The sequence below is a fragment of the Anomaloglossus baeobatrachus genome, chromosome 11 (assembly GCF_048569485.1).
Source record: "Anomaloglossus baeobatrachus isolate aAnoBae1 chromosome 11, aAnoBae1.hap1, whole genome shotgun sequence".
Taxonomy (NCBI): domain Eukaryota; kingdom Metazoa; phylum Chordata; class Amphibia; order Anura; family Aromobatidae; genus Anomaloglossus; species Anomaloglossus baeobatrachus.
In genome coordinates this window covers 16,700,540-16,772,628 of record NC_134363.1, presented here as the reverse complement: position 1 = coordinate 16,772,628, position 72,089 = coordinate 16,700,540, and the positions used below count along the sequence as shown (strand labels likewise).

The window sequence follows — 72,089 nt, the reverse complement described above, 5'->3', positions numbered from 1 at the left end:
AGCGACGACGCTGTGACCTTTCTAAGGGGCGGTTCGTTCAGCGTCACAGCGACGTCACAGTAGCGTCACTGAACCACCGCCCAATAGAAGCGGAGGGGCGGAGATGAGCGGGACGTAACATCCCGCCCGCCTCCTTCCTTCCTCATTGCGGGCAGATGCAGGTAAGGTGAGGTTCCTCGATCCTGCGGTGTCACACATAGCGATGTGTGCTGCCGCAGCAACGAGAAGCTACATCGCTAGCTGCAGCAGCAGCGATAATCGAGGATAGGGGGGCATGTCACCGATTAGCGATTTTGAACATTTTTGCGATGATTCAAAATCGCAACAATATTGCTAAAGCGGCCGGATGTGCGTCACAAATTCCGTGACCCCAACGAGATCGCTTGAGCGATGTTGCAGCGTGTAAAGTGGCCTTAAGTGGTATGTGAGGAGAAAACCAGGCACTGCTCATCACCTGCCCAAAACAATCCCAACAGTGAAACATGGTGGTGGTGGCAGCAGCATCATGCTATTACCTCAGCATATCAGACTCTCCCCTACCGTGGAAAGCTTGAAGAGGAACCTCAAGACCCATCTCTTCCATCAAGCCTACAACCTACAATAACCCTTAAGGCTGCTTTACACCAGACAAATTATCGTGCGATAGATCGTCGGGGTCACAGTTTTTGTGATGCACATTCGGCATCGCTGGCGATGCCAGCCTGTGTGACACCTCCAAGCGACGCAGTATCGCTCACAAATCGTGAGTCGTGTTCTGGTCGCTAGGTTCCATAATATCGTTTAATTTAGTTGTTCATCATTTCCGTGGTAGCACACGCCGCTCCGTGTGACACCCCGGGAACGAAGAACAACAGCTCACCTGCGTCACGCGGCCGCCGCCAGCTATGTGAAGGAAGGAGGTGGGCAGGATGCTTACGTCCCGCTCATCTCCGCCCCTTCACTTCCATTGGCTGGCGGCCGTGTGATGTCGCTGTGACGCCGAATGTCCCTCCCACTCCAGGAAGTGGACGTTCGCCGCCCACAGCGTGGTCGCACTAGAGGTAAGTACGCGTGACGGGGGTTACCGACTTTGTGCGACACAGGCAGCGATTTGCCTGTGACGCAAAAAGGACGGGGCGGGTACGATCGATTGTGAAATTGCACAATCGGTCGTACCATGTAAGGCAGCCTTTAGTCAAATACACCACTGCGCAACCATCTCTGTCCTCACCTATTGTACCATCACCCATTCCCTGTAGACTGTGAGTCCTCGCGGGCAGGGTCCTCTCTCCTCCTGTACCTGTCTGTTTTGTACTGTTAATGATTGTTGTATGTATACCCTCTTTCATATGTAAAGTGCCATGGAATAAATTTCGCTATAATAATAAATAATAATAATAATGTTGGTGTTATTCAGCTGCAGAGACAGGACAACTGATTGTAATTGAAGGAAAGGTGAATGCGGCAAAGTACAGAGATATCCTGTAAGTAAACCTCTTCCAGAATGCTTTGGACCTCTGAGTTGGCCGAAGGTTCACCTTCCAAAAAGACAATGACCCTAAGCACACAGCTAAAATAACAAAGGAGTAGCTTCACAACAACTTTGTGACCATTCTTGACCGGCCAAGCCAGAGCCTTGATCTAAACCCAATTGAGCATCTCTGGAGAGACCTGAGAATGGCGTCCACCAACGATCACCATCCAACCTGACGGAACTGGAGAGGATCTGCAAGAAAGAATGGCCGAGGATCCTCAAATTCAGGTGTGGAAAAACTTGTTACATCATTGCCAAGAAGACTCATGGCTGTACTATCTATCTGTTTTTTTTCTGTCATGATAGGGTATGGGGTGCAGAGTGCACATTAATGAGAAAAAGTTGAACTTTTTGAATTTACCAAATGGCTGCAATGAAACAAAGAGTGAAAAATTGAAAGGGGTCATTACTTTCAGTACCCATTATAAATAGATGAAATCCCTTGTCTGATTAACTAGTAGAACTGTATATTTTCATAGGGTTAGAGCTTTGTATTTTTGATCCTTGATTGCCCACATAGACAATTTTTGGAAAATTAATTATTTTTATATGACTCGCCTTTTTATGCGGTAATAACTTCTAAATCCTTTTACATACAGTATATGAAATTGTTTTCCTTTACTGTTTTACTTTCCTGGTGAAATGTAGATGATTTGTTTGGTTTTTGTCTAAAAAAGGAGTTCATCAAAGGTTTCTTCATAGGGGTTAGAGCTTTGTATTTTTAATTGTCCACAGAGACACTTTTTAGGAAAGTTAATTTTTTTATTTTTGATGCGCCATTTTATCTGGTAACAATTTTAAGAACTTTTACTTATCTGAAACTATTTTCCTATTCAACTTTACTGTGAAATGATAGATCATTGGTTTGGTATTCATTTACAAAAAGTAAATTATCATGGAATTCATAAAAGTTTCCTAAAGGTTACAATTTCCATATCTTAAATGGAGAAGGATACAATACAAATCTGATGAATAATGTACAATTTTTTTTATAAAATTAGAAAAATATATTTTTAAACATCAATTTTGTTCTGAAATGGTCTTTCTTGGAAATATTTCCTTTTTTTTAATTTTTTTTTTACTTCTTTACATTTTCAGATTAGTGATAAGGTAGGTCTCATAAATGCCTCCCATTACTAATCTAGGGCTTAGTGGCAGCTATTATTACTGTTTTTACTCTGATTGCCACTGCACGGGGCAAATCAGGAAGAGATAGGTAAAGTCTCAGGATTGTCATATCTAATCCTGGGCAGCTGCAGGCTGCTATCTTTAGGCTTGAGGGGGGGCAATAAGCATGGGTCTCCCCAGTCTGACAATACCAGCTCCCAGCTGTTCATTTTATAATGACTGGGTATGAAATTTGGGTACACCACATGCACTTTTTTAAAATTATTTATTTCAATTTAAAAAAATTCGCATGCACTTCTTATTTTGATACAAAGCCAAGAAAAGTTCATGGATGGGGGATGTAGCCAGTGACCGTGTGCTTTATTAATGCTGAGTATCACATGTGACAATTTAAGGGGAAAGCTTGTGGTCACAGACCAGCTGAATATGAGGGGAATTAGCCAACAGCTGCTAGCAGAGAAACTGACATTTTCCATTGCTGTACCAAAAGAAAGGAAAAAACATGTAAATCTATCATAAGTATCATAAGGCAATGTGGGACTCCAGCACCAAACCTGTTACAAATGTCCTGCTGTATTATCGTGATTATCAGGCAATCCATCCATGCTTAGTTGCTGAAAAAAAAACACAAAACTTCCAGGGAAGGGCCTCAGGCATGGCTGTTGATTGCCCCCGATACTTAGTCGAGTATCAAGAGTGTCGAGAACTGTGATGCTTGATTGAGCAACAAGCAATGCTGAGCACTCTCGCTCATCACTATAATTAATTAGAATGTTATAAATCATTTTTTCATTTCAGATTATTTAGCCTTTCCATCAAACTTGATGGTTGCTCACTCTCCACAGTCTCACAAGCTTGTTGCCTTGGAGTAACCCTTGACTCTACTCTATCCTTCAAGCCGCACATCCAAGCCCTCTTCACCTCATGCAGACTACAACTCAAAAATATCTCCTGGATTCGAGCTTTCCTTAACCAAGAATCAGCAAAAACATTAGTGCATGCCCTCATCATCTCCCGCTTTGACTACTGCAACCTCCTGCTCTCTGGCCTCCCTTCCAACACTCTTGCACCCCTCGCAACTATCCTAAACTTTGCGCCCCGCCTAATCCACCTCTTCCCTTGCTATTCCCCAGCCTTGCAACTCTGCCAGTCCCCTTACTGGCTTCCCATCGCCCAATGACTCCAGCTCAAAACATTAACTATGACATACAAAGCCATCCACAACCTGTCTCCTCCTTACATCTGTGACCTAGTCTCCTGGTACCTACCTGCACACCACCTCAGATCTTCACAAGATCTCCTTCTTTACTCCTCTCTTATCTCCTCTTCCCAGAATCGTGCACAAGATTTCTTCTGTGCCTCCCCCATACTCTGGGATGCTCTACCTCAGCATATCAGACTCTCCACTACCGTGGAAAGCTTCAAGAAGAACCTGAAGACCCACCTCTTCTAACAAGCCTACAACCTACAATAACCGTCAGTCCAGTACACCACTGCACAACCAGCTCTGTCCTCACTTATTGTACCCTAACCCATCCCCTGTAGACTGTGAGCCCTCGCGGGCAGGGTCTTCTCTCCTCCTGTAGACTGTGAGCCCTCGCGGGAAGGGTCTTCTCTCCTCATAAACCAATCTGTTTTGTATTGTTAATGATTGTTGTACGTATACCCCCTTTCACTTGTAAAGCGCCATGGAATAAATGGCGCTATAATAATAAATAATAATAAATAATAATAGCTATATTCTAAAATATGTGGCAGATGGGATGCTATAACTTTGGTATGACAAGCATGTTGAATGTTTTACTCTTACAACACAATAGACTAAAGTGGGCTTTATACGCTCCGATATCGTTAATGAATTATCGTCAGGGTCACGGTGTTTGTGACGCACATCCAGCGTCATTAACAATATCACAGTTTATGACACTTATGAGCGACCTTAAACGATCGCAAAAGTGGATAAAATCGTTTGCTGCAGAGAGGTCGTCCTGAAACAAAAAATCGTTTTCTGCTTATTAGCGATGTTGTTCGTCATTCCTGCGGCTTCACACATCACTGTGTGTGACACCGCAAGAGCGATGAACATCTCCTTACCTGCCTCCACCGGCAATATGGAAGGAAGGAGGTGGGCAGAATGTTACGTCCCGCTCATCTCCGCCCCTCGGCCTCTATTGGACGCTTGCCGTGTGACGTCGCTGTGACGCCGCACGAACCCCCCCCTTAGAAAGGAGGAGGTTCACCAGCCAAAGTGACGTCGCAGAGCAGGTAAATGCATGTGACAGGGTTAACCAAGGTTGTGTGCCAAGGGCAGCGATTTGCCCGTGTCGCACAACCGACGGGGGTGGGTACGATCGCTTGCAATCTCGCTAGCAAGATCACAACATGTAAAGCCCACTGAAAAGATCATTGATATTTAAAAAATTAACTGCCCCAGCGGAAAGCCTTAAACAATGTATATTATCTAAATAATCTTTATTAGACAGGTTTTGGAAGGTTTTTATTCAGAAGATCATCAGATTTGATTGTATTTATTTATTCATTGATTCATTAAAGATAGCCCACATTAGAAAATGTGACTGAACACTGAGGCCATCGAAACACACTAACGAAAACACACCTGTGAGAGCGGTAACATTAGTGAATTCACCTGAGTTTACAGCTGAGGTTCCAACAGTACCCCAGCTGTGACCTCAGATGAACTCATTTGAGGTGAACTCATTGAACTCAGTGAAGTCACCTCAAGTGAAGTCATTGAACTCAATGCCGAACTATGGGATTAGACTATATGTGCACGTTGAGCATTTGGTTGTAGATATTTCTGCACCATATCTGCATATCTTGGTAGAAAAATGCATCTAAAACGCAATGCATTTTTTTACTGGATTTTATTGCATATTCCTGGCAGTAAATACAGATTTGGTACATAAATATCTGCAAATATATACTCAACATGCGAATATAGCCTAATCCATGTTTGAGTTCAGTGAGTTCACCTGAGGCCATAGCTGCAGTTTGAATGGTATCAAAGCTGTGACTTCGGGTGAATTCACTTCAGATGAACTCATTAAACTGATTGCCACCGCATCATGGCAATCGAGATGAGCCAGGTAAGCACCAGGAATGAATTGTGCATCCAATAGATATGCCAATTTTGGGGCAGATTCAGGCTGCAATATTTAAGCTGGGGAAAGCCCAATAACTATAGGCCTCCCCAGCTTTAGAATACCAGCCCCTCGCTGTATAATTTATCTTGTCTGGGTATCAAAATTGTAGGGAACCCGATGCCATTTTTTTAAATTATTTATTTCAATAATTAAAAAAAAATCTGCCCGAGTTCCCTCTAATTTTAAATACACAGTCAAGATAAAGCAGACAGCTGGGGGCTGCAACCTCCAGCTGTCTGCTTTATCTGTGCTGGGTATCAAAATACAGGGGACAAAAAGCCATGTTTATCAATTATTTATCTATTTTTACATTCCACTTTGGGGACCCAGACATTGTGAGGGCAGCCAATCACAGATGCCGGCACAAGAGGATGGGGGCGCTCCCTGACTGCAACAAAAACAGAAGACATGGATACAGTGTGGCAGCCATGTGGAAACTCGATAAGTATAATTGTCTTGCTTTTATCCCCATTTTGCTTCCTTTTTCCATTTTTTATATATGTTATCCAGGCAGCCAAACACAATTAGTATTATGGACTTTCCTGGGAAGTCCTAGTTTGGGGACCATGCACAGATGCTAGGTGTCTGGTACAGATCCTGAACTTTACAGTTTGGGTTCGCACATCTCTATATAAGAGCTCAAAAAACGTTTTATTTTACATGGATTTTTAGTAACAAAACTTTTGCTTACAAACACCATAAAATCTTTTGGGACATACATATTGCTTACCAGGATAGCGTGCTTGTCCCCTGAATTGGAAACATCTGTTCATGGATCCAGTGCAGTTTATCTCCTTGGTACTGTTACATTTCTCAAAGGTGCCGATACAGTAGGCAGATGGACATTTCACACCATTAGGTGTTGGATCTTCAGAAATAACTGGAGAAATACACAAAATGAAATATTTGGACTGAGTATTGTTTTAAAACATATAAAGGGAATCTGTCAGCAGGTTTTTGCTATGTAATCTGAGAGCAGCATAATGTAGAAGTTGAGACCTTGATTGTAGTGATGTGTTACTTTCTGGTCAACAGAGGCAGCAGCACAAATGTTTTACTTTTTGACATCCAGTGTTCTAACCCAGGGTTCCCCAACTCCAGTCCTCAGGGCCCACCAACAGTGCATGTTTTCAGGATTTCCTTAGTATTGCACAGGTGATAATTTAATAACCTGAACAGGTTATGATTCCAACACATGTGCAGTGATAAGGAAATCCTGAAAACATGCACTGTTTGTGGAACCTGAGTACTGGAGTTGGTAAACACTGCTCTAACCTATAAAAGGGATCATATTTGTATGGAATTTAAGTCTGTAAGCAAAAAAGTTCACATTTAGAGATGAGCAAACCTGTTCGATAAAGGCTCGCCAAACTCCGGTTCGGTACGAGCTTAAGCTTATTCATTTGGGCTCGGCAAACATTAGCATTACAATTAAAACTTGGTGTTCAGTTAAGTTTTGCCACGAACTCTGCATTTCCAAAAGTACATTTCGAATCTGGTGCAAAGGGGTAGGAGCAAGGGCTTAATACTCCCCGATTCACCGGGGCTGCTGTCACACTGCTCATATGCGGCAGTATGCTGTTCTTGCGGCCTCTCCTTCACTTCCAGTGCCGCTCATCATATATGCACTGCTTTCCCTGATTTCCCCACCAACCAGCCATCATGGTGTCTGTGATTGGTTGCAGTCAGACGAGCCCCAGCCTTCCTGCAACCAATGACAGGCGCTGTTTGTGACTCAGTACCCTGGTATAAAAATAAATTAATAAATAAAACAATTGGTGTAGGATCCCCCGATATTCTGAGACCCAGCACAGATAAAGCCCTCGGCTACAGGATGCAGCGCCTAGCCCTGCGCTCATCTTGGCTGTGTATTAAAATAGGAGGAACCACATGCAGCTTTTTTTTTAACTATTTAAATAAATAATTTAAAAAACAATTTACAGTCCCCACAATTTTGAAGTCCAGCCATGATAAAGTCCAAAAGCTGGGGCTGATATTTTCAGACTGTGGAGGCCTTTGGTTAGTAGGCCCCAAGCCTAAAAATAGCAACCTGTAGCTGCCCAAGATTGTTGCATCCATTAACTGTGACAAGCCCTGCACTTTACCCAGCTCTTACTGTTGCCCTGGTGTGGTGGCAATCGTGGTAATAATGGGTTAATAAGAGCTCACAGCTGCTACTAAGTCCTAGATTAGTAATGACAGGCATCTTTGACACCCCCATCACTAATACGTAAGTAAATGTAAATAAAAACAAGCAGAAACAAATGCTTTATTTTGAAAAAACAAAACCACCCTCTTTCTCCACTTTATTAACCCCAAAACGGTCCGACGATATCCACACGAGGTCCCACAACGGTCCTGGCTCTGCTACATCTGTGCTGGGAGAAACCGAAAACATTTCTAATCTCTCCAGGCTCCAGGAAACACTGACAACAAGGCCTGTCTTTCAGCAGTGACTTCACTCAGTTCATCGTAGGTCATACCCGGATTCCCACGATATGACCTAAAGCACTCTGGCTTAAAGTACAGGGCCATGTCCCACACTCCACCAGCAGTTTAACATTAACAGTGCCAGCATGGAGGTGCAGGATTTCCCACACTCCCAGGATGGAATTGTCAGTGTTGAAGGGCTGGCGGTGAGCAGGACAATACCCCGTACTTTAACAGTGACAGTGCCGTGATCAACGGTAACATCATTCAGGTAAGTTGCGGTCATAGCAGAAAGGTTCCCATGGTCCTTCTTCCCTTAGTGACATCACTTATAATCGTGACTGGCCCCCTGCCCGCACTGCCATTGTTTTCTCGGTGTTTGTGTATTTCTTTTTACTCTCATAGAAAGTCCCTTCTTATCATTAATTTTGGCCTTGATGAAAGTTGGGCGCTTTTATTAACCCCTCAATTCAGGCTTTATCATGTCTAGGTATCAAAATTAGGGGGACCACACCCTCTTTTATTTAATTATTTATTTAATTAAGTAAAAAAATATATGTGGTTCCTCTTATTTTGCTACACAGCCAAGATAAGTGGATGGCTTGGGGTTGCAGCCTGAAACCATGGGCTTTATCTGTGCTGGGTATCATAATATGGGGGGACCCTATGCCGATTGTATTACTTATTTATGTTTATACCATGATACTGATCGTAGATGCTTTAGTGTACGGGCTCCTTGCAGGCATGACATCATTTCAAAATGCAGTCCGTCATTTTCAGACAGAATAAACATTTTTCTAAGTCCACATAGGCATGGAGTTGATTATAATAGAAGCAATGTTGTGGGGTGAGACCTCCAGATATGAAGGATGCAGGGGAGGCAAAGCCCCCCTTGCATGATAATGGTGGAAGCCCAGCATCTGAGAGACTTACCCCCAGACCGCCACTTCTATTATAATCAACTCCGTGCCCACATGGACTTAGAAAAATAATGTTGCTTCCTCTTATCAGCAATGTTTGTGGAGGCCTTTGCTGATATCAAGCCCATAAGACTTGAAGGGCAGCCCTTCTGGTCACACGGGCAGAACGTCAGCAAAGGTCTTTTTACTCACTGGGATTTAGACATTACTGTAGTAGATGTGGACACGCAAACCTGGAAACAACAGCATCGCCGGGGACAGCATCGCCGGTGAGTACTAAGCAGTGACAGGAGGTGATCAGAGTATCAAATGAACTCAGATGACCTCCTGACGACATTGCCGCTACACCAGTGCTTCCAAGTGTCTCGGGGTTGCCGTCAGAAGATCATCCAAGTTAATTGTATAAAAGTTCAGGGTTGTTTCAAGTTCTGTTTAATAAAAACTTAAGAGTGCATATTTTGCTTGGTTAAGCTCAGCGAGCCACGGGGGGTTTGCTCATCTCTATTCACATTTACAAATAAATCTTCTAAAAGTTACATTCATTAAAAATAGTTTTTTGTAAAGGTAAAAAATGTTAAACTTGAATAAGATTTTGGTTTTGATTATCAGTTATGCTAAGATAATTATTGCCATTGTGACACTCACGTTCATATTCATCAGTGTTGAATAAGTGTCCAGTGCAGCATTTGGCATAAAATCGATACATTACATTCTTTATTGCTACTGAGCCATTGGTTCCACAAAAGGTTTCATTTGCGCAGCTTTTCAGTATGGATTTAAACACATTACCTTCTACAAAAAGAGAAAATAAACATCAGAAAATAAGAACTGAGAAGGTGATACCATAATTTTCTTAAAGAAGAAATAAGTTACACTCACTTCTGTCAACATATTGGGAAGCGGTCATGCATCGATTTCCAAGACATTCAACCTCAGGACTCTTTACATGTTGTAGAGTTGCTGGAGAAGCCCGAATAACATTTATAGGATAAGGCTGAAAAAAGGGGATATTTCAGTCATATTATTTGTAAATCTAAAAATAAGAAGTGCTGATAGTGTAACACCAGATGAACAAGTGTAGTATATAGGAAAAATACTCTCACCTAATTCGGTTGTGAAAGTTACAATCACTGATAAGCATAAGATAATGGCATCTGCTGCAGCCCCACATGGATGAACATTCAAAACAAAGTAGAGAAGGGGTTAATGCCGCGCATCAGCCAAATGAAACTGTAGAGGAGTTGATGAAAAATATCTTTCTTTTATTTTATCGGTCTACGCGTTTCAAGGTCGAAATCTCTTCCTCGGGACCAGTACATCAACAAAAACCCTTGGCTTTTGTTGATGTACTGGTCCCGAGGAAGAGGTTTCGACCTCAAAACGCGTAGACCGATGAAATATAAGAAAGATATTTTTCTTCAACACCTCTACAGTTTCATTTGGCTGATGCGCAGCGTTAACCCCTTCTCTACTCAATTTTGAATAGTCATATTATTTGGTGAGAGTCATAAAATAAAGGGGCATTCAGGTGAAAAGATTAGTATATTGGTTGATATCGACATAATTTTTTTGTTATCATACCCAACAAGGCAAGGATATATGTTACTTCCAACACTTGGCCGTATGGTGACTTGAATTACAAACTTATAATTTTTTTAGCATAAAATAAGTGGGTGAACTTTTGTTTGTGCATTCGCCCTACTATTTTTGAGGGATTCTCTTCATTCACACTTTTACGTTAAGATAATTAACTTTTTAGATCAATCACAAGTTTTCACAAATCATCTATGTAGCGTAAAAATGGGTCTAACTAAAACCATCTCTGGCTAAGAATTTTTGGTCGATGTAGACACACCACTTGATTTGGTAAGTGATGAATCCATGGAATGTTTTGGGACACATTTACATCAGGTCTGATTTCACCATAGTTTATTTTTCAATATGTTAAAATTATTACTGCAAACCAGATTTACCAGAGACGTACAAGATTCATAAGAAATTGCATTTTATATTAGCATAGACCTGTTTAACACGATAGAGAAATTTTGCAATAGACTTTGACAACACTCCGTGATGCCCTATATGTATATAATGTGTAGTGACTCGATTCATCTTACCTGAGACAACAAGAGCAGAGATCATACAAAGTAGAGTGACCAGGTTCTTCATTGTGGATAATGGGCGCCTTCTCGGATTTTCTTCTGCTTGTCCTGTTGTCTGCACACATGGGTCATATAAATAGTCTTTGGAAAGGTAAACATACTATTGTATCATGGGATGGATGAGATTTAGCCCAAAACACTTCCCTTAGATGGTCATTCTCTTCTCAGCAAAGTTCATGTTTCTAGTAATACAGCAATACAGTGATGATGTAACTTACAAGGAATCCATCAGAATGTCGTTCTATTTGATCTTGCCTAAAGAGAACGTTCCTGTCTTGTTTGCTGTTTTGCAATGCTTAACTATTAGCTTGAAATATATCAGGAGAATATATTTGCCTTCCCTGAGGAAGTTTGGGTGGAATTATTTTATTTGTCAACAGAAGCTTTTACTGTTTGTTTCTCTCTTAATTTCTCTCTTAATTTCCATTACTTCACCCCATTTTCATTTTCATAATTTAAATAGATGAAATCCCTTATCTGATTAACTCATAGAACTTTATATTTTTATAAGGTTAGAGCTTTGTATTTTTGATCCTTGATTGTCCACGTAGACAATTTTGGGAAAATTAATTATTTTTGTATTACTCGCATTTTATGTTATAACAATCTTTAATTCCTTTTACTTATCTTAAAATGTTTTCCTTTCCTGTTTTACTTTCTGGTGAAATGTAGATGAATAGTTTGGTGTTTGTTTAAAAAAAATATTCAGGGAATTCCTAAAAGTTTTCTTCTTAGGGGTTAGAGCTTTGTTATTTGATTGTCCGCAGAGACACTTTGTGGACAGTTATTTTTTTATTTTTGATGCGCCATTTTATCTGTTAACAATTTAGAAAACTTTTACTTATCTGAAACTTTTTTCCTTTACTGTTTTACTTTTCTGTGAAATGATGGATTATTAGTTTGGTGTTCATTTGCAAAAAAGCTAATTATTAGGGAATTCACAAAAGTTTTCGAAAGTTAATATTTTCCACATCTCAAATGGAGAAGGATACAATACACATCTATTTCATGATAAGGTATACAATGTCCTAGAAAATTAGTAAAATATATTTTTATACAAGTAAATTTCAAATTAACAATTTCTTCTTTCTTTCTTGATAATTTCAAGTACACAGGACATTAAAACTTTCATAAGGAAACCGCTTTAAAAGCATATGCATCAACGCGTTTCTGGTGTGTTTCCAATAGGCCTGACCATATTCAGGAATTCACAGTCAATATGTATCACTTACAAATAAATATTGCACTCAAATGCAATCTGAAAGCATTTGAAAGTATGCAATTAACTAAGGGCAATTATAAAGTTTCCCTGTAATCATATCTGGTGTCTTTGCTGTCAAACTTCTTTCTTGAAAATCAAAAGGGCCCGTGAAGTCTCTGTTAGAAGTCTCGACACGGAAAATATCCAGATATCCTTCCGGAAAGGACCTAGCCAAGAAGTGGCTCTTTTTAGGAGACCACCATAACCACCATATCAAGTGGCCCTTTTAGTCAATATCCAGCTTTTGACGAGTTTAAAGATATGACAAGGGAAATACCAAGGCCAGGTATCCATCCACAGACAGCTGTTTCGGGGTATTGTCCCTCATCAGTGTGGAGTAGGATTCTTGCCAGGTGGGAGCAATGCCTAGTAGACCAGCAAGACAAAACAGACACTGATCTTGGGGAAAAAAGCCAGAGAAAACACTGCCAGCAGCCAGCAAAGGCGCTCAACACAGTGAAATCCTAGGTGCATTGCCCCTGGGAAGTGTGCAAATCAAAATACTTTTTTCTGGTACTTTTTCTTCTTTTTTTCTACTTTATTTTTCTATTCTATCAGTATTTCTTCTAATTCCTGCTCATCATTTAAGGGGCAGTCAATTTACCTTAAATGCTGCTTTTATCAATAAATAGTGGTTTTGAGATTTGTATTACAGTAGCCTAAGCATGGAATCTTTTCATTGCAGTTAAAAACAATCAGTAAAGCTCACTGGTCAGTGTAAAAACTGCAAAATTCCAAAGATTTCTATAATTGTGATGTCAAACACAGACAACACATTACTTGCCTTCCAATCGCCATTCCAACACTGCTCCTCCAATCTTCTCTATCTTCTTTACTTTGTCTTCTATCTTCTGTTTCTGAGCTTATCTCAATGCCATTCTTCCCCATGCTATATGCTGCTCCATAAAATGCGATCCAAACAATTAATGTTAATTTTTCAAATTGTTAAACAATAATTCTAATGATTAGGGGTGAACTACCCTGATATAAAACATATTCGGGGCTGAAAGTGGAATATTGACTTTTCAAAAAGTCTGTGTTTGACTTTGGACTCGGATGCTTTTAATATGCTAATAAAGTTTGTTGATTTTAAATTTATAAACTTTTTAGCATGAGGAAGATGACTGTACGCTTCTGTGAACAATAACTAAGAAAAATAAAAATTACATTGAGTCCCCATTATTTTTGATATCCAGCACAGGTAAATCAAACTAGCAAAAATTGCCCTCAGTTGTCTGCTTTACCTTGGCAGGTTATCAAATGGTGATTCGTTTTTAAAATTAGTTATGTAGATAATTAAAAAAAATGTGTGGAGAGTCCCCCCTATTTTTAATAACAAGCCAAGGTAAATCAGACAGTTGTGGTATTATCAAGCTGGGAAGGCCCATGGTTATTGGGCCCTTCCCAGCCTAAAAATAGAATTCCCCAGTCGTCCCAGAAGTGTCACATCACATTAGATGCCTGGCTCTTTTTCCAGCTCTTGCCGATTGCCTATTTGCACGGGCAGTTGGGGTATGGGTTTAAGAGGTTGTCATATGAGATGTATGTAGTGTCAGCTGGCATCAAGCCCTGGTGTTAGTAATGGAGAGGTATCTATAAGAAAACCTATTACTAACTCAGTAAGTGAAAAGTGAAAAATCAAACAAATTGAGAGGCATCTATCAGACACACCCATTACTATCCCAGTAAGTTTAGCATTAAAACACACACACACAAGAAAAAAAAAATATTTGAATAAACCTTCCCCTACACTTTCTCATTTACCAATTTATTATCTCAAAAGAAATCCTCAAAGCGATGATGTAACTTACAAGGAATCTATCAGAATAGCATCTATTGTTTGCTTTTAGTGTACTATGTAATTGTTGTTTTTTTTTTTCTTTTAAAAAGCACGTGGGCCAGGCTGTTACAGGGGGCTGTCTGATAATAAAACCTAAAGGAGTATCAGACAGTCAGGGTCCACCGTGCAAATACTCTGCTGCAGACTATGGCAGAGTGCAGTACCGCTGTTAAACTCACAGAGGAATATAATTAGTAAATAAGGCAATTCCTCCCTTACTTGGAGGGTGTGTGGAATGGTCTCTATTAATAATCACAGAGACAAAGGCAGTGAGTGTGAAATGGCACCTACCTAGGTCCGTTCCTCTAGTGGTGCCAGGAGACGGACAGCAGCGTAAGCCGCACAAAGCTCCTACCTGCGTTCGCTCCACTAGTGTCCGAGGACACGAACCACTAGATATGGCACCTGCCTAGGTCCGCTCTTCTAGTGGTGCAAAAGAGACGGACAGCAGCATAAGCCGCACAAAGCTCCTACCTCTGTTCGCTCCCCTAGTGTGCGAGGATACGAACAACTGCCAGACGCAGTATAGGGAACGTTACCCTAGCGGCAACGTCCACCTACGAGTAGAATAACAAGGCCCAGCCGGACCATGTGCCTCAGGCACCTGCCTATTTCCGCTCCCCTAAGAGGTAAGGATACGGACTGCAGCCGAAGCTGTAAGGTATAAGAACGCTACCTAGCAAAGACAGAAAGATGCCCAGAGGAACGTGCACAGAGCGTCTACTCTCATGCATGAACCCAGAGGACTGAGCGCCATGTGGCGTGCGTCAGGGTCTTATATAGACTCTGTGCCTCATCCAAGATGGAGGACACCAGAGCCAATCCGCTGCCAGAATGACAGGAATGACGTCACGCTGGCCTATCACCGAGCAAAGCGTCACAAGCACATGACCAGCGACCAATCGGCATAGAAGGTGTCAGAGACATGTGACCTCGTGTCAGTAATGATGTCACCCGCACATGTGCAATGGCTCCAAGATAGGACTTAGTCTCCAGTGCTCGCACATGTGCAGTAGCAAGAAATCTGGACATAGTCTCCAGTGCTCGCAGCAACCGTAACAGTACCTCCCCCTCAAGGGCCCCCCTCCCGGCGACGCAGGTAATCGGCAACTAAGTCGGGAGCATGGACAGCCTCCTCAGGCTCCCAAGAGCGATGTTCCGGGCCGTAGCCCTCCCAATCTATCAAGAAGAACCTGCGCCCTCTAACCATCTTAGAACCAACTATGGCTCGTACCTCATAGCTAGAGCGAGAGGAATCAGAGGCAGGAGAGTGCACTTCACGGGCATGAGGTAAAATAGCCGGCTTTAGCAGTGAGACATGGAATTTGTCATGGATCCTAAGATGGACGGGTAACTTAAATTGGTAGACTACAGGATTTACCTGTCAAAAAACCTCATAAGGACCCAGGAAGCGAGGAGCAAATTTGACAGAGCTCACTCTAAGTTTCACGTTTTTTGCAGAGAGCCACACAAAGTCCCCTGGAGAAAAGACAGGGGCCGGGCGACGAATCCGATCGGACACCGTCTTCATACGGTCCTTAGCTGCTTGGATCGACTCTTGAGTCTGATCTCAGACCTCTCTGGCATTAGTTGCCCAGTCGGCCACAAGAGGAGGAGGTGCAGCAGCGGGAAACAGTACCAGTACCCTAGGGTGTTGCCCATTATTGAGTACGAACAGTGTCTGCCCAGTGGCCTCAGCCAGCGAATTGTTAAGGGCAAATTCTGCCCAGGGTAGGAGGGAGGACCAGTTATCGTGGTTCTCAGCAACAAAGTGTCGAAGGTATATAATCATGGATTGATTGGTACGCTCAACCAAACCATTGGTCTCCGGATGGTATGCCGAAGAGAGATTCAACTCAATTTGCAGAAGGCTACAAAGATCTCGCCAGAAACGGGAAGCAAATTGCGGGCCTGTATCACAAATGATACGATCTGGCATCCCGTGAAGCCTAAAGACATGCTTGAGGAATAGTTTGGCTAGTACCCTGGAAGATGGGATTCTCGATAACGGTACGAGATGAATCATCCGGGAGAAATGGTCCGTAATGACCCACACAAATCTATGTCCCTGTGAACACGGAAGATCACCCACAAAGTCAATGCCTACCACCTCCCATGGTCTATCTGGCACTGGTAATGATGCCCAGCCAGTCTCTGCCGTAATGGACGGTTGCGAGCACACGAGTAGCAGGAACCGACATATCTCTTGACGTGGCTGGCTAAGTGTGGCCACCAATACCACCTCTCCAGTAACTCTCGTGTCCGCCTAATACCAAAATGCCCACCCACCTTTGAGGTGTGGGCCCACGACAGTATATCATTCTGTCGATCAGGTGGAACAAAGGTCTTGCCCGGTGGGATTTGGTCTAACGTTACAGGGGAGAGCGTATGAAAAACCCTGGAGGGAAGGATAAGACGAGGTTCGTCAATCTCTTCCTGGGTCGAAACCATAGAGCGAGACAGGGCGTCTGCCTTGTTATTCTTACTCCCAGACAGATAGTTGATGGAGAAGTGAAAGCGGGAGAAAAACAAGGACCAGCGGGCTTGGCGAGGAATCAGATGCTGAGCGGTTTGTAAGTACGTCAGATTCTTATGGTCTGTATAGACCTGGAAAGGATGTTTCGCTCCTTCCAGCAAGTGACGCCACTCCTCCAAGGCTAATCTCAGGGCGAGCAGTTCCCTATCCCCAATGGTATAGTTTCTCTCTGCCGGTGAAAAGGTTTTAGCAAAGAAGAAACACGGCCTTTTTCTACCTACACCGTTCTTTTGATACAAGACCGCACCAGCACCCACTGAAGAGGCATCAACCTCCAAGAGGAAGGGCTTATTCTCATCGGGTCTTTGAAGAACGGGAGCAGTTGAAAAGTGTCTTTTTACTGCCTCAAAAGCCTGAGATGTCTCAGTAGACCAGACTTTGGGATTAGCACCTTTCTTAGTCAAGGCCACCAAAGGGGCCACCAAAGTAGAAAAATGGGGTATGAACTGCCTGTAATAATTTATGAATCCTAAGAAGCATTGCACCGCCTTCAAGGAATGAGGTTCGGACCATTCCAGGACAGCAGAGATCTTCGCAGGATCCATAGCCAGACCCTCTTGTGAGATAATGTAGCCCTAAAAAGGCAAGGATGACTGCTCGAATACACATTTTTCAAGTTTAGCAAACAATGAGTGCTCTCTTAAACGGGAAAGGACACGAACGACATCCTGACGATGAGTCTCCAGATCAGGAGAAAAAATCAGGATGTCATCCAGATACACCACTACAGAGGATAACAGTAAATCCCTGAACACATCGTTTACGAAGTCCTGAAATACTGCGGGTGCATTACATAAACCAAAAGGCATGACGAGGTATTCATAGTGACCGTCTCGGGTGTTAAAAGCGGTCTTCCATTCGTCACCCTTTCGAATTCGTACCAAGTTATACGCACCCCGCAGATTCAACTTCGTAAAAACTTGAGCTCCCCTCAGTCTGTCAAAGAGCTCCGAAATTAAAGGTAATGGATATTTGTTCTTTATTGTGATTGCGTTGAGACCCCTGTAATCTATGCAGGGACGCAAATCACCCTCTTTCTTCTGAACAAAGAATAACCCAGCTCCCGCGGGAGAGACAGACTTACGAATGAACCCCTTCTCTAAACTCTCTCTTATATAGGTCGACATGGCCTCCGACTCAGGTATCGACAAGGGGTAAACCCTGCCCTTAGGTGGAACCGAACCTGGGTTAAGGTCTATGGCACAGTCATACGACCTATGGGGTGGAAGAACCTCAGCACCCTGTTTGGAGAACACGTCAGCGAAATCCAAATAGGGTGTAGGTATGGGAGAGAGATCAGTTGATGCAATCACAATGACCTTAGGTGGTAAGGGAAGACATCAGGACTGACATTTCGAACCCCAACTAATAATGCTGTCGGACTCCCAGTCAATGTGAGGAGCATGAGTCCGAAGCCATGGGAGACCCAGAAGGACGTCGTCTATACCCTCAGGCAAAACAAGAAAAGAAATCTCATCTATGTGACCCTGAGACAGACAAAGGCGCAAGGGAACTGTCCTCAATGTAATGGAGTCAGACAACATAGTTCCATTAACAACACGGACAGGAATATGCGCCTCTAACATGATAGAAGGAATATTGTGTCTCTTTACAAATCCTAAGGACACAAAAGTCCCGTCAGCTCCGGAATCCACAAAAGCCATAATACGCCATGTATTCTCAGAGAATAAGAGCTGACCTGGGATACTACACTTAGAGGGTGCAGAAGACGTCTCTAGTAACCCCCCTCTAATGGTTACTAGGCCAGGGAGTTTCCCTGACGGCTAGGACACTTGTTGGCATAGTGCCCAGCCTGACGACATACGTAACATATAGGAGGACCAGACTTGCGTAGTCTGGAGGACGTATGACCTAACTCCATAGGAGTGGGAGATGTTTCAGATGCTGAGGAAGATGGTAGTGGACCCTCAACAACTGGAATAGCCCGATGCTTAGGGCGTGAGGAAGAGACCTCGAGTCTACGTTCCCTATGGCGTACGTCGATCCTCGTTGCTACTGTGATCAAGTCTTCCAGAGAAACAGGGACCTCACGAGTAGCAAGAGCATCCTTGACATAGCCTGCCAACCCTCTCCAGAAGATAGGAATCAACACCTTCTCTGGACAATCTAGTTCTGCCACCAGAGTTCTAAAAGCAATGGCATTAGAACTAGTGGATAACGAACCCTGAGATAGATCTAACAGTCTCAGGGCCGCATCATGGGTAACCTGCGGACCCATGAATACCGCCTTAAGAGCATCAAGATAGTCTTGATGTCTCAGAGTAACCACATCAGAGCGCTCCCATAGGAGAGTCGCCCATTCTAAGGCTTTGTCCTGAAGTAAGGAGATGATAAAGCCTACTCTGGACCTCTCCATAGAGAAGCCGAGAAGAGTTGACCTCTAGGTGTATCTAACACTGACTAATGAAACCACGGCATGATTTGGCATCGCCAGAATATCTGTTTGGCAGAGCAAGTCGAGGATCATGTGCAGATGTCACCATGGTCTGAGGTTTATCCTCTATACTCTTGAGCCATGACTCAAGTACTTGTATGTAACGGTGTAACTGCTGATATTCTGCCATGACTGCCAGACCCTTGGCTCAGTCCTAATGTTACAGGGGGCTGTCTGATAATAAAACCTAAAGGAATGACAGACAGTCAGGGTCCACCGTGCAAATAGCCTGCTGCAGACTATGGCAGAGTGCAATACCACTGTTAAACTCACAGAGGAATATAATTAGTAAATAAGGCAATTCCTCCCTTACTTGGAGGGTGTGTGGAATGGTCTCTGTTAATAATCACAGAGACAAAGGCAGTGAGTGTGAAATGGCACCTACCTAGGTCCGTTCCTCTAGTGGTGCCAGGAGACGGACAGCAGCGTAAGCCGCACAAAGCTCCTACCTGCGTTCGCTCCACTAGTGTGCGAGGACACGAACCACTAGATATGGCACCTGCCTAGGTCCGCTCTTCTAGTGGTGCAAAAGAGACGAACAGCAGCGTAAGCCACACAAAGCTCCTACCTGCGTTCGCTCCACTAGTGTGCGAGGACACGAACCACTAGATATGGCACCTGCCTAGGTTCGCTCTTCTAGTGGTGCAAAAGAGACGGACAGCAGCATAAGCCGCACAAAGCTCCTACCTCTGTTCGCTCCCCTAGTGTGCGAGGATACGAACAACTGCCAGACGCAGTATAAATAACGTTACCCTAGCGGCAACGTCCACCTACGAGTAGAATCACAAGGCCCAGCCGGACCATGTGCCTCAGGCACCTGCCTATGTCTGCTCCCCTAAGAGGTAAGGATACGGACTGCAGTCGAAGCTGTAAGGTATAAGAACGCTACCCTGCTGGTAGCTCTCATCTAGCATAGACAGAGAGATGCCTAGAGGAACGTGCACAGAGCGTCTACTCTCATGCATGAACCAAGAGGACTGAGCGCCATGCGGCGTGCGTCAGGGTCCTATATAGACTCTGTGCCCCATTCAAGATGGAGGACACCAGAGCCAATCCGCTGCCAGAACGACAGGAATGACGTCACGCTGGCCTATCACCGAGCAAAGCGTCACAAGCACATGACCAGCGACCAATCGGCATAGAAGGTGTCAGAGACATGTGACCACGTGTCACAAGCACATGACAGGTGGCCAATCGGCATAGAAGGTGTCAGAGACATGTGACCTCGTGTCAGCGATGATGTCACCCGCACATGTGCAATGGCTCCAAGATAGGACTTAGTCTCCAGCGCTTGCACATGTGCAGTAACAAGAAATCTGGACATAGTCTCCAGTGCTCGCACATGTGCAGTTGCAAGAAATCTGGACATAGACTCCAGTGCCACAGCAACCGTAACACAGGCATAGTATGTGTTCCAGCTTGACAAGCTTCAAAGCAGCCACCAGGTCTGGTTGTAGGTTCAGCTGCTACCACCACAGATCTGTCTGGTCTGTTAGACCTTTCAAACACTGCCACGTTGTGCTGTTTGTCACCTAATGATATCAGTTTCAGCAGAGCCTGTTGCCACTTCACTGAGGCAGTACTGCAGTGCTTCCAACTTGCGACTGATTGAGATGACAATTTCGAGGTGGAGCATTAAGAGGAGGAGGATGGGGTGCAGAAACTGTCATAGGAGGTAGTAGTAACGCAGTTGGAACTAGGGCCAAAAATTCTAGGTGTCAGTAGCATGTGTGGCATCTGAGGGTCTAACTCGGTCCCGGCCTACCCAAGCTTCACCCAGTGTGTCCTGAGGCAAATGTAGCGTCACTGGCCACAACCACTTGTCCACATGTTGGTGGTTAAGTGGGCCTTCCAAGTAACTGTGTTGGTCACAGCATGTGGAAAGTTATGGGACAGGTGCTTGTGTAAAGCAGGGACAGCACACCAAGATAAATAGCGGCTGCTGGGGACCAGATTCAGTGCTTTCAGCTTGCTACTGATAGGGATGACAATTTGGAGAAGGAGGATGAGGAGGAGGTGCAAGAACTAGTGTAGGAGGTGGGGTAAACCCTGGTGGAAAAAGGGCTCACAATTCTAGTTGTTGCTAGAATGTGTGCCATTCCAAAGTCAAACATGGTCCCTGCCTCCACAAGATTCACCCATTGTGCAGTTAGGTAAATGTAGTATCCCTAGCCACAAGCACATGTCCACGTTTAAATGGACTTTTCCAGAAAATGTGTTGGTTAGATCATGGGTGATATTATGTGACACAGTAGTGGCTGCAAACCAAATACCAAGGGTTGGTCGCCGCCATCAGGTTCTGGAAAGCCTCAATGTCCACAAGCCTAAAGGGCAACATTTCGAGGGCAAGCAGTCTGGAAATGTGGATGTTTTGTTTTTGGGCTTATGGGTGGGAGGCTACATATATACACCTGCTTTCCGAGCCCTGGGCAAGAACAGCTGAATGCTACATGGGGAGAAGGAAGTGGACGTGATTGACACTGATACTGATTGTGAACCCAGGCATTCGGCCCAACTAGTCGAGTACATGAATGACATGTCCCTAAGTATGTTGGTGTGTTGGTGGTGGTCAGGCTGCTAGCAAACATTCACCTGCTGATCTTAGTAAATCACAGGTTGCAAATCACCATGGTCTTGTTTTCTTCACTCTGTTTAAAAAGTGTCAGACTAGGGAACAGCTAACCCTTGGCCTTGGATCTTCCCACATGGGGGTACTTTTGGGAACAGTTGACTGCCTTTTCCGTCTGGTTACCCCACTGCCTCCTGTGGTCTGTTGTGGATCTGTAGATGCCTCACCCTCTGCACTGATGCCCTTGCTGTGCATGCCATTTAGCTAGGTTGAGTCAGTGGCTTCATCATGCAGCACCTCATCTTCCACTTCCTCATTCTGGTTTTCCTCCTGACTTGTTGACTTAACATAACTTATTGGCATTGATCTCATCATCATCCACTTCTTGAGACAGTAGTTGCTGTTCACCACCACCGGCTTCTTATGACCATGGCTGCTCAAAAATTGGGCATCACCGCACACCATAACCTCTTGTTTCTCTTGACATGTACATGATGAGGGACCAGAAGAAGCCTTAAATGGAAAGGTAAAGAGCTCCTCAGAATGTGCAAATGTCGTTTCACTTGTCTCCTGGAACTCATCATGGTGGGAGGAAGGAAGATCAGGGTGAGGATTATGTGGTCCAAACTCTTGGCTAGTAAGACTGGACCTTGTGAAAGACAGGGTGAAACTGGCAAAAAGACTGAAGGCATTAACTGCCAACCAGCTCACAACATGTTCACACTGTTCTTGCTTCAAGATGGTGTCCTGTGTCCCCTTGCAAAGTGACACAGGGAGCTAAGACAAGATGATGACTATTTGGTGTGCTCCCACCATTAGCGGGACTTCCACTTCCCTTTCCCTTACCACACGCCTTTGTTTAAATTGGCCCTGTTAGAATATTTGGTTGTACCTGGTAGCACCAAAGACATTAAGGCAATAATCCCTGACTAGATGCCTTTAATATGCTGTCCCTTCTCCACAGCTCTACTAGTAATTATAGCAAACAGTGATATTTTTAGACAATAGTATCAATTTAAATTGGCCCTGAAAGGACTTTTAGTTGTACGTGACAGTATCAGCAACATACGGAAAGGCAAAATTTCCTGACTAGATGCCTTTAGTACACTATGCCTTATCCAGAAACTAACCCTACACTTATTGTAGACTAAGTAAGGTATTATTAGGGAAAATAATCTATTTAAATTAGCCCTGAAAGTACTTTTTTTTATGTGGCAGCAATCAGAACTATTTGGTAATAATCCCTGATTAGATGCGTATCATAAGCCGTCCATTCACCAGTAGTTCACCCTACCCTAATACCAGTATTAGTATAGAATCTATTTGAATTAAAAAGGACTGTTGGTTTACTATAGGATCTGCAAGGACTGTAAGGCTATAAAACACTGTAACACACTGTCCTTGCTCCAGCATCAGCAGAAGTTCTCCCTGCACTATTTCAGGGGACATTGTGCAGATCATGGCATCACCGGGTCTTATAAAGATCCGATAACTCTATGTGGCCAGCCAATCACAGTATGGCAGTAGCCAATATGATGTAACGCTGGGCCTTGGGGATGTCCGAAGAGATGGCGTGTCAGCTATGCATGGACCAACAACTGTCCAGTGCATGCTGCAACACACACAGAACATCGGGATACAATAACAACAGTGGGCCCTGGCGCTGGGAGAGGGGAACAGGAACACCTGCTGCACTCACTGAGGCTGTTCTCTAGGCTCCCTAACGTTCCTATATGAGTTCTTTCACTCTATCGCCGATCAGATATCTATGCGCTCACTTGCCCTACACTCACCCTGACTAGTGAAAAGGCCATCAAAAGCACTAGTCCCACCACTACAATAATAGAACATGAGAGAAAGTAGACAGATAGGGAAGTTGTCAAAAAGGCTATACACCAACTTCACAGCTGCAGCCAAATACGAGGGATGCATCCAGCACCACTTCCACCAAGAACACAACACTAAGAGCAAGGCTCCACAGCAGTATTTCTCCAGTGGCTACCTTTCTTCTCTGTGGCTAGTTTTAGATTCTATTGCCGGCATTATGTGATAGAACATGTTACTATTTAAAGGGAATGCATGTGGTCACAAATCGGCTGCATATGAGGGGAATTAGCCAAGAGCTACTGGAATAGAAACTGACATTAACACTTGCTTCACCAAAGTTAAACAAAACAGATTTAAAATCCAGAGTCTCAAAAGACAACGTGGTGTTCCGGCACCAAACCTATCACAAGTCTCCTAATGACAGGGGATGTTCATGACACATAGCTATGGTATTGCCGTGATTGTCAGGCAATCCATGCATGTTTAGTTGCTGAAAAACAGCCACAAAACATCCAGGGAAGGGACTTAAACATGGTCTACGAGCACCCCCGATATTCAGTCAAGTATCAAGGGTGTCAAGCGCTTTGATGCTTGATCAAGTAACAAGCACTGCCGAGCACACTCGCTCATCACTATTAATTAACTAAAATGTTATAAATCATTTTTGTATTACAGATTATTTTCTGTACCTATAAGCCAAAATATATGGCAGAAGGGAAGCTATAACTCTGGTATGACAAGCATGTTGAATGTTTTACTCTTACAACACTACAGACTAAAAGATAATTGATATTTAACAAATTAAATGCCCCAGTAGAAGGCCTTAAACAATGTATATTAACTAAATAATCTTTATTAGACAGGTTTGGGAAGGTTTTTATTAGGAAAATCAGCAGATTTGATTGCATTTCTTCATTGATTCATTAAAGATGATAAGATGATAATGTAACATCTAACAGATTATTTTATTCCCTGGTCTTTGTGGAACCGCCAAGTTATTGTGAACATTATATTTGCAGCCAACATAATTAGTACAACCCATGGCAGAAACATTTTTCCATGTATCACCTGAAAAAAAAATAAAAAAAATAAACAAGACATCATTAATACTTAGAATATGTAAATACTTAAAGTAAAAATCCTTTGTTACATTTTTAATACCATTGGACAGTTTCCAGGTGATCTAATATGCACAGCACAGGAAAAGAGATGGGCAAAACCACAGATGTTTACATCTGGCCAGACTTAAAAAGTTCAGTTCGGGACATGACTAGAGATGAGCGATGTTCGAGTCGAACCGTTCGCCAATTTCAAATTCGAGTGATTTTGGTCGGTATTCAAGTCGTTCGACAAACTCGAATGATATGCTTCAAGTTCGGCAGTTCGAGTTACCGTTCCATAACAGCTTGATCACCAAAAAGCGTGGCTAGTTACTAGCTGGCTTTTCACTGTAATACTGTGAGTCACTGTTAATCATTATACTATCAAAATTCAGCGTATATTGTGCGGGGTGGACTAGGTTTAGATCAGTGCTGCTGCTGATTGCTGAAAGAACGGCGATCACCATTTTTTTTTCCAAACCGCACATACAGTGGGGCGGGCCAGACTGTTAGCCAATCACAGACACAAACACAGCAAAGTGTATTTCTGCCAAACAAGCAAGGGCATGTGTCATTGGCTGTGCATGTCACATGTCTTTGCACTATAAGACCATTTTCCCCATCGCCACCATTATCTCTTTGCTGCAGGTGTGTGACAGTCACCGCTTCCGCTGCTGCTGCTGATGCTGCTGATGTGTGCGCTAATGACTTATACAGTGCAATCTACACATCGGTTTAAGGATTAAGGACTACTTGTAATTTCAGCCCTTTTCAGGGCTACATTACAGCATTTTATAGCCATTTTTGCTAGGCAGGTCTGTGCCAGCGCTGTGCAGGGGTTTATCACAGCGTCTGGCTAAATCAGCTCATTCAATTACTTGGGGCATAGTTTCATTGTCAGGGTTAGAAAGTGAGGTTTCCTCTGCTGACAAGAAAGCTACAGCAGCTGTGCACTCTACACCACCTGTCCATTTTTGCTACCCAATTTTAATTGCAAAAAGTGCTGACACTTTTAGGGGCATAGTTTCATTGTCTGGGATACTACGTTAGGGTTCCTCTGCAGTCAATAAAGCTAGACCACCTGTGCATTGTACACCACCTGTCCATTTTTGCTACGCAATTTTAATTGCAAAAAGTGCTGCCATTTTTAGGGACATACTTTCATTGTCTGAGATACTACGTTAGGGTTCCTCAGCTGACAATTTTGCTACACCACCTGTGCATTGTACACCACCTGTCCATTTTTGCTATGCAATTTTAATTGCAAAAAGTGCTGACATTTTTAGGGGCATAGTTTCATTGTCTGGGAAACTACATTAGGGTTATTCTGCTGTCAAGAAAGCTACACCACCTGTGCATTGTACACCACCTGTCCATTTTTGCTACGCAATTTTAATTGCAAAAAGTGCTGACACTTTTAGAAGCTTAGTTTCATTGTCTGGGATACTACGTTAGGGTTCCCTTGCTGTCAAGCAAGCTACATCACTTGTGCATTGTACACCACCTGTCCATTTTTGCTACGCAGTTTTAATTGCAAAAAGTGCTGACACTTTTAGAAGCTTAGTTTCATTGTCTGGGATACTACGTTAGGGTTCCCTTGCTGTCAAGCAAGCTACATCACCTGTGCATTGTACACCACCTGTCCATTTTTGCTACGCAATTTTAATTGCAAAAAGTGCTGACACTTTTAGGGGCTTAGTTTTATTGTCTGGGATACTACGATAGGGTACCTTTGCTGTCAAGCAAGCTACACCACCTGTGCATTGTACACCACCTGACCATTTTTGCTACGCAATTTTAAGTGTCCAATTTGGTCACAAACAAAATGAGTTGCAAAAGGACAGATGCTGGTGGAAAGGGGAACAGGCATGTTGGAAAGGGAAGAAAAGTTTGTGTCCGTGGGGAAGGTGGCAAACCTACATTAACATCTGCTGAAGAAAGGCCATTTCATTTCATTTCAGCAAAATAGGATGTCTACTACTTTCCGTGTACAATCTGATGTGATCCCTTTGTTACGGAAATTACAAATTCTACCAAAGGTAGATGATGCACAAAAAAAGTACATGCTTGACTGGATCTCAAATGCTCCATCAAGTGGCCTCTCCTCCACCTCAAGTTCAACATCCCAAAGACTCCAGTCCTCTCAGTTGTCACCCCAATCGCACTTGCTTTTTAACAGCTCTCAAGTCTCCACACGCCCTGCAGAGTATGGTGTAACGGAGATGGTTGAGTCTGCAGAGCTGTTCAGTCACACTATAGCCTGGGAATCAGAGGTCTGCTCCAAAGCTGCAGTGAGTCCAGACCAGCAAATGATCTGCAGTGATGCCCAGAAGCTTTGTGAGTCAGATTCAAGCCCTGATGAACAAGTTTCTGAGCATAATGTAGACCCTCATTCCCAAACTGTAACTCCTCTTGGTGAAGACAATGAGGAACATGCTGATGATGATGAGACTCAGATACCTGATTGGAATGACAGCTTAACTATTCGGTCAGGGCAGGAAGAGGGGAGTGCAAACAAACAGGGTGATGATGAGGTTGTAGATCCCACTTACTGTCAACCCACAGTCAGGCACTCGAGGAGGTGAGCAGAGGTGGTGGAGGAGGATGTGACTGAGGATGAGGTTAGCTTGCACCTTCCTGGACACAGACGGAGTACTGGAAGCACGTCAACAACTTCATCCTCAGCCACAACTTTGCCTCTGAGCACAAGTCGGGGTGGCTCTTCAGGTCGCATGGGCTCTAAGCCATCCCTAGCCTTGTCCTTTTGTGACATCGCAAAGGATCTCCCAACTCATGTCATCTGTAAGATTTGTCGCCAATCTCTAAGTAAGGGACAAAACCTCAATAATTTGACTACTTCGTCCATGATCCGTCAAATGAATATGAAGCATAAGTCAGAGTGGGAAGCTCACTGTGCTACAATGCGGCCTAGCGGAGTAGCCCAACCACCGTCTGCCCCTTCAAGTGCATCCGCGCGCTCTTCATCCTCTATGACTGTGGGGTCAGCAGTCACAGATGCTTTGCGACGCAGACCTTCCACCTATTTAACTGCAACAGGCAGTGTGGTTGGCAGGTCATCAGTTGTTTTGGAAGTGGAAACAGCTGCTGGTGTGGAGCTCTCTCAGACATTAAGAGCACCACCTTTGGATGAAGGCAATATTATTTCTCCGACTGCACTTTCCTCACAGACCAGCAGTTTTCCAGGGACACCCTACTCAACGCCGTCTCAGCACAGCAGCCAGCCCTCGGTCACTCAGATGTGGACAAGTAAAAGACCATTTCCTCCTAGCCATGACAAAGCAAAGAGGTTGACTTTCACCGTCTGCAAGTTGTTGGCTACAGAAATACTGCCTTTCCGCCAAGTGGATACAGAGGATTTTCGAGACCTTATGTCAGTCGCAGTGCTCCAGTACCAGATGCCCAGTCGCCACTACTTCTCCAAGAAAGGTGTGCCTGCGCTACACCAGCATGTCGCACACAACATCACCGCTTCCTTGAGAAACTGTTTGTGACAGGGTGCATTTCACCACAGCTACTTGGACCAGTAAGCATGGAGAGGGGCGTTACATGTTGCTGACTGGGCACCGGGTAACTATGGTGAGAGATGGAGAAGGATCTGCTGTACAAGTCTTGCCGTCCCCACGAGTTGTGCGTCAATCCTCTGTATGTAGAAGTTCCTCCACTGCTTCTGCCTCCTCAACCTCGTCTCGGTCCTCCACCTCCACCCAAAGCCTATCTGGTCAGGCTACCTGCGTTGTAACTGCGCACAAGAAATCCCGCACACCTCCCTACAGCTCTGGAGACCGAGTTTGGTAAATGGTTGTCTCCACTCAACCTGCAGCCAGGGAAGGCCGTGTGCGACAATGCTTCAAACCTGGGTGTGGCCCTTTGCCGGGGCAAGGTGACACACATGCCTTGTATGGCTCACGTGTTGAACCTTGTTGTCCAGCAATTTTTAACCCACTATCCCGGCCTAGAGGGGCTTCTGCACAGGGCACGGTCACTCTCTGCTCACTTCCGCCGTTCAACTGGCGCAGCTGACCGACTTGCATCTCTCCAGAAGTTTTTTGGCCTACCGGTTCACCGCCTGAAATGTAATGTGCCGACACGCTGGAATTCGGCTCTACACGTGTTGCAGCGACTGTTGCAGTACCGCAGAGCCCTGGTGCAATACGTTATGACGTATAGCCTGGACCAACAAGATGCAGAGCTGGGGCAGATCACGCTGATGGAGTGGTCTCAGATCAAGGACCTATGCACCCTTCTGCACAGTTTCGACATGGCGACGAATATGTTTTGCGTTAACAATGCAATTATCAGCATGACAATTCCAGTCATTTACACACTGGAGCAAACTCTAACAGTATTCGAAGTAAGGTGGTGGGACAAGAGGAAGAGGAGGAAGTACAGGAGGATTCATATGCGGAAAGGATATTAAGATCTACAAGGTCCAGACGTTCAGCATCACCAAGGCGGCAGGCATGGGACGGTGGGGGAGAGGGATTAACAAGGGTGCATGGAGAGAGGTCAGAGGAAGGAAGCATGGTTATCACCTCACCGCCACAAACACAGCAAGGACTTGGTCTTCCAGGATGCGCAAGACACATGGGTGCCTTCTTACTGTACTACCTACAACATGACCCTCGGATTGTCCGAATTAGAAGTAATGCTAACTACTGGGTTGCCACACTCTTAGATCCCCGGTACAAGTCCAAATTTGGCGAAATAATTCCAGCCATAGGAAGGGATGCACGTATGCAGGAGTATCAACAGAAGCTGTTATGCAATCTTAGCTCGGCTTTTCCACTAAACACCAGTGGTGCACCCAGTTAATCTCCCAGTTTTAACTTGACAAACATGGGACTGTCTCGTCATCAACAGTTAAACCTTACCAGCAGCACCGTATCTGGTGGTAACAGGAATTTTATTGAATCGTTTCATAATTTTTTAGACCATCCTTTGCAAGGCTACGAGAGAAAACAAGTCGGACACATAATCAATGGCTGGAGAGGATGATACAGGGGTATTTCCAAGTGAATATCGATGGCATGACTCAGCAACTGGAGCTGTGATCATTTTGGGCTTCCAATCTGGAAAAAAGGCCTGAGCTCGCCACATACACCTTAGAGATCTTGTCATGTCCCGCAGCCAGCGTTCTCTCGGAACGTGTTTTCAGTGCTGCTGGGTGTGTGCTGACAGATAAGCACACGCGTCTCTCCAGTGACAATGTGGACAGACTAATTCATCAAGTTGAACAAGTCATAGATCTGCAAGGACTTTTCTAGCCCGGTTTCATCCTGAGGAGAGTAGAGGCTGGTGGATTTTTGAATGTGCTTCATGCAAATCAACATGTCAAGTTTGCAACTGGGGGACAACTGATGCCACTGAAGTGGTGTGTGTGGCCCAATTTTTGGAAAAAAGGGAGACTCCGGTTGGAGTCCCCTTGCTGTTTTTTTTTTTAAATGCTCCAAGATGAACAAGTCATGGATCCGCATGGACTTTTCTACCCCTGTGTCATCCTGAGGAGAGTAAAGGCTTTAGGATTTTTGAATGTAGTTCATGCAAATCAACATGTCAAGTTTGCAACTGAGGGACAACTGATGTCACTGAAGTGGTGTGTGTGGAACAATTTTTGGAGACCAAGAGATACTCTGGTTGGAGTACCCTTGCTGTTTTTTTTTTAAAAAAGTTCCAAGATGAAAAAGTCATGGATCCGCAAGGACTTTTCTACCCCTGTGTCATCCTGGGGAGAGTAAAGGCTGGTGGATTTTTGAATGTTCTTCATGCAAATCAACATGTCAAGTTTGCAACTGGGGGACAACTGATGCCACTGAAGTGGCGTGTGTGGCCCCAATTTTGGAGACAAAGGGAGACTCTGGTTGGAATCCCCTTGCTGTTTTTTTTTAAAAATGTTCCAAGATGAACAAGTCATGGATCCGCAAAGGCTTTTCTACCCCTGTGTCATTCTGGGTAGAGTAAAGGCTTGTGGATTTTTGAATGTGCATCATGCAAATCAACATGTCAAGTTTGCAACTGGGGGACAACTGATGCCACTGAAGTAGTGTGTGGCCCAATTTTTGGAGACAAAGGGAGACTCTGGTTGGAGTCCACTTGCTGTGTTTTACATGATTTTAGAAGGGCATGACATACCTCTATCTGTGTCTCCTCCTCCTTTTACTCGTCTAGCTCTTTTGTTTTCGCATGAGTATATGTACTTTTCACTTTCCATGTGTTTGTGATGTCTTTTGAGTTGTTTGTCACCTTTTGGACACCTTAGAAGGTGTTTTCTATGTGTTTGTATGTGTTTGTGTTTGCCTGCTATTGTTTTCAATGGAGGTGGTGTTCGTCGAACATTCGCCGAACTGAGCCGCCATTCGACAAACCGAGCCGAACTCGAACACTAGGGGGTGGCTCAACACTAGACATGACTTGATCCAAACATGATCCTGGACCCCGAACCACATATATATTTAAGGGACCCAAACTTAAGTGCTATAAAATGGTAGCTGTAAGGGCTAGGGACACTGACAGACACAGACAGCAAAGGGCCCCTGTTTAAGAACAAAATATGGGCCCTTTGCAGCATAAAAACTCATCAAAACACACAACTCCATCTGCTTTGGAGATAGAAATGGGAGCCCCATCATCTTGGGCCCCAGTGTGTCTGCACAGGCTGCACCAATGATATGTCCACCCCTAGCTAGGGGCCTTCTAAGGGAAGCAAAATGGTGATTAAAGCATTGTTTCTGGGTCAGCTCTTTTTATGTTATGATTAGTCACTGCTTCCTCCATCTAGACTATGCTCCCAACCCTCTATTCTTGTGTCTTTGATTAGTTTCACTCCCACTTCAAGGTCCCTGCAGTAAAGTGTAAAAAAATAATTAATTAAAAAAATGGAGAAGGATCTCCCATATTTTGATACCCAGTGCAGACAAACCAGACATCTCAAGGCTGCAGCCCCCAGCTGTCTGCATTATCTTGGTTGTGTATCAAAACACAAGGGACTCCAGGTGTTTTTTCTTAATTATTTAAATAAATAATTTTAAAAAACAGCTTGAGGTCCATTCCACTTTTTTTTATACCCAGTCAACATAACTCAGGCTATTGGAGTCTGGTATTCTCAGGCTGCGGAGACCCATAGTTATTAGTCCTTCTGCAGCCTAAAAATAGCAGCCAACTAGTGATGAGCGAGCATGCTTGTCACTACTCGGTACTCGCACGAGTATCGCTGTACTCGGGCTGCTCGGCGGGGACCGAGTAATCTCGCGATACTCGTGCTGTACTCGTGGTCTTCATTTCTGCATGTTGGCGCTCTTTTGAGAGCCAGCCCTCATGCAGGGATTGGCTGGCAGACCACTGCAATGCCACAGCCCTGTTAGTTGTGGAATTGCAGTGATTGGCCGGCCTGCACAGCGTGACCGAGCCTTTATATCGGCCGGCGCGCTGTGCTCTGCTCACAACTATCCAGACAGTCAGTGCAGGGAGAGTGTCGCTGATTCAGGGAAAGCTTTGCGGCCCTTTATAGTTAGTTCCGGAGCAGGGCTGCAAACAGTGTGACCAGAAGTCCTTCTCAGGACTATTCTAGTTGTATACAGGCAGGCAGGGTATAGCCAGGTCGGAGTACAGTAGCAGAGTCCATCTCAGGACTATTGTTGCTATATACAGGCAGGGTATAGCCAGGTCGGAATACAGGCTAGTGACCAGAAGAGTCCTTGTCAGGACTATTGTAGCAGTATACAGGCAGGCAGGCAGGCAGGGTAGTGGTGACCGTATACCAGCCTTCATCATATCTGGGGCTGGTGTACACAGTGTAAAACAGTCCAGATAGTGTCAGACTTCTCAGTAATTGTCGCTCCTAAAAACCAGTTAGGTTCTTATTGCGTCCGTGCTTGCATTTAAAAACAGCACGTGTGTGGCAGTCAGTGGCAGCGTACAGGTGCGCGTTTTGCACAAACTATTATATAACGCACAAGTCTAGTGTATAATACACGTCAGTCAGCAGTGTCTGATAGTGTCAGACTTCTCAGTAATTGTCGCTCCTAAAAACCAGTTAGGTTCTTATTGCGTCCGTGCTTGCATTTAAAAACAGCACGTGTGTGGCAGTCGGTGGCAGGGTACAGGTGCGCGTTTTGCACAAACTATTATATAACGCACAAGTCTAGTGTATAATACACGTCAGTCAGCAGTGTCTGATAGTGTCAGACTTCTCAGTAATTGTCGCTCCTAAAAACCAGTTAGGTTCTTATTGCGTCCGTGCTTGCATTTAAAAACAGCACGTGTGTGGCAGTCGGTGGCAGGGTACAGGTGCGCGTTTTGCACAAACTATTATATAACGCACAAGTCTAGTGTATAATACACGTCAGTCAGCAGTGTCTGATAGTGTCAGACTTCTCAGTAATTGTCGCTCCGAAAAACCAGTTAGGTTCTTATTGCGTCCGTGCTTGCATTTAAAAACAGCATGTGTGTGGCAGTCGGTGGCAGCGTCAGGCTCCATATTGTCCCTGGATAGAGACGTGCATGATGGCCTGTAAACATGAAGTGCCCATTGTAAGGAAGTGGGTCTATTGTAGTATAGAAATAAATCAAAGAGGGCCACTTGATGAATAAAGGCAACAACTCTACAATTGAATATAACCAAGAAAAAAGAGTCTTTCAGTTTGCCAAGTAACAAATATACCCACACAAGCCATATTATGAAAATATATATAAATATTATGGACCACGTGTTACCCTGGCCCTCGGCGTCATATCCTCCTGGTAGGTTTGCTCGGCTTCTGCTAACAACTGTTTTTGCCTTCTTGGCCATTTCTACCCTTTTGAGCTGTGTCTGCCTGGTGTCACTCTATTATGGTATGTCTGCCGTTACTCAGTAGAGACTTGTTCTCCTGAATGAATGCTTGGGACACGTGGGGTTTTCCCCTCCAGCACTAATTCCCTTGGTCCTATGTTTATATATGTATGCCTTTGTATTGTTTTCCCCTACAGCCTCTATAATAAATATTTATATATATTTTCATAATATGGCTTGTGTGGGTATATTTGTTACTTGGCAAACTGAAAGACTCTTTTTTCTTGGTTATATTCTATTGTAGTATAGCCCTTAGGCAGGGCAGCCAAAAATTGGGAGGCTCCACGTTGTCCCTGGATAGAGACGTGCATGAGGGCCTGTAAACCTGAAGTGCCCATTGGAAGGAAGTGGGTCTATTGTAGTATAGCCCTTAGGCAGGGCAGCCAAAAATTGGGAGGCTCCACGTTGTCCCTGGGTAGAGACGTGCATGAGGGCCTCAAAACATTGTTCCCATTGCAAAGGAGCGGGTCTCCTGTCGTTGTAATGTCCATTCTGCAAAGAATGGGTGAAAAAATTTACCACTGGGGGTATACCTGAAACAAAGGCCTAAGTATTGCAATTTGTAACGGTCATCATCATGGTGGCGCATGAGGAGAAGGAGGAGCAGTCCAGCGATTATCGAAAGTCCAGAAGTGTGTACCCATGGGTGAGTGGAGGTACATGGCAAACTTTAAATTCCGCTCTCATTTGCTGGTGGTGTGGTGAAGTCTGGCCCAATCCAACCCTTGTTCATCTTGATCAGAGTCAGCCTGTCAGCATTTTCAGTTGACAGGCGGGTGCGTTTATCTGTAATGATTCCACCTGCGGCACTAAAAACACGCTCTGACAAAACGCTAGAAGCAGGGCAGGCCAGGACTTCCAAGGCGTAGAGAGCCAATTCATGCCACGTGTCCAGCTTGGATACCCAATAATTGTAAGGCACAGAGGAATGTCGGAGTACAGTTGTTCGATCTGCAAGGTATTCCTTCAGCATCTGGGCAAACTTAGGATTTCTTGTGGCACTACCCCGCACCTCAGGGGCTGTGGTACGTGAGGGGCTGAGAAAACTGTCCCACATCTTAAAGACTGTTCCCCTACCTCTGGCGGATTGGACTTGTGCCTCTCTCGGCTGTACGCCTCAGTTGTCCACTGATTCATGACCTATGCCGCTAGCGTTTTGTGAGGGGAATGCTTTGCCTACTTCCGTGACTATGGCCTTCTGGAACTGCTGCATTTTGCCTGACCTCTCCGCCTCGGGAATAAGAGACATAAAGTTCTCCTTTTAGCGTGGGTCTAACAGTGTTACCAACCAGTAATGATTGTCGGCCAAGATGTTCTTAACGCGAGGGTCACGAGACAGGCAGTTTACCATAAAGTCAGCCATGTGTGCCAGACTCTTAACAGCCATCACTTCAGTATCCTGACCAACACGATGACTGAACATGCTGTCCTCCTCCTCCTCCTCCTCATCATCTACCCTGTCCTCTGGCCAGCCACGCTGAACCGAGGATATGACTGCATGTCATATCCTCAATTTGGCCAGAGAGTTGTTCCATGTCTTCATCCTCCTCCTCGTCATAGTCCTCCACTGCACGTTGTGATGAGACGAGGCTGAGCTGTGTGTTATCATCACCCACACCCACTACTGTTTCTTGCTCAAACTCATCGCGCTCCGCCTGCAATGCATCATGGTTGTTTTTTGAGCAGAGACCATTTTAGAAGGCAGAGAAGCGGTATGGTGACGCTAATAATGTCGTCATCGCCGCTCACCATCTTGGTGGAGTCCTCAAAGTTTTGGCGGATGGTGCATAGGTCGGACATCCATCTCCACTCCTCAGGTGTTATGTGTGGAGTTTGACCCATTTCCCGATGGCTTAGGTGATGCAGGTACTCAACAACTGCCCTCTTCTGCTCACATATCCTGACCAACTTGTGCAGAGTTGAATTCCAACGCGTGGGGACATCACACACCAGTCTGTGTGCCGGAAGATGCAAACGGCGTCTTAAGCCGGCAAGGCCGGCTGAAGCAGTAGGTGACTTTCGAAAATGTGCAGACAGGCGGCGAACTTTTACCAGCAGATCAGACAGCTCTGAGTATGACTTTAGAAACCGCTGAACCACGAGGTTGAGCACATGGGCCACGCATGGAACATGTGTCAGCTGGCCTCGCCTCAAAGCCGCCACCAGGTTCCGGCCATTGTCACACACGACCTTTCCTGGCTTTAGGTTCAGAGTTGTGAGCCAGTGATCTGCCTGCTGTTTCAGAGCTGTCCACACCTCTTCTGCATTGTGGGGTTTGTCACCTATGCAGATTAGCTTCAGCACTGCCTGTTGCCGCTTCGCCGAGGCAGTGCTGCAGTGCTTCTGTGTCGCCCTGGACAAGCCAGGGGCCACAGAGCACAACACTTAAACACCCCACACTCCCTGCAGGCATATCATAGTCAAAACACAAAATCCTTGTTGCCTTCCCCAGGGGCTGTTGTCCACACCAGGGTGTGGAGCCAGGCGGTTGGTCTCCACCCACCGAGGAGGAGGGAAAACACAGGCAGTGAGAGTTAAGCTAAGGAAGTGGAAGGAGGAAAGTAGTAGAGAGGAGAAAAGTGACAGCAAAGAGCCTGAAGTTGGTCCGGGTGTGTGGCCCGGACAGGACAGCAAGGTTGGCAGGATGTGGTGACCGTCTGCAGTGGAGGCCGATTGGAGTCTGCCGTAAGGACCGTGGACGGGTGGTGACCCGGCCGTACCGGACCGGTATACAAAGAGAAGCCAGCACCATTGGCAGAGGACTTTCGGATCCCGGCAAGGCTTGGTGTCGCCGTGAATTTGCCAAATCCGTTAGTGAAGGGAACCTCAGGGTTTCCAAACAGCCAAGTCCAGATAGAAGGCAACCGTACAACCGTGAAGGGGAGACACAGCCACCGCCAAGGGCAACCGTCTCCCAGTGCCATCGCCTGTGGGCAAAAGGGGCTCCTCCGGCCCAGATCCAGGTCGGGGAGCGGGGTACCGTTGGGAAACCATCACTACCAACACTTAACTTAGGTGCAGGGAGAGACAGTCATCACTAACCTGCAGGGAGGAACAACCGCAGCCGTCCGAGTGACCCGTCCATCCAGCCACTTGTTTTACCGTGAACTGTGTCATCATCATTGGGCTGAGTGAGTACCTCCGTGCCGTGCGGCACAGCGCTGCCCCTGCGACCCTGCACTTCATCAGGCCCCGCAACCCGCCTGTCATCCATCTCTACCCCATCACCAGGCCCCGGGACAACCAACCCCCCTACCCACGGAGGGGAGAAATAATAACAAAGCTGCTCCCTGTCACAGGCTCCCGGGATCCCCGTCCAGAGCAGCGGTGGTGTCCACACAATCACCACAACCGTGGGTGGCGTCACGGACAATATCCCCAAAACCCAAACCACCCCTTTTCACTCACGGGCGAGTAGCGCCGCTCGAGTCCCCGGGATCCGGCCATCGCTCGAGCCAACGAGCAGCAGCAGCCGTAGACCTGCGTCAGCCGGACCCGAGCAGTGGGAGAGCGCACCGTCCCCTCCTCCGCCCGCGACACTTCCAGCTTGGGACTGGTGTGGAGGGTAAAGTGGATCAGGATGCGCAGGAGGAGGAGGAGGCTGAGGAGCATGACATTCCGGAGCTGTAGAGTGTGTGTGAAACCCTGACTGAGGTAGGGCCTGCAAAACTTGGTGTGTGAAGGACGTGTTCCGTCCCTCGCTCAGACTGGGTCCCAGCTTGCACAATATTAACCCAGTGTGACGTCAACGAGATGTAGCGGCCTTGCCCACATGCACTTGTCCACGTGTCTGTGGTTAGGTGGACTTTGGCTGAAACAGCGTTGTTCAGGGCACGTGTGATGTTTTGTGACACGTGGTTAGTTATGCAATGCGGGGACGGCACACCGGGAGAAATAGTGGCGGCTGTGGACCGAGTAACGTGGGACAGCTGCCACCATCAGGTCGCGGAATGCTTCTGTCTCAACCAGCCTAAAAGGCAACATTTCCAGCGCAAGCAGTCGCGAAATGTTAGCATTTAGAACTGTGGCATGTGGGGTGTTGGCAGTGTATTTGCGCCTGCATTCAAAGGTTTGCTGAATGGATAACTGAACGTTGCGCTGGGACAAGGACGTGCTTGATGATGGTGTTCTTTCTGCGTAGGCAACTGCAGGTGCAGGAGTGGAGGAGGCTTGTTCGCAGGCAGCATGGACAGGGGATTGGCTCGCATGCACAACCAGCGAAGACGTAGCAGTGACATCAGCAAGCACTGCTCCTGGACTCTGTTGTACTTCCCACAAAGTCGGGTGCTTGGCTGACATGTGCCTGATCATGCTGGTGGTGGTCAGGCTGCTAGTTTTGGTACCCCTGCTGATGCTGGCATGGCAGGTGTTGCAAATGGCCTTTTTAGAATCATCTGGAGCCAACTTAAAAAACTGCCAGTGTCAGAGTTCCGGGTTTTCCAGTTTTCTTTTGAAAGAGCTTGCCCTTTGTTAACATGGAGTTTTCTGTTCTGTTGCCCTACTTCCTGTCCATCTGTTTAAAAGCCGCCCCTAAAGCTTAGTCCAGTGCCTGAGTATACTGCTTCCTGTGTGCTCCTGCCCTGCTGCTTTTGGTTCCTGATTGTTATTCGGATCTTCTTGGAAAACAACCGACACCGACTCTGGACTTCATCTGGTATCATCTAGCTGTGCCTGGACTCCGTTTGCCGTCTTTGGTCGGCACTTCTGCCCGGTTCCTTCCGTTTAATACCACTCTGGACTAGAGATGAGCGAACCGGTCCCGGTTCGGCTCGAGGCCGGTTCGCCGAACGGGGGTCCCGTTCGAGTTCGGTTCGTCGAACGTTCGACGAACTGAACTCGAACGTATAGGCTATAATGGGAGGCAATCACAAACACATAAAAATGCATTATAAATGTACACAAACAGTTAATAAACATTGCCATAACACTTACCGGTCCTCGCGATCCCTTCTGCACTCTGTCTCCTGCCGCTATTCCATCCGATGATCGCTGAATCCTCCCGGTGACCTGCACTGCCAGCAGAGAAGCAGGACCTATCGTGAAGTCAAAATAGCCATGTGACCAGTCACGTGGCTATTATCTCATTGGCTACAGACTGGTCACATGACTATGACACGTCATGTAGGACCTGCGAGTGCATCTCTCCGGTACACGGTGCACATATGTGTATCGCCGTGTACCGGCGACATGCTCTAGCACACGGTCGACTCCCCGTTCCGTTAGGGACCGGCTGACACAGCCGGTCATTAACGGAGATCACCGTTGCCATAGCAACGCAGTTAGCGGTGACGTCACCGCTAACCGCGGCTCCGGGAGCACCGTTGCTATGGTAACGCGTCTGTCAGCGTTACCGCTAGCAACCAGCACTGATCACTCACAGAGTGAAGGCTGCACGCTGCTTCCCGATTGTAGTGAGCATTGTAGTTAGGATGGAGGTTCCCCAGCCCCAAGTGATGCCCCTCACTACAATCGTCACTACTACTACACTAGAAAGAAAGAAGACAGAAGAGCAGGATCGTGGAGGGCTGACAGGGGTAATAAAGATGGAGTCTCTAATGTGTCTGTGTATTTATTTCTATTAAAGTATTTTTTCTCTGTGTGGTGTCTTTTTTTAACCCTTTATTGGAGATTCTTAATGGCCGGGTCAAACGTGCCTGACATTAAGAATCTCTGGCTTAATACTGGCTGGTAAAACAAAGCCAGTATTAACTCATGATTACCCAACAAGCCACCCGGCTCCAGGGCTGTTGGAAGAGTTGGATACAGCGCCAGATGATGGCGCTTCTATGAGAGCGCCATTTTCTGGGACGGCTGCGGACTGAAATCCGCAGCAGAGGCGCCCACAAACCTCGGGCTAACCTGTGCTGCGGATTCCAATCCCCAGCTGCCTAGTTGTACCCGGCTGGACACAAAAATAGGGCGAAGCCCACGTCATTTGTTTTTTAATTATTTCATGAAATAAGTGAAATAATTAAAAAAAACGGGCTTCCCTATATTTTTGGTTCCCAGCCGGGTACAAATAGGCAACTGGGGGTTGGAGGCAGCCCGTGGCTGCCAGCTGTACCTGGCTAGCATACAAAAATATGGCGAAGCCCACGTCATTTTTTTGGTGGGCAAAAAACTTCTGCATACAGTCCTGGATGGAGTATGCTGAGCCTTGTAGTTCTGCAGCTGCTGTCTGCTCTTCTCCATACAGACAGACAGCAGCTGCAGAACTACAAGGCTCAGCATACTCCATCCAGGACTGTATGCAGAAGTTTTTTGCCCCCTGAAAAAATTATGTGGCTTCGCCATATTTTTGTATGCTAGCCAGGTACAGCAGGCAGGAACGGCTGCCCCCAACCCCCAGTTGCCTATTTGTACCCGGCTGGGAACCAAAAATAAAGGGAAGCCCTTTTTTTATTATTTCATGAATTTCATGAAATAATTAGAAAACAAATGACGTAGGCTTTGCCCCATTTTTGTGTCCAGCCAGGTACAACTAGGCAGCTGGGATTGGAATCCGCACCACCGGTTGGCCTGAGCTTTCTGGGCCCCACTGCTGCGAATTGCAGTCTGCAGCCACCTCAGAAAATGGCATTTTCATAGAAGCGCCATCTTCTGGCGCTGTATCCAACTCTTCCAGCACCTGCCTGCTATACCTGGCTAGCATACAAAAATATGGCGAAGCTCACGTCCTTTTTTTGTAGCTTTTTGGCAAAAAAAAAAAAAAATGCTTCCCTGGATTTTCCATTGCCAGTGAAGGTAACACCAAGCAGTGGGGGTTAGCAGCCAGTAGCTGCTTGGATTACCCTTAGCTAGCAATACAAAAAATGCAGTGGGAGCTAACATATATTTTTTTTAATTATTTATTTAAATAACTAAAAATAAAATGGGCTTCCCTGTATTTTGATTGCTGGACATCACAGTGCTGTAAAAATAAATCTTTAAAAAAATGACGTAGCGCTCCGCGGTATTTTTGATTCTCAGCGCAGATAAAGCAGACAGCTATGGGTTGCCACCCCCATCTGCCTGCCGTTACCTTGGTTGGCAATCAAAATACAGGGAAGCCCATTAATTTTTTCTATTTAAAAAATAGTTAAAAAAAAAAAATTACGTTGGGTCCCCCCATTTTTGATAGCCAGCTAGGGTAAAGCAGACGGCTGTAGCCTGAAAACCACAGCTGGCAGCTTTACCGTGGTTGGGGATCCAATGTGGAGGTCCCCTCAGGCTCTTTTTTATAATTATTTTATAAATATTATTAATTACACAATAAAAGTAGGGGAGCCACCAAATTGGATCACCAGCCAAGGTAAAGCGGACAGCTGTGGTCTGGTATTCTCAGGGTGGGAAGGTCCATAGTTATTGGGCCTTCACAGCCTAAAAATAGCAGGCCGCAGGCACCCCAGACGTGGCGCATCCACTAGATGCGCCAATCCTGGCGCTTCACCCCAGCTCATCCCGTGCCCTGGTGCAGTGGCAAACGGGGTAATAAATCGGGTTGATACTAGCTGTAAAGTCACCTGAGATCAAGCCCAGCAGTTTGTGATGTCATGGCGTCTATTAGATACCCAACATCATAAACTGTCAGTACTAACAAAAACAAAAAATCGACAAAAGAAATTTATTTGAAAAAACAGTCCCCAAAACATTTCCTCTTTCACCAATTTATTGTAAGAAAAAAAATAAAGGGGTCCCACGACGACTCTGGACCGTCTAGAATATGGGGGGGAGACACTCAGGGAACGTATCCCCCATTTTCTAGGAGTGCGGACCCTTCATGTGAGGAGTGTGGGTGCAATGAATCTGCACTCACTCTCCCCGGGTCCACAGCAGCAGAGTCCATGTCGTAATGGTTGCTACCAAAGCTGCAATGCCCTGCTCATGAGGTAAGGGCATGCCTAATCAGGAGAACTACTGTAGAGGAAGCTCTGCTCACTGGTATATAGGTGCTCAGAGGTAATAATAGATAAAATTAGTGAGTAACCTCGGCACTCTATATCTCCCAGACTAAGTCAGTAAGTCACAACGGATAGTAATGCAAAATCACTCTTTATTGGTCCGTATTAAGAAATTTTTTTTTTCATAAGCATATATGTTTTTGTCCAAAACAAGTTACAAATGACGTTTCGGCCTGAGCCTTCGTCAGATTGGACTTATCTGCATGTAATCATGAAAAATGACAATAATCAGTATCACATAAGAGTGAGAGAACAATAACATAAACTCGAACAATGTAGAGGTACAATTGGGATGCAGCAAAAAAATTGCAACACAGCAAGAAATGAAACACATGATACAAATGTCATAATACAGTACAAGGACAATATAGTAATGACAAATATGGGGTCAGAGTAGACTTAGACAGCTCTGGTACGAAAGAGATGTCAATCATAAAGTAACATGTGCAGTAGGTGTAGAGCTACACTATGCATGGCAGAGCTAATGGGTAGACCGACCATAGAAAAAGTAGAGAAAAAGTGGAGAAAAAGTGGAGAATAAGTGGAGAAAAAGTGGAGATTAAGAGGAGAAAAAGTGGAGAAAAAAGTGGAGAAAAAGTGGAGAAAAAGTGGAGCATAAGTGGAGAAAAAGTGGAGAAAAAGTGGAGAAAAAGTGGAGATTAAGAGGAGAAAAAGTGGAGAAAAAAGTGGAGAAAAAGTGGAGAAAAAGTGGAGAAAAAGTGGAGATTAAGAGGAGAAAAAGTGGAGAAAAAAGTGGAGAAAAGTGGAGAAAAAGTGGAGCATAAGTGGAGAAAAAGTGGAGAAAAAGTGGAGCATAAGAGGAGAAAAAGTGGAGAAAAAAGTGGAGAAAAAGTGGAGAAAAAGTGGAGCATAAGAGGAGAAAAAGTGGAGAAAAAGTGGAGAAAAAGTGGAGCATAAGAGGAGAAAAAGTGGAGAAAAAGTGGAGAAAAAGTGGAGCATAAGAGGAGAAAAAGTGGAGATTAAGAGGAGAAAAAGTGGAGAAAAAGTGGAGCATAAGAGGAGAAAAAGTGGAGAAAAAGTGGAGAAAAAGTGGAGAAAAAGTGGAGAAAAAGTGGAGAAAAAGTGGAGCATAAGAGGAGAAAAAGTGGAGAAAAAAGTGGAGAAAAAGTGGAGAAAAAGTGGAGAAAAAGTGGAGATTAAGAGGAGAAAAAGTGGAGCATAAGAGGAGAAAAAGTGGAGAAAAAAGTGGAGAAAAAGTGGAGAAAGTGGAGAAAAAATGGAGAAAAAGTGGAGAAAAAGTGGAGAAAAAGTGGAGAATAAGAGGAGAAAAAGTGGAGAATAAGTGGAGAAAAAAATGGAGAAAAAGTGGAGAAAAAGTGGAGAAAAAGTGGAGCATAAGAGGAGAAAAAGTGGAGAAAAAGTGGAGAAAAATTGGAGAAAAAGTGGAGAAAAAGTGGAGCATAAGAGGAGAAAAAGTGGAGAAAAAAGTGGAGAAAAAGTGGAGAAAAAGTGGAGCATAAGAGGAGAAAAAGTGGAGAAAAAGTGGAGAAAAAGTGGAGCATAAGAGGAGAAAAAGTGGAGAAAAAGTGGAGAAAAAGTGGAGCATAAGAGGAGAAAAAGTGGAGAAAAAGTGGAGAAAAAAGTGGAGAAAACGTGGAGAAAAAGTGGAGAAAAAGTGGAGAAAAAGTGGAGATTAAGAGGAGAAAAAGTGGAGAAAAAGTGGAGAAAAAGTGGAGCATAAGAGGAGAAAAAGTGGAGAAAAAAGTGGAGAAAACGTGGAGAAAACGTGGAGAAAAAGTGGAGAAAAAGTGGAGAAAAAGTGGAGCATAAGAGGAGAAAAAGTGGAGAAAAAGTGGAGAAAAAAGTGGAGAAAAAGTGGAGAAAAAGTGGAGAAAAAGTGGAGAAAAAGTGGAGATTAAGAGGAGAAAAAGTGGAGAAAAAGTGGAGAAAAAGTGGAGCATAAGAGGAGAAAAAGTGGAGAAAAAAGTGGAGAAAACGTGGAGAAAACGTGGAGAAAAAGTGGAGAAAAAGTGGAGAAAAAGTGGAGAAAAAGTGGAGCATAAGAGGAGAAAAAGTGGAGAAAAAAGTGGAGAAAACGTGGAGAAAAAGTGGAGAAAAAGTGGAGAAAAAGTGGAGCATAAGAGGAGAAAAAGTGGAGATTAAGAGGAGAAAAAGTGGAGAAAAAGTGGAGAAAAAGTGGAGAAAAAGTGGAGCATAAGAGGAGAAAAAGTGGAGAAAAAAGTGGAGAAAAAGTGGAGAAAAAGTGGAGATTAAGAGGAGAAAAAGTGGAGCATAAGAGGAGAAAAAGTGGAGAAAAAAGTGGAGAAAAAGTGGAGAAAGTGGAGAAAAAAATGGAGAAAAAGTGGAGAAAAAGTGGAGAAAAAGTGGAGAATAAGAGGAGAAAAAGTGGAGAAAAAGTGGAGAAAAAGTGGAGAATAAGAGGAGAAAAAGTGGAGAATAAGTGGAGAAAAAAATGGAGAAAAAGTGGAGAAAAAGTGGAGCATAAGAGGAGAAAAAGTGGAGAAAAAGTGGAGAAAAAGTGGAGAAAAAGTGGAGCATAAGAGGAGAAAAAGTGGAGAAAAAAGTGGAGAAAAAGTGGAGAAAAAGTGGAGCATAAGAGGAGAAAAAGTGGAGAAAAAGTGGAGAAAAAGTGGAGCATAAGAGGAGAAAAAGTGGAGAAAAAGTGGAGAAAAAGTGGAGAAAAAGTGGAGCATAAGAGGAGAAAAAGTGGAGAAAAAGTGGAGAAAAAAGTGGAGAAAAAGTGGAGAAAAAGTGGAGAAAAAGTGGAGAAAAAGTGGAGATTAAGAGGAGAAAAAGTGGAGAAAAAGTGGAGAAAAAGTGGAGCATAAGAGGAGAAAAAGTGGAGAAAAAAGTGGAGAAAACGTGGAGAAAACGTGGAGAAAAAGTGGAGAAAAAGTGGAGAAAAAGTGGAGAAAAAGTGGAGCATAAGAGGAGAAAAAGTGGAGAAAAAAGTGGAGAAAACGTGGAGAAAAAGTGGAGAAAAAGTGGAGAAAAAGTGGAGCATAAGAGGAGAAAAAGTGGAGATTAAGAGGAGAAAAAGTGGAGAAAAAGTGGAGAAAAAGTGGAGAAAAAGTGGAGCATAAGAGGAGAAAAAGTGGAGAAAAAAGTGGAGAAAAAGTGGAGAAAAAGTGGAGATTAAGAGGAGAAAAAGTGGAGCATAAGAGGAGAAAAAGTGGAGAAAAAAGTGGAGAAAAAGTGGAGAAAGTGGAGAAAAAAATGGAGAAAAAGTGGAGAAAAAGTGGAGAAAAAGTGGAGAATAAGAGGAGAAAAAGTGGAGAATAAGTGGAGAAAAAGTGGAGAATAAGAGGAGAAAAAGTGGAGAATAAGTGGAGAAAAAAATGGAGAAAAAGTGGAGAAAAAGTGGAGAGAAAGTGGAGAAAAAAATGGAGAAAAAGTGGAACACCCTTTGGTACCTTTCATGTGGCACTAAGGGGTGCTTAGCTTTGTATTTAGCCAAAAAAATGAAAAAAAAATGACATAGGGTTCCCCCTAGTTTTGTAGCCAGCTAGGGTAAAGCAGACGGCTGCAGCCTGCAGACCACAGCTGGCAACCTCACCTTGGCTGGTAATCCAAAACTGAGGGCACCCCACGCTGTTATTTTAAATTAAATAAATAATTAAAAAAAAAAACACGTAGGGGTCCCCCAAAATTGGATCACCAGCCAAGGTAAAGCAGACAGCTGGGGCCTGATATTCTCAGACTAGGGAGGTCCATGGTTATTGGAATCTCCCCAGCCTAAAAATAGCAGGCCGCAGCCGCCCCAGAAGTGGCGCATCCATTAGATGCGCCAATCCTGGTGCTTCGCCCCAGCTCATCCCGCGCCCTGGTGCGGTGGCAAACGGGGTAATATTTGGGGTTAATACCAGATGTGTAATGTCACCTGGCATCAAGCCCTGGGGTTGGTGAGGTCAGGCGTCTATCAGATACCCGACATCACCAACCCAGTCAGTAATAAAAAAAAAATACACGACAAACACATTTTTATTTGAAAAAACACTCCCCAAAACATTCCCTCTTTAACCAATTTATTAGATTGAAAAACAAATCCAGGTCTGGTGTAATCCAAGGGGTTGCCATGACGATGCACACTGTCCCAGTCAATGAAGAGCAGGATGTTCCCCATTGGCTGGGAGAGCAGTGCAGTGACCTGAGCTAACATCAATGGGTCAGCCCAGGTCACTGCAGGGGGGTGACAAGTGCTGCTGTCAGTGAGGTACATTACCTGCGCTGATCTCCAGCACACTGACAGCCCCTGTCACTGAGGTCAATGACCGGCGCCTTCACATCAAGTATCGCGAGAGGTCCGTGACGTCACCGCCAGTGTCAGTCTCGGGTCGGAAGCGATAGGTGATGTGACAAGCGGCGGCCATGGAGGACAGTGACAGCGCTGAGGTCGGGATGGCGGGACTTCATCACCGCAGGTAAGCCGAGCGAGCGAGCGAGCGAGCGGGCGGGCGGGCGGGCGGGGGGGGGGTGGGGGGGGGGGGGTGGATGTGTGTGTGTGTGTGTGTTTGTGTATGTGTATGTATGTGTACATGCCGCGGGCAGGAGGGGGTGGAGCGAGCTGAGCGGGAAAGTGTGGGCTTCCTGCACGTAACTAAGATAAACATCGGGTTACTAACCAAAGCGCTTTGCTTGGATACCCGATGTTTATCTTGGTTACCAGCTTGTGGCAGGCTGCCAGCGATGGCTCCTGCTCACTGTAGCTGTAAAAAGCCCTGCTTTTTGCTGCTAGAACCGTTCTCGAACGTATCTAGAACTATCGAGCTTTTAGCAAAAAGCTCGAGTTCTAGTTCGATCTCGAACAGCCCAAAAATCACTCGAGCCTAGAACTGGAGAACCACGAACCACGAACCGCGCTCAACTCTACTCTGGACTCACATCACGTACGGACATTTTTCGACTTACCTATTGCCCTTTTGTGTCCCGGCTGCTGCGCATTTAGGGCTTCTGGGGTGATTGCCAGACAGTCCCTGTATAGGGGTTCGCTCTTGGTGGTCTCCCTGGGGGAGTCCGGTGCGCGGTCCCGGGAATTCCCTTTCGCTCCGTCCCTGGAAGGTATTTCCTGTATTTATGTTCTACTGTGTTTTTGTTCCGTTTATGTACATATTTGCTGGTTGCATATTATAAACGTCTTGCACCAAGAACTCGTCTCTGGTTGTCATTGCCCTAACGCAATCGAAATCCTCAATACATACAATAGTATTACAGCCAGACTCGGGAAGACCTAACATTTGTACAGGCACCTTGTGTCGTGTTGTTCCGGGGAACAGTTGCCTGACGTCTGCCTGGGGCCACCACTCTGCTTCTTACTGCCTGTTGTGATGCTACGCCTCCCTCCCCCTGTGCACTGCTGTCCTCGCTCTGCATATCCTCCTGCCAGGTTGGGTCAGTTACTGGATCGTCCACCACGTCGTCTTCCTCTTCCGCACCCTGCTCCTCCTCCTGACTTCCTGACAATTGTGTCTCATCATCGTCCACCCCTTGTTGAGACACGTTGCCAACTTCGTGAGAACGTGGCTGCTCAAATATTTGGGCATCTGTACATACAATCTCGTCATGGCCCACTTCAACAGGAGCTGGCGAGAGGCCAGAATTTGTGAATGGAAACGTGAACGAACAGCTCTTCCGAGTGTCCAAGTGTGGGATCAGTAATGTCCGTGGACGTGTACTCGGCCTGGTGGTAGGAAGGAGGATCAGGTTCTGAAATGTGCGGTGCAGTATCACGGCTACTGACACTTGACCGTGTGGAAGACAGAGTGTTTGTGGTGGTGCCAATCTGACTGGAAGCATTATCCGCTATCCAACTAACAACCTGTTGACACTGGTCTTGGTTCAAGAGCGGTGTACTGCTGCGGTCCCCAAGAATTTGGGACAGGACGTGCGAGCGACTAGATGTTGCCCTTTGTTGTGGCGAAATTAGAGCTTGCACACAACCTCGGTCTCTGCCTGCACCACCATCACGTCCACTTCCTTGTTCGTTGACAACGCCCTTGCGCATTTTGCAATGCTGTGCTGATGTGTATTCACTAGACTTGTGCGTTATATCCAAGTTTTTGCAAAACTCACACAAATGCAGCGGAAAGCTGCCACCAACAGGCACACACGTGCGGTTTTTAAATGCAAGCACGGAGGCACTAAGAACCTAACAGGTCTCTATCCAGGGACAACGTGGAGCCTCCCAATTTTTGGCTGCCCTGCCTAAGGGCTATACTACAATAGACCCACTTCCTTACAATGGGCACTTCAGGTTTACAGGCCATCATGCACGTCTCTATCCAGGGACAATGTGGAGCCTCCCAATTTTTGGCTGCCCTGCCTAAGGGCTATACTATAATACACCCACTTCCTTACAATGGGCACTTCAGGTTTACAGGCCCTCATGCACGTCTCTATCCAGGGACAACGTGGAGCCTCCCAATTTTTGGCTGCCCTGCCTAAGGGCTATACTACAATAGACCCACTTCCTTACAATGGGCACTTCAGGTTTACAGGCCATCATGCACGTCTCTATCCAGGGACAATGTGGAGCCTCCCAATTTTTGGCTGCCCTGCCTAAGGGCTATACTACAATAGACCCACTTCCTTACAATGGGCACTTCAGGTTTACAGGCCCTCATGCACGTCTCTATCCAGGGACAACGTGGAGCCTCCCAATTTTTGGCTGCCCTGCCTAAGGGCTATACTACAATAGACCCACTTCCTTCCAATGGGCACTTCAGGTTTACAGGCCCTCATGCACGTCTCTATCCAGGGACAACGTGGAGCCTCCCAATTTTTGGCTGCCCTGCCTAAGGGCTATACTACAATACACCCACTTCCTTACAATGGGCACTTCAGGTTTACAGGCCCTCATGCACGTCTCTATCCAGGACAACGTGGAGCCTCCCAATTTTTGGCTGCCCTGGCAAAGGAAAATACTACAAAGACTCACTTCCTCAAAATGGGCACATTAGACTCAAGAGGCCTTCATGTACGTCTCTTCTCAGGGACATCGGAGTGCCACACAATGTTTTCACGTAAAATCTTTCATGTATTAATCTCAAAAAGTAACATACACCAGCTCTATCTCACTATTGGGTATGTGCCCTTAACATTTCCGCCATGAAAAATCATTTTGGGGTCATTTTGGAAGGTTTTCTGGTGAGTCCGTAAAAATGGCGTGAAACGCGGACAAAATTGTTCACAGCTGTGACTTTTGAGTGATAAATGCTTCAAGGGGTCTTCCCCATGCTGTTGCCATGTCATTTGAGCACTCTTCTGAGACTTTTGTGCCATTTTTAGGGTTTCTCCATGCTGCCGGGGGGTCATTTCACAAAAATACTCGGGTCTCCCATAGGATAACATTGGGCTCGTTGCTCGGCCCGAGTACACGAGTATCTTGGGAGGCTCGGCCCGAGCTTCGAGCACCCGAGCTTTTTAGTACTCGCTCATCACTACAGCCAACATTAGAAAACGTGACCGATCACTAAGGCCATTGAAACACACTGACGAAAACACAGTTGTGAGAGCAGTAACATCAGTGAGCCCACCAAAGTTTACAGCTGAGGTTACCACAGTAAACCAACTATGACCTCAGGTAAACTCACCTGATATTTTTGCATCTTTTTGTAGAAAAATGCACCAAAAACAAAATGCTTTTTTTATGCATTTTTGGTGTGTTTTTCTGGCAGGAGATGCAGATATGGTGCAGAAATGTCTGCAAAGAAATACTCAATGTTTGCATATAGCCTAATCTGTCATTGAGTTCAATAAGTTCACCTGAGGTCACTGCTGGGGTTTGCATGGTACCCTATCTGTGACCTCAGGTGGACTCACTTCAGGTGAACTCATTGAACTCAATCCCAGATTACCAGAATGTGTGCGAATTCTGGTAATGCAGCATAGAGTTAATGCTACCAGATTACCAGATTATTGACTGCAAAGGTGTTGGCTAATTAGATAATCCAGCACCATTGAAATCAATAATCTGGTAATCCAGATCCATTGAACTTAATGACAGATTCCAAAAATTAAGTTTAATGAGTTCACCTCAAGTGAGTTCACCATAGGTCACAGCTAGGGTACCATGAGAACAGCAGGTGTGACCTCAGGTGAACTCACTGACTACACCACTCTCAAAGATGGGATTCTGCCAGTGTGTCCCAAACACTGCAGTGATCGGTCAAGCTTTCGAATGTGACCAAGCACTGTGCCTTCTGGATGTAGCAGAGCCAAAATTGTCAGGGGACATCTTCATATTGATTACATTGGCCCTGCAGGGGGGTTTTAAGGGTTAATAATTTGGAGAAAGAGGGTTTTTTAATTTTTAAATAAAAGGTTTTACTCTGTGTTTTGTGTTTATTTCTATTACTTACACGATTGGTAATCAAGGGTCTCATAGTTTTTTTGACAAATCCCAGTTGTCATTAATCCCTTATTTTAAACTGATTGCCACCACATTGTGGCAATCAGGATGAGCAGGGTAAGAGCCAGGAATCTTTCATCTAATGGATGTGCCAATACTTTGGCAGCTGCAGGCTGCTATTTTTAGGCTGAGGAGGGCTCAATAATAGAGATGAGCGAACCGGTCGCGGTTCGGCTCGAGGTCGGTTCGCCGAATGGAGGTCCCGTTCGAGTTCGGTTCGTCGAACGTTCGACGAACCGAACTCGAGCTGCATAGGAAACAATGGCAGGCAATCACAAACACATAAAAACACCTAGAAAACACCCTCAAAGCTGTCCAAAAGATGACAAACAACTCACAACACAACACAAACACATGGGAAAGTGACAAGGACATATATTCATGCGAAAACAAAAGAGCTGGACAAGGAAAAAGAGGAGGAGACACAGATATATGAGTATATGCAAGGAAACATCGATGCCATTACTGTGCAACTTGAGCCCTGCTCATTTTAGGCTCCCAATCTGGATAAATTGCCTGAGCTTGCCACGTATGCCTTGGGGATCTTGTCGTGTCCTGCAGCCAGCGTTCTCTCGGAACCTGTCTTCAGTGCTGCTGGGGGTCTGCTGGCAGATAAGCACACGTGTCTGTCCACTGACAATGTGGACATGGCTCTCAGAGGACTTTTCTTCCCCTGGGTCAGCCAGGGGACAGGAAAGGCACGCGTATTTTTGAGAGTGCTTCATGCAAAGCATCTTTTTCTTTTTCAAAAGGGGGGTCAGCTGATGCCAGTCAAGTGGGGTGTGTGTGGCCCAATTAGTGGCAACGAGGGAGACTGTGGTTGGAGTCCCCTCGCTGTGTTTCTAAAATAACCAAGATGAACAAGTCATGGCTCTCAGAGGACTTTTCTTCCCCTGGGTCAGCCAGGGGACGGGAAAGGCACGCGTATTTTTGAGAGTGCTTCATGCAAAGCATCTTTTTCTTTTTCAAAAGGGGGGTCAACTGATGCCAGTCAAGTGGGGTGTGTGTGGCCCAATTAGTGGCAACGAGGGAGACTGTGGTTGGAGTCCCCTCGCTGTGTTTCTAAAAGAACCAAGATGAACAAGTCATGGCTCTCAGAGGACTTTTCTTCCCCTGGGTCATCCAGGGGACGGGAAAGGCACGCATATTTTTGAGAATGCTTCATGCAAAGCATCTTTTTCTTTTTCAAAAGGGGGTCAACTGATGCCAGTCAAGTGGGGTGTGTGTGGCCCAATTAGTGGCAACGAGGGAGACTGTGGTTGGAGTCCCCTCGCTGTGTTTCTAAAAGAACCAAGATGAACAAGTCATGGCTCTCAGAGGACTTTTCTTCCCCTGGGTCAGCCAGGGGAGGCGAAAGGCACGCGTATTTTTGAGAGTGCTTCATGCAAAGCATCTTTTTCTTTTTCAAAAGGGGGGTCAACTGATGCCAGTCAAGTGGGGTGTGTGTGGCCCAATTAGTGGCAACGAGGGAGACTGTGGTTGGAGTCCCCTCGCTGTGTTTCTAAAAGAACCAAGATAAACAAGTCATGGCTCTCAGAGGACTTTTCTTCCCCTGGGTCAGCCAGGGGAGGCGAAACGCACGCGTATTTTTGAGAGTGCTTCATGCAAAGCATCTTTTTCTTTTTCAAATGGGGGGTCAACTGATGCCAGTCAAGTGGGGTGTGTGTGGCCTAATTAGTGGCAACGAGGGAGACTGTGGTTGGAGTCCCCTCGCTGTGTTTCTAAAAGAACCAAGATGAACAAGTCATGGCTCTCAGAGGACTTTTCTTCCCCTGGGTCATCCAGGGGACGGGAAAGGCACGCGTATTTTTGAGAGTGCTTCATGCAAAGCATCTTTTTCTTTTTCAAAAGGGGGTCAACTGATGCCAGTCAAGTGGGGTGTGTGTGTGGCCCAATTAGTGGCAACGAGGGAGACTGTGGTTGGAGTCCCATCGCTGTGTTTCTAAAAGAACCAAGATGAACAAGTCATGGCTCTCAGAGGACTTTTCTTCCCCTGGGTCATCCAGGGTGTTTTACATGATTTTCGAAGGGCATGACATGCCTAAGAGGTTGAGTTTCATCATCTGCAACTTGTTGGCAACAGAAAGGCTGCCTTTACACCCTTTTGAGACCGAGGATTTTCGAGACCTTATGCCCATTGCAGTGCCCCAAGAGCCGATGGCCCGTCGTCACTCCTTCTTCAAGAAAGGCGTGCCCGCGCTACCACAGCAGGTCGCACACAACCTCACCGATTCCTTGAGAAACTCTGTGTGTGACAGGGTGCATTTCACCACAGATACTTGGACCAGTAAGAATGGACAGGAGAGTTACATGTTGCTGACTGGGCACTGGGTAACTATTGTGAGAGATGGAGAAGGGTTTGCTGTACAAGTCTTGCCGTCCACACGACTTGTGTGTCAATCCTTCATCTGTATGTACAAGTTCCTCCACTGCTTCTGCCTCCTCAACCTCGTGTGGGTCCTCCACCTTGGCCCAAACCCTGTGTGGTCAGGCCACCCGCGTTGTAACTGCGCCCAAGGAATCTCACACACCTCCTTACTATGCTGGCAGCAGAGCTCAAGGCCATCAGGCGGTCAAATATTTACTTTGAAATGTAGGGGAAATGTGAGACAACGCTGAGGAATTGTGGACGGTTAGCTCTGGAGAGTGAGACTAAGTTTCATCAATGGTTGTCTCCACTCAACTAGCAGCCAGGGAAGGTCGGGTGCGACAATGATGCAAACCAGTCTGCGACCCTTCTTCAGGGCAATGTGGCACACGTGCCTTGTATGGCTCACGTGTTGAACCTGGTTGTCCAGCAATTTTTAAAACACTATCCCGGCCTACATGGCCTTCTGCAGAGGGCACGGTGTAACGTCTGCCTGGATCGACAAACTCAGATGGGCTGTAAAGGATAGGCTAGAGGCAAGCCACTCACCAAGCTGGACACCCAGAACCCTGAAACCCTTTAACCCCTATACAGTGATTTGGAATTACACAGGGCCCAAGTTGATCAATACCTGTGGAAGGCTGCAGTTCCAGAGAATAGTAGTCATGCAGGGTCAAAAACATTAATTGAGGAAGAGGAACAGAATGGGATGGCCAGGACTTAATCAGAAAACAAGCAGAGGTGAAATGCGGATCGGCCAACGAGGTACATAAACAGCAAGCAGGAAACGTAGTCAGGTAACAAGCACACAAACTCATAAAACTGAACTGGGGGTAACAGTAACAAGATGTTCATAGCTTTGTCTGGCAGCGGTCTGCAGACAGGAGGGGCCTAAAAAAGGGTGTGGTGTCTTCCCATTGGTTGTAGCTGAATGATGGTACTTCATCTGTGAGATACCCACCACCTACATTCAGCCTGTGGTTCTGTATCTGTCAAGGTAACGCAACCCAGTGGGTGACCATAACCTGCGTCCACCTGCGCCGCAGGCATCGACTCCTTTCCCATCATCAGCACTATGCACGAAAGGAACACGTTGTCACCTGGCGACCGGAGTACAAATTGATTGAGTGGACTACGTTGGTGACTTAACAGTCGTGTGCGGCAATGATGCAAACCTGTCTGCGGCCCTTCGTCAGGGCAGTGTGACACACGTGCCTTGTATGGCTCACGTGTTGAATCTGATTCTCCAGCAATTTTTAAAATACCATCCCGGCCTACATGGCCTTGTGCAGCGGGCACGCTGCTATGTGCTCACTTTCATCCTTCGCACCCAGCAGCTCAACAACTTTCATCGCTCCTGAAGTCTTAAGGCCCTGTCACACACAGAGATAAATCTTTGGCAGATCTGTGGTTGCAGTGAAATCAGGGACATATTGTTCCATTTGTACACAGCCACAAACCTGGCACTGATAGTCCACAATTTCACTGCAACAACAGATCTGCCGCAGATTTATCTCTGTGTGTGACAGGGCCTTTAGGGTCTGGCAGTTAAACGCCGGAAATGTGATGTTCCGACACGCAGGAATTGGAATCTGCACATGTTGCAGCGTCTGTGGCAGCACCGCAGAGCCCTGCTGAAATACGGTATGACGTATACCCTGGGCTAACTTGATCCAGAGGTGGTGCATATCATGCTGCTGGAGTGGTGTCAGATCAAGGACCTATGCACCCTTCTACACAGTTTACAAATGTCGATGAAGATGTTTAGCACTGGCGATGCCATTCTCAGCGTGACAATTCTGGTCATCTACAAGATGGAGCACACTGTAAGCATTATTCGGAGTCAGGTGTTGGTCCAAGAGGAAGGGGAGGAAGTACAGGAGGAGTCATATGCAGAAGGGATAATAAGATGTACAAGGTCCATACGGTGAGCGGCACCTAGGCAGCAGTCATGGTGGGGGATAGGGATTAACAAGGGCGCATAGTATCAGCAAAAATTGTTGAGGAAGGTGCAGGAGCCCATGAAGAAATGGAGGACGAACTTGCGATGGGCATGGAAGACTCAGCAGATGAGTGAGAGCTTGCTCACATTTCGGTTGTGCGAGGTTGGGGGGAGAGGGCAGAGGAAGGAGGCACGATTCTCACCTCTCTGCCACCAACAAACAAAGGACTTGGTCCTCCTGGATGCACAAGACACATGAGCGCCTTCTTGCTGCACTACTTACAACATGACCCTCGGATTGTACGAATTCGAAGTAATGCTAACTTCTGGGTTGCCACACTGTTAGATCCTCGGTACAAGACCAAATTTGGCTAAATAATTCCTGCCATAGAAAGGGACGCACGTATACAGGAGTATCTGCAGAAGGTGGTACGGATTCTTAGATCTGCTTTTATCAGTAAACACCAGTGCTGCACAGAGTGAATCTCAATGCTTTGTCATGGATAGGAGGAAATGGTCTTACTTGTCCACATCTGAGGGACCGAGGGCTGGCTGCTGTGCTGAGACGGCATTGAGTACAGTGTCCCTGCAGAGTTGCACTTTTGGTCATATACCAAATGAGTTGAAAAAGGACATATGCTGGTGAAAAGGGGAACAGGTGTGTTGGAAAGGGGAAAAAAGTTTTTGTCCATGGGTTTGTTGGTTAAGCAAAAGTAACATTTGATGAAGAAACACCATCTGTTATGGTGGGACTGGCAGATTTGGATAAGGTGGTATATACTATGTTACCGCTATATAACGAAAATTAATAAGAAAAGAAAGAGAAAGGTATATATCCCCATTAGCAGTCAGTGTCCACCGTGCTCCCAGATGGAAAAGGAGAGGTTGGCAACTGGAAGGTTAGGTTGAGGATACAGAGCTGTGTGGCTATGAAACTAATAGATGCCTGAACCGAGTTAGTCGCCACTCGGATCTTGAGAGTGGGAGCCCTGTTAGCGTCACAGGGTCCACATGCCCACCCAGCCCAGGAACTCCCTGTTAACATCACAGGGGCCATTCAGTATGCTGACCGTGAGCATTGGGGCCACACCTGTGGACAGCAGGCGCATCAGCAGCAGCAGGCCTGTTAATGCCACTGGGCTGCACAAGCAGGACTTGTAGGACAGGAGCTGGTCTTAACCGTTCTGCGTTACCAACTGTGGTGGCGGCCTGCATCAACGCCCTATCCCTGCCTACCTAAAGCCGCAATGGATTCAACACATGGAGGTGTGCTCTTTCGGAGCATAATAAAAGACTGCACACCTCCTTGTTGGCTCCAGCCCGTTTTATAACCTGGGTCCGCCCCAAACCAGGGTGGACCACAATGCACCTCCTGGAGACAAAAGCAGAGTGACACGTCATGAGTGGCATAACTAGCGTCCTGTTTGGAACCGCAACTTCGATAATGACCTCATGGCTGTCATGACCCAAACACCTCACCAGTCATCGTCTGACCATCAATAATGAGGTGACAAGTCATAGGGGCGGGCCTCTGCAAGCCATTTGGGAGTGGCCTGGCCACATCGTCAGGACACCTGATGCCCTGTGGTCTATATGGGCCCCCCAGGGGCAGGGCCAAAGAGTTCATTACCGGACCTAGTCTCTGATGCAGTAAGTGCCTGAGCATGGTCAATTGCAAGAAATACAGTCTCTGAAAAAAGACTATCAGCTTTAGCATGGTGTCTAGGCACAAAACAGGACTTAGACCCGGCACGGAATGCAAGTACCTGTGCAAAGAGGCTTTTCACACTAAGTGTGGGAGCATGCGCTGTATCCCGAAATGAAGACTTAGCCTCAGGAATGGCACAGTCAGGCTGAGCATACTCACTAGGCGAAAGACTGGAGTTAGGCTGCGGCTGGGGTAAATCGGCACACGCATGCGCACTAGCTGCCTCTCCACACTTACACGTGGAGGAGAAATTGCTCTTCAGGTGTGAACTTGGAGATGCTGTCTATGAACAGAAGGAAAAGCTAAAGGAAGCCTCACTTTCTATCCCTTCGAATTATCAAATGCAGCAATGAATTCCCTGAGTTTGCTATAACATTAGCGTAGCAAAATGTGCATGAGGGTGTCATGTAGAGGTGCTAGAAATAGCTTGGCACCAGTGGGACAATAATGAAATACAACAGCCAGTTCTATGATGCCACTAAATGGCAGTATTTTTTGCTATCATTATAGCTTATTAAAAACAGAGCAGGAGGGTGTACTGCACAGGTGCTACAAATAGCTTGGCACCAGTGGGACAATACTGAAGTCCAACAGCCACGTTTAGGATGCCACTAAGTTCACTCAGTGTTTGCTAGTATAATGGCTTAGTAACAATGAGTTTGAGTGTGCAATGCAGGCAGACGTGCTGCAAATATCTTTGCACTAGTGAGACTATACAGAAGTCCAATAGCCACGTTTAGGATGCCACTAAGTTCACTCAGTGTTTGCTAGTATAATGGCTTAGTTATAATGAGTTGGAGTGTGCAATGCAGGCAGACGTGCTGCAAATATCTTTGCACTAGTGGGACTATACAGAAGTCCAATAGCCACGTTTAGGATGCCACTAAGTTCACTCAGTGTTTGCTAGTATAATAACTTAGTAACAATGAGTTGGAGTGTGCAATGCAGGCAGACGTGCTGCAAATATCTTTGCACTAGTGGGACTATACAGAAGTCAAATAGCCACGCTTAGGATGCCACTAAGTTCACTCAGTGTTTGCTAGTATAATGGCTTAGTTATAATGAGTTTGAGTGTGCAATGCAGGCAGACGTGCTGCAAATATCTTTTCACTAGTGGAACTATACAGAAGTCCAATAGCCACGTTTAGGATGCCAATAAGTTCACTCAGTGTTTGCTAGTATAATGGCTTAGTAACAATGAGTTGGAGTGTGCAATACAGGCAGACGTGCTGCAAATATCTTTGCACTAGTGGGACTATACAGAAGTCCAATAGCCACGTTTAGGATGCCACTAAGTTCACTCAGTGTTTGCTAGTATAATGGCTTAGTTATAATGAGTTTGAGTGTGCAATGCAGGCAGTCGTGCTGCAAATATCTTTGCACTAGTGGGACTATACAGAAGTCCAATAGCCACATTTAGGATGCCACTAAGTTCACTCAGTGTTTGCTAGTATAATGGCTTAGTAACAATAAGTTGGAGTGTGCAATGCAGGCAGACGTGCTGCAAATATCTTTGCACTAGTGGGACTATACAGAAGTCCAATAGCCACGTTTAGGATGCCACTAAGTTCACTCAGTGTTTGCTAGTATAATGGCTTAGCTATAATGAGTTTGAGTGTGCAATGCAGGCAGTCGTGCTGCAAATATCTTTGCACTAGTGGGACTATACAGAAGTCCAATAGCCACGTTTAGGATGCCACTAAGTTCACTCAGTGTTTGCTAGTATAATGGCTTAGTAACAATAAGCTGGAGTGTGCAATGCAGGCAGACGTGCTGCAAATATCTTTGCACTAGTGGGACTATACAGAAGTGCAATAGCCACGTTTAGGATGCCACTAAGTTCACTCAGTGTTTGCTAGTATAATGGCTTAGTAACAATGAGTTGGAGTGTGCAATTTAGGCAGACGTGCTGCAAATATGTTTGCACTAGTGGGACTATACAGAAGTCCAATAGCCACGTTTAGGATGCCACTAAGTTCACTCAGTGTTTGCTAGTATAATGGCTTAGTAACAATGAGTTGGAGTGTGCAATGCAGGCAGACGTGCTGCAAATATCTTTGCACTAGTGGGACTATACAGAAGTCCAATAGCCACGTTTAGGATGCCACTAAGTTCACTCAGTGTTTGCTAGTATAATGGCTTAGCTATAATGAGTTTGAGTGTGCAATGCAGGCAGTCGTGCTGCAAATATCTTTGCACTAGTGGGACTATACAGAAGTCCAATAGCCACGTTTAGGATGCCACTAAGTTCACTCAGTGTTTGCTAGTATAATGGCTTAGTAACAATAAGCTGGAGTGTGCAATGCAGGCAGACGTGCTGCAAATATCTTTGCACTAGTGGGACTATACAGAAGTGCAATAGCCACGTTTAGGATGCCACTAAGTTCACTCAGTGTTTGCTAGTATAATGGCTTAGTAACAATGAGTTGGAGTGTGCAATTTAGGCAGACGTGCTGCAAATATGTTTGCACTAGTGGGACTATACAGAAGTCCAATAGCCACGTTTAGGATGCCACTAAGTTCACTCAGTGTTTGCTAGTATAATGGCTTAGTAACAATGAGTTGGAGTGTGCAATGCAGGCAGACGTGCTGCAAATATCTTTGCAGTAGTGGGACTATACAGAAGTCCAATAGCCACGTTTAGGATGTTACTAAGTTCACTCAGTGTTTGCTAGTATAATGGCTTAGTAACAATGTGTTGGAGTGTGCAATGCAGGCAGACGTGCTGCAAATATCTTTGCACTAGTGGAACTATACAGAAGTCCAATAGCCACGTTTAGGATGCCACTAAGTTCACTCAGTGTTTGCTAGTATAATGGCTTAGTTATAATGAGTTTGAGTGTGCAATGCAGGCAGACATGCTGCAAATATCTTTGCACTAGTGGGACTGTACAGAAGTCCAATAGCCACGTTTAGGATGCCACTAAGTTCACTCAGTTTTTGCTAGCATAATGGCTTAGTAACAATGAGTTGGAGTGTGCAATGCAGGCAGACGTGCTGCAAATATCTTTTCACTAGTGGGACTATACAGAAATCCAATAGCCACGTTTAGGATGCCACTAAGTTCACTCAGTGTTTGCTAGTATAATGGCTTAGTAACAATGAGTTGGAGTGTGCAATGCAGGCAGACGTGCTGCAAATATCTTTGCACTAGTGGGACTATACAGAAGTCCAATAGCCACGTTTAGGATGCCACTAAGTTCACTCAGTGTTTGCTAGTATAATGGCTTAGTAACAATGAGTTGGAGTGTGCAATGCAGGCATACGTGCTGCAAATATCTTTGCACTGGTGGGACTATACAGAAGTCCAATAGCCACGTTTAGGATGTTACTAAGTTCAATCAGTGTTTGCTAGTATAATGGCTTAGTAACAATGAGTTGGAGTGTGCAATGCAGGCAGACGTGCTGCAAATATCTCTGCACTAGTGGGACTATACAGAAGTCCAATAGCCACGTTTAGGATGCCACTAAGTTCACTCAGTGTTTGCTAGTATAATGGCTTAGTTATAAAGAGTTTGAGTGTGCAATGTAGGCAGACGTGCTGCAAATATCTTTGCACTAGTGGGACTATACAGAAGTCCAATAGCCACGTTTAGGATGCCAGTAAGTTCACTCAGTGTTTGCTAGTATAATGGCTTAGTAACAATGAGTTGGAGTGTGCATTGCAGGCAGACGTGCTGCAAATATCTTTGCACTAGTGGGACAATACAGAAGTCCAATAGCCACGTTTAGAATGCCACTAAGTTCACTCAGTGTTTGCTAGTATAATGGCTTAGTTATAAAGAGTTTGAGTGTGCAATGCAGGCAGACGTGCTGCAAATATCTTTGCACTAGTGGGGCTATACAGAAGTCCAATAGCCACATTTAGGATGCCACTAAGTTCACTCAGTGTTTTCTAGTATAATGGCTTAGTATCAATGAGTTGGAGTGTGCAATGCAGGCAGACGTGCTGCAAATATCTTTGCACTAGTGGGACAATACAGAAGTCCAATAGCCACGTTTAGGATGCCACTAAGTTCACTCAGTGTTTGCTAGTATAATGGCTTAGTAACAATAAGTTGGAGTGTGCAATGCAGGCAGACGTGCTGCAAATATCTTTGCACTAGTGGTACTATACAGAAGTCCAATAGCCACGTTTAGGATGCCACTAAGTTCACTCAGTGTTTGCTAGTATAATGGCTTAGTAACAATGAGTTGGAGTGCGCAATGCAGGCAGACGTGCTGCAAATATCTTTGCACTAGTGGGACTATACAGTAGTCCAATAGCCACGTTTAGGATGCCACTAAGTTCACTCAGTGTTTGCTAGTATAATGGCTTAGTAACAATAAGTTGGAGTGTGCAATGCAGGCAGACGTGCTGCAAATATCTTTGCACTAGTGAGACTGTACAGAAGTCCAATAGCCACGTTTAGGATGCCACTAAGTTCACTCAGTGTTTGCTAGTATAATGGCTTAGTTATAATGAGTTTGAGTGTGCAATGCAGGCAGACGTACTGCAAATATCTTTACACTAGTGAGACTATACAGAAGTCCAATAGTCACGTTTAGGATGCCACTATGTTCACTCAGTGTTTGCTAGTATAATGGCTTAGTTATAATGAGTTGGAGTGTGCAGAGGACAGGAGGGTACAGTGGCAGGATTGTGGGGCTCTGGGTAGAGGAATGGAAGCCTGCCTTTCTATCCCTCCTAATGGGGAAATGCAGCGAGGAAATCCCTGACCTTAGCTACACAGACGCTGTCATCTTGTGTAGCTTTTAAACTCTATGGCTCTGACCCTGTCGGTATGAGCCCTTAAAATGACTGATAGAAAGTGCTATCCCTAAGCTGTCCAGCGCTGTGTATGGAGCGTATACAGCAGTATCGGCGATAGGAGCTGCGCCAGTGATGTCTGACACCAAGGACGCAGAAGGCAGATAATGGCGTGCTGGAGGAAAATGTCCGGTTTATAATGCAGGGACATGTGACATGGACATCCTATCACACATGCCGTTGCTTCTCTGGCTAAAAGTCCACTTAGCTGTGTGTGTGTCTGGGATTGGCTGACATGCTGGCCCGCCCCACTACACATGCGCGCTTAGGGAAGGAAGACAAGGAAAAAAAAATGGCGATGAATGCGCTGTTCCCGCACACTATACACTGAAATGTCATAATAGTGTGAGTCACAGAGTGACTTACACTATTACAGTGGAAAGCCAGCTAGGAATTAACTGTTTTTTTTGCTGCTAGAACCGTTCTCGAACGTATCTAGAACTATCGAGCTTTAGCAAAAAAGCTCGCGTTCTAGTTCGATCTAGAACAGCCCCCAAAATCACTCGAGCCGCGAACTGGAGAACCTCGAACCGCGAACCGCGCTCAACTCTACTCAATAACCATAGGCCTCCCCAACCTTAGAATACCAGCCAATAGATGTCTGCTTTATTTTGTCTAGATATTAAAATTGGATGGGGGACCCAATGCCATTTTATCAATTATTTATTTCAATAGTTATAAAAAGCATCCTGGAGTCCCTCTAATTTTGATACACTGCCAAGATGATGCAGACAGCTGGGGGCTGCAGCCTCCAGCTTTCAGCTTTATCTGTGCTGGGTATCAAAATATATGGAGGACTCTAAGCCATTTTTACCAATTATTTATTTATTTTGTTATTCCACTTTGATAACCTAGAGAGATAGTGTGAGGGTAGCCAATTACACATGTCGGGACAAGATGTTTGGGGCGCTTTCTGACTGCAACTATTCCCAGATGCTGTCACATATGATTGGCAAGGGAAACAGTGAATACTCATAAGATGCAATGAGCAGACCTGGAAACAGTGTGGCAGCTGTGTGGAAATTCGGTAAGTATAGTTGTTCCCCTATTATCCCCACTTTGCTTCCTTTTTCCATTTTTTTATTTATTTTTTTATCCGGGCAGCAAAACCCGAAAAGTAGCATGGACTTTCCTAAGAAGACCTTGTTAGAGGACAATGCAAGGATGTTAGGTGTCTGGTACGGACCCTGAATTTTACAGTTTGGGCTCATAACTACACAGGAGCTCTATAAACCTTTTGCTTTACATGGATTGATACTAACACAACTTTTGCTTTCAAACACCATAAAATCCAATTAGATCATACATATTGCTTACCAAGATAATGTACTTGCCCCCTATATTGGAAACATCTGTTCATGGATCCAGTGCAGTTTATCTCTTTGGTACTGTTACATTCCTCAAAGGTGCCGATACAGTAGGCAAATGGACATTTCACACCATTTGGTGATGGATCTTCGGGAATAACTGGAGAAATACAGAAAATGAAATATTTGGATTGCGTATTGACTTAAAACATATAAAGGGAATCTGTCAGCAGATTTTTGCTATGTAATTTGAGAGCAGCATAATCTAGAAGCTGAAACCTTTATTTTAGTGATGTGTTATTTTCTGGTCTTAATTCTATTATTTTGATACAATCACCATTTTATTTACTGCAGATCTAGCAGTACTCAGAATGCTGAGTCCTGTATATTGACAGAAATTGACAGCTGCTAATCAGTGGTATGACCAAGTTTCTATAGAGCAGCAGGACTAGGAGGCATGAGGCAGCTAGTCCTGTAGTGATAATCTACTGCTGACAAAACGCAGATAGTATTGCGGTTTTTGAATTACATAGCAAAATCCTCCTGAGAGATTCCCTTCAATGTTATGCGCTCCATTTCATAGAAATCTTTGCTTGATTTTGAACTTGAGTAATATTTTGGTTTTGTCAGTCATTTTTTCTAAAATGGTTATTTCCATTGTGACACTTACGTTCATATCCATCAGTGTTGCATAAGTCTCCAGTGCAGCATTTGGCATAAAATCGATACTTTATATTGTCCATTGCTGCTGAGCCATTGGTCCCACACATGGTTTCATTTGCACAGCTTTTCAGTATTGATTTAAACATATTAACTTCTACAAAAAAAGAAAATAAACATCAGAAAACAAGAACTGAGAGGGTGACATCATAATTTTCTTAAAGAAGAAATAAGTTACACTCACTTCTGTCATAATATTGGGAAGTGGTCATGCATCGATTTCCAAGACATTCAATCTCAGACGCATTACATTTTGTGGAGTTAGTAGCGAAGCAGGAATAACATTTATAAGACAGAGCTGAAAAAAGGAGATATTTCAGTGATATTATATGGTGAGAATCATAAAATTAAGAGGCATTCAGGTGACAAGATTAATATATTGATTGTTATTGACATATTTTTTTTATTATCATACCCAACAAGATCAGGATACATGTTACTTCCAACACTTAGCCCTATCGCGACTTGAATTACCGACTTATAAATGATTTTTTATTATATAATTGGTGTCTAAACTTTTCTTTATTTATTCCCATACCATGTTTTGATAATTTTCTTCATCCACTACTTTTACTTTAAGAGAATTAACCTTTTAGATCAATCACAAGTTTTTACAAATCATCTATGTAGCGTAAAAATGGGTTTAAATAAAACCATCTCTGGTTAAGAATGTTTGGTCTATGGGAACACACCACTTGATTTAGTAAGTGATAAAACCATGGTATGTTTTGAGAAACATTTACAGTAGGTCCAATTTCACCGTTTATTTTTGAATATGGGAAAATTGGTGCCATAAACCAGATTTACCAGAGATGTACAAGAATCATAAGAAATTGCATTTAACCTGTTTAAAATGATAGAGGAACTTTTCAATAAAGTTTGACAACACTCCTTGGTGCCCTATGTGTATATAATGTGTAGTGACTAGATTCATCTTACCTGAGACAACAAGAGCGGAGATCAAGCAAAGTGAAGCAACCAGGTTCTTCATTTTGGATGAATGGGTGGCTTCTCGGATTCTCTTCTGCGTGTCTTGTTGTCTGCATACATGGATCATATAAATACTGTTTGGAAGGGTAAAGAAACTATTGTATCATGGGATGGATGAGATCTACCCCAAAACACTTCCCTAACAGCGTCATTCTGCTCTCAGCAAAGTTCATGTTTCTAGTAATACATCAATACAATGATGATAACTCTTACTACAAATCCATCAGAATGTCTTTGTATTTGATCTTGCCTTAAGAGAATGGTCTTGTATTGTTTGCTTTTTTGCAATGTTTAACTATTAGCTGGTAATATATCAGGAGGATATATTTGCCTTCCCTGCGGAAGTTTGGGTGGAATTATTTTATTTGTCAACAGAAGCTTTTACTATCTCTCTCTTGCCAAAAGTAAATTTCCATTACTTCACCCCATTTTCATTTTCATAAGTTAAATAGATGAAATCCCTTATCCTATTACTAGAGTTGAGCGCGGTTCGTGGTTCGAGGTTCTCCAGTTCTAGGCTCGAGTGATTTTGGGGCCTGTTCTAGATCGAACTAGAACTCGAGCTTTTTGCAAAAGCTCGATAGATCTAGAAACGTTCAAGAACGGTTCTAGCAGCAAAAAAACAGCTAATTCCTAGCTTGGTTTCCGCTGTAATAGTGTAAATCACTCTGTGAATCACACTATTATGACATTTCGGTGTATAGTGTGCGTGAACAGCGCCTTCAGATCACTGCTGTTTCTATAATGGCGATCGCCAATTTTTTTTTTTTTCCTTGTCTTCCTTCCCTAAGCGTGCGCGTCTTGTGGGGTGGGCCAGCATGTCAGCCAATCCCAGACACACACACAGCTAAGTGGACTTTTAGCCAGAGAAGCAACGGCATGTGTGATAGGATGTCCATGTCACATGTCCCTGCATTATAAAACTGGACATTTTCCTCCAGGACGCCATTATCTCTTCTGCGTCTTTGGTGTCAGACATCACTGGCGCAGCTCCGTCCTCCTGAGTCCTATCGCCGATACAGCTGTATGCGCTCCATACACAGCGTTAGACAGCTTAGGGAGAGCACTTTCTATCAGTCCTTTTAAGGGCTCAAACCGGCAGGGTCAGAGATCCATAGGTGACAGGTATTGAAAACAGAGACAGCGTCTGTGTAGCCAAGGTCAGGGATTTCGTCGCTGCATTTCACCATTAGGAGGGAATAGAAAGGCAGGCTTCCATTCCTCTACCCAGAGCCCCACAATCCTGGCACTGTACCCTCCTGTCCTCTGCACACTCCAACTCATTATAACTAAGCCATTATACTAGCAAACACTCAGTGTACCTAGTGGCATACAAGAAGTGGCTATTGGACTTTGCTATAGTCCCACTAGTGCAAAGACATTTGCTGAGCACGTCTGCCTGCATTGCACACTCCAACTCTTTTTAACTAAGCCATTATACTAGCAAACAGTCAGTGTACCTAGTGGCATCCTAAACGTGGCTATTGTACTTTTGTCTAGTCACACTATTGCAAAGATATTTGCATCACGTCTGCCTGCATTGCACACTCAAACTCTTTTTAACTAAGCCATTATGCTAGCAAACAGTCAGTGTACCTAGTGGCATCCTAAACGTGGCTATTGGACTTTTGTGTAGTCACAGTACTGCAAAGATATTTGCAGCACGTCTGCCTGCATTGCACACTCCAACTCTTTTTAACTAAGCCATTATACTAGCAAACAGTCAGTGTACCTAGTGGCATCCTAAACGTGGCTATTGGACTTTTGTCTAGTCACACTATTGCAAAGATATTTGCATCACGTCTGCCTGCATTGTACACTCCAACTCTTTTTAACTAAGCCATTATACTAGCAAACAGACAGTGTACCTAGTGGCATCCTAAACCTGGCTATTGGACTTTTGTGTAGTCACAGTAGTACAAAGATATTTGCAGCACGTCTGCCTGCATTGCACACTCAAACTCTTTTTAACTAAGCCATTATACTAGCAAACAGTCAGTGTACCTAGTGGCATCCTAAACGTGGCTATTGGACTTTTGTCTAGTCACACTATTGCAAAGATATTTGCATCACGTCTGCCTGCATTGCACACTCCAACTCTTTTTAACTAAGCCATTATACTAGCAAACAGTCAGTGTACCTAGTGGCATCCTAAACGTGGCTATTGGACTTTTGTCTATTCACACTATTGTAAAGATATTTGCAGCACGTCTGCCTGCATTGCACACTCAAACTCTTTTTAACTAAGCCATTATGCTAGCAAACAGTCAGTGTACCTAGTGGCATCCTAAACGTGGCTATTGTACTTTTGTCTATTCACACTATTGTAAAGATATTTGCAGCACGTCTGCCTGCATTGCACAGTCCAACTTTTTTTAACTAAGCCATTATACTAGCAAACAGTCAGTGTACCTAGTGGCATCCTAAACGTGGCTATTGGACTTTTGTCTATTCACACTATTGTAAAGATATTTGCAGCACGTCTGCCTGCATTGCACACTCCAACTCTTTTTAACTTAGCCATTATACTAGCAAACAGTCAGTGTACCTAGTGGCATACAAGAAGTGGCTATTGTACTTTTGTCTATTCACACTATTGTAAAGATATTTGCAGCACATCTGCCTGCATTGCACACTCAAACTCTTTTTAACTAAGCCATTATGCTAGCAAACAGTCAGTGTACCTAGTGGCATCCTAAACGTGGCTATTGTACTTTTGTCTATTCACACTATTGTAAAGATATTTGCAGCACGTCTGCCTGCATTGCACACTCCAACTCTTTTTAACTAAGCCATTATACTAGCAAACAGTCAGTGTACCTAGTGGCATACAAGAAGTGGCTATTGTACTTTTGTCTATTCACACTATTGTAAAGATATTTGCAGCACGTCTGCCTGCATTGCACAGTCCAACTTTTTTTAACTAAGCCATTATACTAGAAAACAGTCAGTGTACCTAGTGGCATCGTAAACGTGGCTATTGTACTTTTGTCTATTCACACTATTGTAAAGATATTTGCAGCACGTCTGCCTGCATTGCACACTCCAACTCTTTTTAACTAAGACATTATGCTAGCAAACAGTCAGTGTACCTAGTGGCATCCTAATCGTGGCTATTGTACTTTTGTCTATTCACACTATTGTAAAGATATTTGCAGCACGTCTGCCTGCATTGCACAGTCCAACTTTTTTTAACTAAGCCATTATGCTAGCAAACAGTCAGTGTACCTAGTGGCATCCTAAACGTGGCTATTGTACTTTTGTCTATTCACACTATTGTAAAGATATTTGCAGCACGTCTGCCTGCATTGCACACTCAAACTCTTTTTAACTAAGCCATTATGCTAGCAAACAGTCAGTGTACCTAGTGGCATCCTAAACGTGGCTATTGGACTTTTGTCTATTCACACTATTGTAAAGATATTTGCAGCACGTCTGCCTGCATTGCACAGTCCAACTTTTTTTAACTAAGCCATTATGCTAGCAAACAGTCAGTGTACCTAGTGGCATCCTAAACGTGGCTATTGTACTTTTGTCTATTCACAATATTGTAAAGATATTTGCAGCACGTCTGCCTGCATTGCACACTCAAACTCTTTTTAACTAAGCCATTATGCTAGCAAACATTCAGTGTACCTAGTGGCATCCTAAACGTGGCTATTGGACTTTTGTCTATTCACACTATTGTAAAGATATTTGCAGCACGTCTGCCTGCATTGCACACTCAAACTTTTTTTAACTAAGCCATTATACTAGCAAACAGTCAGTGTACCTAGTGGCATACAAGAAGTGGCTATTGTCCTTTTGTCTATTCACACTATTGTAAAGATATTTGCAGCACGTCTGCCTGCATTGCACACTCCAACTCTTTTTAACTAAGCCATTATGCTAGCAAACAGTCAGTGTACCTAGTGGCATCCTAAACGTGGCTATTGGACTTTTGTCTATTCACACTATTGTAAAGATATTTGCAGCACGTCTGCCTGCATTGCACAGTCCAACTTTTTTTAACTAAGCCATTATGCTAGCAAACAGTCAGTGTACCTAGTGGCATCCTAAACGTGGCTATTGGACTTTTGTCTAGTCACACTAGTGCAAATCTATGTGCAGCACCTCTGCATGACACCCCCCTGCTCTGTTTTTAATAAGCTATAATGATAGCAAAAAATACTGCCATTTAGTGGCATCATAGAACTGGCTGTTGTATTCCATTAGTGCCCCACTGGTGACAAGCTATTTATAGCACCTCTACATGACACCCTCATGCACATTTTGCTACGCTAATGTTATAGCAAACTCAGGGAATTCATTGCTGCATTTGATAATTCGGAGGGATAGAAAGTCAGGCTTCCTTTAGCTTTTCCTCTGTTCATAGACAGCATCTCCAAGAGCAATTTCCCCTCCACGTCTAAGTGTGGAGAGGCAGCTAGTGCGCATGCGTGTGCCGATTTACCCCAGCTGCAGCCTAATTACAGTGTTTCGCCTAGTGAGTATGCTCAGCCTGACTGTGTTATTCCTGACACTAAGTCTTCATTTCGGGATACAGCGCATGCTCCCACACTAAGTGTGAAAAGCCTCTTTGCACAGGTGCTTGCATTCCGTGCCGGGTCTAAGTCCTGTTTTGTGCCTAGACACCATGCTAAAGCTGATAGTCTTTTTTCAGAGACTGTATTTCATGCTACTGAGCATGCTCAGGCACTTACTGCATCAGAGACTAGGTCCGGTAATGAACTCTTTGGCCCTGCCCCTGATGTGGGGGGGCACATATAGACCACAGGGCATCAGGTGTCCTCCCAAATGGCTTGCAGAGGCCCACCCCTATGACTTGTCACCGCATTATTGATGATCAGACGATGACTGGTGAGGTGTTTGGGTCATGACAGCCATGAGGTCATCATTGAAGTTGCGGTTCCAAATAGGACGCTAGTTATGCCATTCATGACGTGTCACTCTACTTTTGTCTCCAGGAGGTGCATTGTGGTTCACCCTGGTTTGGGGTGGACCCAGGTTATAAAAGGGGCTGGAGCCAACAAGGAGGTGCGCAGTCTTCTATTATGCTCTGAAGGAGCACACCTCCATGTGTTGAACCCATTGCGGCTTTAGGCCAGAGGTAGGCAGGGATAGGGTGTCGATGCAGGCCACCACCACAGTTGGTAACGCAGAACGGTTAAGACCAGCTCCTGTCCTACCAGTCCTGCTTGTGCAGCCCAGTGGCATTAACAGGCCTGCTGCTGATGCGCCTGCTGTCCACAGGTGTGCCCCTACGCACACGGTCAGCGTACTCAATGGCCCCTGTGTTGTTAACAGGGATTTCCTGGGCTGGGTGGGCATGTGGACCCTGTGACACTAACAGGGCTCCCAGTCTCCAGATCCGAATGGCGTCTAACTCGGTTCAGGCTACTATTAGTTTCATAGCCACACAGCTCTGTATCCTCCACCAAACCTTCCAGTTGCCAACCTCTCCTTTTCCAACTGGGTACGGTGGACACTGACTGCTGATGGGGATATATACCTTTCTCTTTCTTTTCTTATTAATTTTCGTTATATAGCGGTAACATAGTATATACCACTTTATCCAAATCTGCCAGTCCCACTGTAACAGATGGTGTTTCTTCAGCAAATGTTACTGTTGCTTAACCACCAAATCCACGGACCCAAACTTTTTTCCCCTTTCCAACACACCTGTTCCCCTTTCCACCAGCATCTGTCCTTTTTCAACTCATTTTGATATATGACCAAAAGTGCAACTCTGCAGGGACACCGTACTCAACGCCATCTCAGCACAGCAGCCATCCCTCGGTCCCTCCGATGTGGACAAGTAAAAGACCATTTCCTCCTATCCATGACAAAGCGTTGAGATTCACTCTGTGCAGCACTGGTGTTTAGTGGAAAAGTAGATCTAAGATTGCGTACCACATTCTGCAGATACTCCTGTATACGTGCGTCCATTTCTATGGCAGGAATTATTTTGCCAAATTTTGTCTTGTACCGGGGATGTAACAGTGTGGCAACCCAGTATTCTGGATTACTTTGAATTCGTACAATCCGAGGGTCATGTTGTAGGTAGTGCAGCAAGAAGCCGCTCATGTGTCTTGTGCATCCAGGAGGACCAAGTCCTTGGTGTGTTGGTGGCAGAGAGGTGAGAATCGTGCCTCCTTCCTCTGCCCTCTCCCCACAACCTCGCACAACCGAAATGTGAGCAAGCTCTCACTCATCTGCTGAGTCTTCCATGCCCATCGCCAGTTCGTCCTCCATTTCTTCATGGGCTCCTGCACCTTCCTCAACACTTTTTGCTGATACTATGCGCCCTTGTTAATCCCTCTCCCTCACCATGACTGCCGCATAGGTGCCGCTGACCATCTGGACCTCGTAGATCTTGTTATCCCTTCCGCATATGACTCCTCCTTTACTTCCTCCCCTTCCTCTTGTCCCAACACCTGACTCCGAATAATAATTACAGTGCGCTCCATCATGTAGATGACCAGAATTGTCACGCTGAGAATGACATTGCCAGTGCTAAACATCTTCGTCGACATTTGTAAACTGTGTAGCAGGGTGCATAGGTCCTTGATCTGACACCACTCCAGCAGCGTGATCTGCACCACCTCTGGATCAAGTTATCCCAGGCTATATGTCATAACGTATTGCAGCAGCGTTCGGCGGTGCAGCCACAAACGCTGCAACATGTGCAGATTCAAATTCCTGCATGTGGGCACATCGCATTTCAGGCGTTTAACCACCAGACCTAAAGACTTCTGTAGCGACGAAAGTTGTTGAGCTGCTGTGAGCGCACGATGTAAGTGAGCACATAGCGAGCGTGCCCGCTGCACAAGCCATGTAGGCCGTGATGGTGTTTTAAAAATTGCTGGAGAATTAGGTTCAACACGTGAGCCATACAAGGCACGTGTGTCACATTGCCCTGACGATGGCCCGCAGCCAGGTTTGCATCATTGCCGCACACGGCTGTTAAGTCACCAACGGAGTCCGCTCCATCAATTTGTACTCCGGTCGCCAGGTGACAACGTGTTCCTTTCATGAATAGTGCTGATGATGGGAGAGGAGTCGATGCCAGCGGCGCAGGTGGACGCAGGTTATGCTCACCCACTGGGCTGCATTACCTTGACAGATGCAGAATCTCTGGCTGAATGTAGCTGGTGGGTATCTCACAGATGAAATACCATCATTCAGCTACAACCAATGGGAAGACACCACACTCTTTTTTATGCCCATCCTGTCTGCAGACCACTGCCAGACATAGCTCTGCTTTTACCCCCAGTTCAGTTTTATGATTTTGTGTGCTTGTTACCTGACTACTTTTCCTGCTTGCTGTTTATGTACCTTGTTGGCCAATCCGCATTTCACCTCTGCTTGTTTTCTGATTAAGTCCTGGTCGTCCCATTCTGTTCCTGTTCCTCAATTAATGTTTTGACCCTGCCTGACTACTATTCTCTGGAACTGCAGCCTTCCACAGGTATTGATCAACTTGAGCCCTGTGTAATTCCTAATCCCTGTATAGGGGTTAAAGGGTTTCAGGGTTCTAGGGGTCCTGCTTGGTGAGTGGCTTCCCTCTAGCCTATCATTTACAGCCCATCTGAGTGTGTGGATCAAGGAAGGCGTTACACCGTGCTCTTTGCAGAAGGCCATGTGGGCCAGGATAGTGCTTTAAAAATTGCTGGACAACCAGGTTCAACACGTGAACCACACAAGGCACGTGTGTCACATTGTCACAGCGAAGGGCCGCACCCATGTTTGCATCATTGTCGCACCCGGCCTTCCCTGGCTGCTGGTTGAGTGGAGACAACCATTGATGAAACTCGGTCTCCAGAGCTAACCGTCCACAACTTCTCAGCGGTGTGACTCACATTTCCCATACATTTCAAAGTAAAACTTTGACCGCCTGATGGCATTGAGCTCTGCTGCCAGCATAGTAAGGAGGTGTGTGGTAGTCCTTGTGCGCAGTTACAGGGAAGGGTGGCCTGACCACACAGGGTTTGCGCCAAGGTGGAGGACCCACACGAGGTTGAAGAGGCAGAAGCAGTGTATTAACTTCTACATACAGAAGAAGGATTGAAACAACTCGTGGGGACGGCAAGACTTGTACAGCAGACCCTTCTCCATCTCTCACCATAGTTTGCCAGTGCCCAGTCAGTGACATGTAATGA

At 45.1% G+C, this 72,089-nt stretch overlaps 1 protein-coding gene across 2 annotated transcripts; it reads right to left on the bottom strand.

Annotated features, from left to right (window-relative positions):
• Positions 1–24,646: 24,646 nt before the first annotated feature.
• On the bottom strand, positions 24,647–63,995 carry LOC142256076 (uncharacterized). 2 transcript variants are annotated; one of them, XM_075327586.1, is made up of 6 exons: positions 63,877–63,995; positions 63,122–63,235; positions 62,888–63,034; positions 62,228–62,377; positions 46,584–46,726; positions 24,787–24,873 (listed from the first exon to the last, which is right to left on the bottom strand). In XM_075327586.1, exons 1-5 carry the CDS (start codon positions 63,992–63,994, stop codon positions 46,617–46,619), a joined length of 639 nt encoding a protein of 212 aa, XP_075183701.1. In that variant the 5' UTR covers position 63,995; the 3' UTR covers positions 24,787–24,873; positions 46,584–46,616. The 2 variants fall into 2 exon arrangements, with proteins under 2 accessions (XP_075183700.1, XP_075183701.1); XM_075327585.1 differs by lacking the exon at positions 46,584–46,726 and having other exon boundaries at positions 24,647–24,873; positions 63,877–63,988.
• Between the last annotated feature and the right edge of the window lie 8,094 nt (positions 63,996–72,089).

What these genes read in the sequence shown, in the direction of transcription:
- LOC142256076 (XM_075327586.1), bottom strand. Translation starts at nt 63,994, where the DNA reads ATGATCCATGTATGCAGACAACAAGACACGCAGAAGAGAATCCGAGAA. An exon ending in CTCCGCTCTTGTTGTCTCAG is followed by an intron (nt 63,236 to 63,876) that starts GTAAGATGAATC and finishes TCCTTTTTTCAG; the next exon opens with CTCTGTCTTATAAATGTTAT. An exon ending in TTCCCAATATTATGACAGAA is followed by an intron (nt 63,035 to 63,121) that starts GTGAGTGTAACT and finishes CTTTTTTTGTAG; the next exon opens with AAGTTAATATGTTTAAATCA.